We start from the raw sequence: 72,089 nt of genomic DNA on the forward strand, positions 1-72,089 counted from the left end.
CCAAAGTGACCTCCCTGGGGCTGAAGCCTGGGCAGTGTGTATGGAGGCCATGGGCTGCCCAGATGACAAGACCTACCTATCTCCCACCTTCTTGACTGTTGAAGCCACTATTGGCCTTATCTGTTCAATTCACCAGATCCTGTCTTCACATACAGGGGAAGTGCCTAACTCACTAAGGGTTTGAGACCCATTGACTACCCTCATCTGAGCTGGCCAGTTGAAGTCGTTCCCAGGGCGTAACCACTGTTGCATACTGTCAGCTTCTAGGAGCCACAGGTGAGAGCTGTGCAGGGTGGGGCCAAAGGTAGACTAACTACCCAAAAGGAGCACGAAGTCTCCCCCATCAGAGGACCCACCTCTCTCCTAACACCCCAAACACATTTTTGTAATTGGGTTAGGGACTGATCTGCTAACTGTAGTATAATATCATCATATTAACAATAATTTATAATTTATACCCCACCCATCTGGCTGGGACAAGACCATAGTCAGTAAATGCAGATAAAGAATGTCAATAGTAGTGAAGGTTTCTGAGAAAGGTGTTTTGAGTAGCTCCAGTTTCTAAAGTCACATAGATATACTGCCTTACTCTTGCATTTAAATTTGTAGGCTTGCAACATTTCAAAAAGTAAAAATCTGGGGGGAAATAGTTGTGCTTTTTAAAGGAAAACACCAAAATTATCGAGCTTTTCTTAGGGAAACGTTGAAAAAAAAACGTAACTGACACTGCACGAGAAAGCAGAGGGGGCATGGAGGTGCCCACTGCCTCCCCGCCCCCCAGCATTGTTAATCTTTCTGTGTAATAACACAGCTGCCACAACTAGAGCCCCTCATTTCCCCAGTGTCCAATACCCACCCTGGACCCCTTGCCTTCCCACTTCCTTCGGCAGGCACCTCTGGCCATTGCTGCCCCGCTGTCTCTGTGGCTCCCCTTCAAACCTGCTCTCTCTTCCTGCCACAGCCCACAAGGAGCCCGCCCAGCCTCCTGCAGCCATAGTCTCCTCAGGCAGAGAGAGGGGAACCTATTCCTCTTGGGCTAGAGGCCGCCCAGCCTCCCTGGATCACAGAGTTTATAGAGAGTGAAAGCGATGCTTTCGCTTCCAGTTTCCAGAATAACACACACAGACACACCGATTGCGCATGAACCCACGTTGCCTCGCTTTTATCTGCAGGAGACAATGGGAGCTGTCGGGCAGGAGCAGTTGCACTTTGTGGCTGGGCGGGCAGGCTCGGAGGCATAAATGGAAGGTCCAGGCCCCTGTGAAAGTTGCGCCAGGTGCTGGCATCCCATTTCCATACATGTTGGAATTTTCCAGACATATGGCAAGCCTAAAATTGTGTTAGAACGTATATACAGTGGTACCTTGGTTTATGAACTTAATCCATTCCGGAAGTCCGTTCTTAAACCAAAGCGTACTTAAACCAAGGCGTGCTTTCCCATAGCAGTGGGGGACTCAATTTACAAATGGAACGCACTCAACAGGAAAAGGAACATGTTCTGTTTCCAAGGCAAAGTTCACAAACCAAAACACCTACTTCCGGGTTTGCAGCGTTCTTAATCCAAGTTGTTCATAAACTAAACTGTTCTTAAACCAAGGTACCACTGTACAGCTCTCCTGGCCCTACTCAAAGCGACAGTGAACTTCTACAGTAGAGTCTTTTGTATACATGGAGATTCTCTGCATGACTGAAAACTTTGCAAGATCCCAAAAGCTTCAAAAGCCCACAGATGCCTTACTGAGAAGTGGGCATGTTCAGTGGCCTTCAGGAGCCACAGATTGTTGCCTGTTAGGTGGAAAGATAAATGGAAAACCTGGGTGGGAAGAGTGCATTGCCTTGCTTGCACCCCTTACAGCTCCAAGTACACTGTATGGCATGTCTGGCTACTCTTGCTAGCTATCATATCACATTCCTTTTGGAGTGACCAAAAAGTAACTTCACTGAAGTTCTGAAATATATACATTTATGTCAGCATAAATAGTTAAATAGCATACTCATCACATTGTATACATTTAACTTTTTGTTTGAAGTCTTTTCTATAGACCTGTCAACAAATTAAAGATGGTTGTGCCTCAAAAAGTGAAGTAAAAAAAGAATGGGAGTGCCTAAATGAATACCTCAAAAATCAAGGTTTGAGGAAAGGATAAGAAAGAGGGATTTATATCTAGATGTTAGGATAGAGATGATAAGGAAAAAAGGAAAACAGGAAGACACAATGAGAGATAAAGGAGGTGCTGTGGGACTGGTGGAAGTCAATGTTTTGTTGTTGTTTTTAGTGTTTACATTATTAACTTGTAAGATACGGATATATATATATATATATATATATATATATATATTAGTTTTCCAAATGTTGGTTTTTGAGTGTTGTGTATTGTTATTTTTCAATATTTTCTGTGTTGTTGTTGCGTGGAAAATACTAATAAAATTTATTTAATTAATAAAAAAGATGGTTGTGCCTTTGAAAATGCAAAATCCATTGAATATAATTCAATGAAACTCAAAATTCATAAAGCAAATGCATACATAATTGCAGAGATTTTTATTTAAGAAGTCCTTTTTATACTTGAGATAATTTATTGGTTTGTGCCCAGAAAGACATCTATGGAGAATATTTAGTCTCAGCCTTGATCTGACCACCTTACCCACAGTGCAATTATGCCACATTGAAATCACTTTTAACAAAAACAACTCTCTTCCTCACCCAACTAACTACACATTATGTATTCCATCACCCCAGGGCATGCCACAATATCCACTGTCTACATGATCCACAGTTACACTGTAGGATACAAATGCATAGGGTGAAATTGTTTCAGATACAATTTGTTATGGCTCTTAAGGCATAAACCTTACAAAATGGCTGGTCTGTTTCTATATTGGTAGGGACTCTTCCTGTATCCTTCAGATGCTTCAGAATGGGTGGCTGAAAAATCCAACATCCTCACAGATTGGCATTAGCTAACTTAAGAGATTCATAAGCACAGAGCATGTGAATTGTATAAATCCACAGACTCGGAAGTACTCACTGACTAGGAGAAATGAGTTTGCTCCCTGAAAGATTTTCTTTGAGATAGTGCATGAGATAGCAATGAAAAAGCATTAATATGAAATATAAATGGAATCTTATATGAATTTATTACTAGTGAAACTGGGGGCAATTATTTTTACTCCCACACCTTGATTAAATACAGTGATTAAACTTGGGTAGAGATACCAGATACCAGACAAGCGTTGCCAACAATACAGTGATTCTTTCAAATCGAATTTTAGCAAAGGGAGTAGTGGATGGAGGGGACCCTGTGAGCCCCAGTGAAGATCTCAGGGGGCACATGGGCACATGGAAGTGCTATGTTGGTGACCCCGAGCAGTGGTGGACCTTGCAGTCTCAAATTTCAGTGGTGCCCCATGCAACACCAAAATTTGCTGCCCCTCCCTGCTCCATTCTAAATAATAGTTGCAGCAACTCCTGTGGTTTCCCCAAGGCTCCATGCCCAGTGTGACCAAACCAGTCATATTCCTCTAAATCCATGTCTTTTCCTGGGTTGGGCAGAACATTCTTCAATATCAGTGCAGCTGACCACATTGGTACTGTTAGGGAAGATGTATAGCAGCGCAGATCCATCAGGAACGATGACAGAAAACCTACAGCTCACAGCTAAAGCTTCTCTGACATACCTTAAAAACTGAGCCTGGAAAATTATGGTTCTCATAAAGAGGCTTTGTCCTTCATTGCAGATAGGCCTGTAACTTTTAACAACTACTTACTGTCACCAGCCCCCACAGAAACCTTGATCCATTGGTAGTTTTGTTGAATTGTTTGGATAATAACTATCAATGCGCTACTCAACTGCTCACGGCAAAACCTTTCAGTAGCTCCCAAGATCATATTATTACTTGGTTTGCTACCGGATTTGTATGAAATACAATGAAATTGGTGTTCCCACTAATTAGTAATTAGATTTTGGGAATAGACAAGATTTATTGAAGAAGCAGATTCAGTTGATCTGGAGGGGAAATGGGTTGCATTTCTTCCGTACTGAATGCACATTGTTCTCATGTAAGGATAGGGGTGGTGGTGGTTCCTGTCCGTTGCCCAGGTGGTGGCTAGGGCCATGGCACAACCCTCCGGTGAATCTAGGGGAAAGCTTTCAGTTGATTTGCATCAACAAGCTCCCCCCACAGGTTGTTAACCCTTGTGTGACTCCCTGCAGAGCGGGCAGGAGTCAAGTATTGTCTGTTCAGATCCAATGCCTAAGCCAATACCACTCACATTCTGTAACCAATATAGTTGTGGGCTTTTGTAGCCCATTAACCTAAAATACTTGGCCGTCTGCACATTCAGCTGTGGTGTGTGAATGTTCTCCGGATGAGGCAGGGTGGTGACCCAGTTCAGTGTCCCACCCTTATGTGGAACTGTCTTGTATGATTATATCAGTGTGTTTGCAGAGGCCCTTCACATGATAGCTGCTCATGAACATTGTGGGTGTGTAATCATGGACACTATACATGCAGGGGGCCATGGGGCTAGCCCATTCAGCTTTGCTATCCCTCATAATTTAGAAGCTTCAAGTGATGAATAGATGAATAAGAAGTCAACTGGATGGTTAACAAGTCTATATTATTATATTTTTTAAAAGGTAAAACTGACCCCCCCCCCCCCGAGTGTGTGTGAAAACTTCATTTTTGGCCTTAAAAAAGTAAAAAAAGTCATCATTATTTCAGTTTCACTTTTCTTTTTAATGTAGATAGATCAGATGTAGACTGTAGCCAGTGGTTCTTTTAGATCCTGCTGAGTAGCAAAGCTCAAAGAAGCACTTCTTTTTAAAGCACACTGATTTTAAAGCCTTTGCAAGAGTAGATTTGGTCATAATTATCCTCATACAGTTATGTTATGAGAAAAATCATATCAATTAGGCAGAGAATCTAGAAGTTGAACAATGTTGTCATTTAAAGTGACCGGTAGGCCCTTTTAAAGAATGTTTGCTGGGGAGAGAGAAGACTATCACCCCAAGTATTAGCTGAGATATACCATATTTTTCGCTCCATAAGACGCACCTGACCATAAGGCACACCTGCTTTTTAGAGGGGGAATGCAAGAAAAAAAATATTATTTAAAGGGAGCGCTGAGCAGAGCCTGTATGCATACAGGCTCTGCTCAGCGCTCCCTTTCATGAGCCGCGTGGAACGTGTATACGATGCTTGCAGGCTTTTCCCTAAGGAGGGAGAAGGGAAGCCCATCAGCCACGCTCTGTCCCACCTCCCGCAAAAGCCACGGATAGCCGTGCAAAGCCTCCGCAGCGCTGCGCAGCACTCTGTCTCGCTGTTCTGGCTTTTGGGATAGCCCGCGAAACCTGCATTCGCTCCATAAGACGCACACACATTTCCCCTTACTTTTTAGGAGGGGAAAAGTGCGTCTTATAGAGCAAAAAATACGGTAAAACGGAAATGAGCCAATGGAATTACAACTCTACTTCTTTAGTCATCTGCATATGGAATACATACTGTCAGTGCTTTTTTCTGGGGGTATGCAGCGGTACACATACCCCTAAACATTTTGTGAATCTAAGTTTGGCCTCACTGAGGGGCAGTATTTCAATATGAGTAGGAAAATGAGAGTATCTCTAAACTTTTTTTTAGAAAAAAGCACTGTGTACTATATATTACTGAGGGTAGTTTAGTACCTATATAGAAACAAAATTTGTATTATAAATATGGTTCAAGTTACTACAGATTTCCATCTAAAGCAAAATTCTAATGTTAATTTGAAGTTTGCAGGAGCAAAAAAGATTTTTCACAAGACTAGCAAAATCTTATGTTCTGACATCCCTAGGTTCTCACTTTGGTTCACCTAAATCAGGGATGAAGAACTTGTCACCCTAACTCCCAACTGAACTCCAACTCCCAACAGTTCTGGCCAGCATGGCCAATATTGAGGGATGATGGGAGTTGGCTCAGCAACAACTGAAGGACCACAACTACTCCATCTCTTACTAAAGCGAAAATGTAGAGGGAATGAACACATAAGGAACTAAGGCTGACTTGCAGAGAGAAAAAAAACAAGAAAGGAACTGAGGGAAACATCCCAGCCCTTCCTGGTTAAAGATATTCCAACTTAAAAATGTTTTTCCAGCCCAGATATAAACTCTGTCTAAAAGGCCTTTTTAAAAACAAAAAAACTAACTCCATAAATCATTGCTTGACACTAATCACTAATGTAAAAATGGTACCGGCATCCATTTTCCCACGGTTATATTTTCTATTTTTACTTTTGTGCAACTCAATCCTATGCATGTTTACTTGCAACTAAATTCCTTTCTACTCAGATAGGCTTACTCCAATGTAAATGTGCATAAGATCATAGCCTTACAGCACAATTCTATACATGTTTACTGGGAATGTAAGTCACATTTTGTCCACTGGTGATTTCTCCCTAGTAAGTATGTTTAGAATTGCAGCCTTAATGTGTCTTTAATAATCATGGAGCAATTGGAAGTAATTTTGCCTTCTTTCGCACTTCAATGCAGTTTCAGAGACTTCAATGCAATGTCTGCAATTCTTACACATAATCAGTGAACTAAGGCAATTTAGCATTGTAATTCCTTTACTTTGCTGTATTTATGTTAAGCTCTTAATGCTTCTTCATTTACGGGATTCTCTCTGTGTGTGTGTGTCCTAAGTGGGTGTTTTTTCATCATCAATTTTTCATTATCTATATTACAACAAAGGCTTAACCAATATAAGAAAAGAAGTGAATTCTGGAAGTGATTATCCCACCCTCAAACAACAACAACAACAACAATCATCGTTATCATCAACATTTTCATCAGCACATAAAAATACAAATGAAGTGCAGAGTGGAGATCCTGCAGCAACATGCCTAGAGAGTATTTTCTAAGGCTTTTGTGTGGTGGGGAAAAGCATCATTTGATATTCTACCTCAGGCACCAAAATGTATTGAGCTGCAGTTGGCATTAGAGATGAGTGAAAATTTGTAAAAATATTTTAAACCCAAATTTGAGAGCTGGATAAAACAAAATATTTCCCCAAATTGTCTTCCCTTCAGTATTTTTAGTGCTGCCACACTTTTAAAAAATATTGTTTCAGTGACCACGCTGCAGGGTTCTGTTGTGTTATGGAACCATCGCATTTTGACTGGTAATCTGGCATGTTGTGCAAAATTTTATTCACACCGGTGGGTGTGGTGTGGTGATGGGTGTGGTGTGACAGGAACAATGAGCATCACTGGACAGCATCCCTACTCTCCTACCCTTTCAACACGTGTATTCTCTGCAAACAGCAGAGAATAACCGTATGCCAGTATACGGTCCCAAATTTTGTCCCTTTACTTCCATTATTTTCTGGTTTAAGTGGACTGGATTATTTATGGAATCATAGACTCATAGAATCATAGAATCATAGAGTTGGAAGAGACCACAAGGGCCATCGAGTCCAACCCCCTGCCAAGCAGAAAACACCATCAGAGCACTCCTGACATATGGTTGTCAAGCCTCTGCTTAAAGACCTCCAAAGAAGGAGACTCCACCACACTCCTTGGCAGCAAATTCCACTGTCGAACAGCTCTTACTGTCAGGAAGTTCTTCCTAATGTTTAGGTGGAATCTTCTTTCTTGTAGTTTGGATCCATTGCTCCGTGTCCGCTTCTCTGGAGCAGCAGAAAACAACCTTTATCCCTCCTCTATGTGACATACTTTTATATATTTAAACATGGCTATCATATCACCCCTTAACCTCCTCTTCTCCAGGCTAAACATGCCCAGCTCCCTTAGCCATTCCTCATAAGGCATCGTTTCCAGGCCTTTGACCATTTTGGTTGCCCTCCTCTGGACACGTTCCAGTTTGTCAGTGTCCTTCTTGAACTGTGGTGCCCAGAACTGGACACAGTACTCCAGGTGAGGTCTGACCAGAGCAGAATACAGTGGCACTATTACTTCCCTTGATCTAGATGCTATACTCCTATTGATGCAGCCCAGAATTGCATTGGCTTTTTTAGCTGCCGCATCACACTGTTGGCTCATGTCAAGTTTGTGGTCAACCAAGACTCCTAGATCCTTTTCACATGTACTGCTCTCAAGCCAGGTGTCACCCATCTTGTATTTGTGCCTCTCATTTTTTTTTTTAAATAATTTTTTTTATTAAGGTTTTAAACAAAGAAAAAAGAAAAACAACACACACAAAAAAAATACAAAATTTAACACTAAAAACACAAAACATAACAATTAAAAATTAAAAACAAACTCTCTTTTCCATTCCCAATTTTAAATTACTTATTTTCTGGACTTCCTCATACCTCCCTTTTTTGTATTCCAATCTACATTATTTGTCCAGCAGTTTCTTTTCCACTTTTTTAAACCCAATCTTTAGTTTAATAAAATATTAAAATATATAACTTCAACTTTTTTAAGCCTAATCCTTGTTCTTAATGTCATATACCTTTACATTTTCCCCTTTTATTATCAAATTTCCATTTCTTTAAACATCTTTAATCTTGATCTTTAATCTTAATCTATCCTTAACTTTAACCTGTACAGCTGGAAACCACTTATTTTCAATCCAACATCATTCTAACATTCCTTAATTTTGCAGTGTTTCTGAAGATAGTCTTTGAATTTCTTCCAGTCTTCCTCCACCGACTCTTCTCCCTGGTCACGGATTCTGCCAGTCATTTCCGCCAATTCCATATAGTCCATGTGCCTCTCATTTTTTTTGCCCAAGTGCAATACTTTACATTTCTCCCTGTTAAAATTCATCTTGTTTGTTTTGGCCCAGTTCTCTAATCTGTCAAGGTCGTTTTGAAGTGTGATCCTGTCCTCTGGGGTGTTAGCCATCCCTCCCAGTTTGGTGTCATCTGCAAATTTGATCAGGATGCCCTTGGGTCCATCATCCAAGTCGTTGATAAAGATGTTGAATAAGACCGGGCCCAAGACAGAACCCTGTGGCACCCCACTAGTCACTCTTCTCCAGGATGAAGAGGAACCATTGATGAGCACCCTTTGGGTTCGGTCAGTCAGCCAGTTACAAATCCACTGAGTGGTAGCATAGTCAAGACCGCATTTTACCAGCTTCTTTACAAGAATATCATGGGGCACCTTGTCAAATGCCTTGCTGAAATCAAGGTAGGCTACATCCACTGCGTTCCCTTCATCTACCAGGCTTGTAATTCTGTCAAAAAACGAGATCAGGTTAGTCTGACATGACTTATTTTTCAGAAATCCATGCTGACTATTGGGGATCACAGCATTCCTTTCTAGGTGCTCACAGACTGTTTGCTTAATGAGCTGCTCCAGAATCTTCCCTGGTATTGATGTCAGACTGACTGGGCGGTAATTATTTGGGTCCTCTCTTTTCCCCTTTTTGAAAATAGGGACAACTTTTGCCCTCCTCCAGTCTGCCGGGACTTCGCCTGTTCTCCAGGAATTCTCAAAGATGACTGCCAGTGGTTCTGAGATCACATCTGCCAGTTCTTTTAATACTCTTGGATGCAGTTCATCTGGCCGGGAGACTTGAATACATCTAAACTAGCCAAGTATTCTTGTACTATCTCCTTAGTTATTCTGGGCTGTGTTTCCTCTGCTGAATCATTTGCTCCAAATTCAAATCAAGTAACATACAAATGAACACTAAAGATGGACTACAGTATGTTTCATTCGTTTTGCAGAAATGGCTTTTATATCGTGCGAAAGCTGAAACATGATATGGATTAAACGGCCATGTGGATGCACCCTCAGTCAAGGCCCAGCTGTCCAAGATCATGTGCAAATAAATCAAACAGGAAACAGCTCTTGCCAATGGAGACATATTCTCAGACAGACCCCAGCTGCCTGCCTTCTTACTTATGGCAGGAATTGGATGACCTCTTCCTTAGTTTCAATATTGCCAGTGTAAATTTTAGCGGGAGGATGGTGACAAAACTTACATTGGTTGGCTCTGCTGTTTGTTGTTTCTGGGTCCACTTGTTGAGGCCTCAGCCCTCTTCCCTGCCAGTCCCAATGGGCATCAGCCACCACTGGGTCTTGCAGGACTCAGCAAGCTATGTTGACTCCAAAAGTTATAAAAGGCCTGCCAACTTCAGTCCTATATTTGTGTTAAGTTGGAGATATTTAAACAAGAGTTCCCGTCTGCGCGTCTGCGCACGTGCGGGTTGCGATTCGGCGCTTCTGTGCATGTGCAAAGCACGATTTAGCGCTTCTGCGCATGCACGACCGCCAAAACCTGGAAGTAACCCGTTCTGGTCCTTACGGGTTTCGGTGGTCCACAACCCGTTCTGGTCCTTACGGGTTTCGGTGGTCCACAACCCGAAAAAATGCAACCTGAAGCGGCTGTAACCCGAGGTGTGGCTGTATTTGTTTTAATGGGTATGAAAGTCAACTAACATAGTCTACATCCAACCAATTATGATTTTTAATATGTTGTGTGTTCTGCTTTTGGTGAATTTGATCTTAATCTCTGGTGACATTGAAAAGAGTATCTGCAAATGATAACTGACAGCTATATTTGATATAGCAGTTTAAAGTTATGTTAGTTAATTACATATTAGCTAATGCATCACTCTTTTGTAACTGAGAAATCTTCAGATAAAGCATTTTTAAAAATAACATGTGAGAAAAGACTTCTCCCAAATTTGTTGCAGGCTTAGATAAAAAGTGAAGACATTTATTAATCTGTGAATATATTACAGTTCCTGTCTTCTCAAAAGTTCACACTGGTAGATCATGAGTCAGAGAGTATTATTTTTTCTAATCACACTGGTTACTTTTTACATTATACTAGACTGAACTCCAAGGAGATTTTCAGAGGCAGGTATTAAAACTGAAAAATTGTTAGCACCTAGGCTAATAAACTCAGACACATTCATTCTTGTCATCCTACTAAGCAGTTAACACTAGGCCACTGGACACTAATGAGCTATTTTGTAGACTTATAAAAGTCATTTATTCGGGTGCAAGGTTTCCACCTCAGGAGCAGAGGCACATGGCATTAGACATTCATGTCCTGCTTCTCATTTTCATATCAAGCGATGCCCATATCTTGCCGTTTCTAAGTCCTTCAGTTAATTAATGGATGTGATAAATCAAAGTACTATATTATGAAAAGGAGGGGGAGGGAAAAATTCTTCTGCAGAAAAAAGGATAAGATGAGCCTACTGATTCTTTTAGTATCATTTATCCTCAATAATCCCTTGAACGAATAACAATAATTGATCACAGTTCACATTTATGTAGCATATAATCAAGTTTCAAAGCACTTATTTGAAATCCTTAAAACAGCCCTGTAAGTTAGGTGAGTATCACCATCATCATGATGTTAGAAGGAGGAGTAGCTAAGAGGCTGAGAGAACAGTAGCTTATCGGGGGGGGGGGCATCTAATTGAATGTGTCCCACACCGTGAGTGTCTTTCCTTCCTGGAAATCACACTTCACACATGACACATTTACCTGTACACCTAAGAAGTTTCAAGTGTATAACTGAAAGTGTAGAGTGTGGACATGACAAATGTGTTTGCAGACACGGACGTCATCCTGACATTCATCAAAGCCGTGACTGACAGTAGCTTTTTACGGGAGTATACACTCTGGAGGGAATCTTGTTTTGTTTCTGTGCAATGTGTAAAATAGCCCTTAGCCACCTGGTGGTGTAACTTTCCATGTGATAGAGATTGTGTGGAGAGAGAGTTAGGGCCAAACATGCTCAGCCTATGCCTACGCCTTCCATACACTGGGGAAAGGGCTGAAGAGGGGAAACCTGTCAAACATGCGGAGGGGCTTCCTGTGACCCTGTGTGGAGGGTACCAGCTCACTGGGGAGCGGCCTACACACACAGACTTCCTGCCTTCATATGGACAGCATGTTGAGAGTGGGGCTTAGAGCAGTGTGCTGCCCTTCTTGTGCTCTCTTTCCTAGATCTCAGTCACATGGCGAGGAACGCCTCAGTGTGAGAGTGGAAAGGAAATGAGTAATTTGGTGTTTCTTTAAATAAGTGAGTTCCATCTAGAAAAGGCCCAGCCCACTTTTCTACCATAGGGATGGGGAAGGAAATTCAAATTTTGATTCACATTTTATTATGAACCTACCTAATTCGCACGTGCCGAACAGTACAGGAATTGAAGCACAGCTATCCTTTGAAATACACACTTTTCTGAATTTCACAGTGCAGTTTCTCTGGTGTATGTGTACAAAAGTGCGTAAATGAGAAGAAAGTGTGCATGAAAATTCATACATTTGTGCGAAAATACATTATATTATGAAAAATCCTCAAAAATATGTATACTAGGAGAAATGCACACTAAAATGCTGAAGGATTTTCATTAGGACTTTTTTTAAATACAGACTGATGAAGAAGTGTGGTAAACTGAACTTAAAATGGGGGGGGGGGGATAAGAAACTAAGAGGAACTGAAACTGACAGATTTGCACATTCCCATTCTGTTGTTTACCTGGCCAACATATCCAAGTAGGTGCTAAATTGTTTTCTTGATAGACACTTGTCTTAGAGCAATTAATCTGAATAAAACATATGGGGTTGATTTGGTTAGGCTCCAACAAGGAACTGTTTCACATTTTAAACAACTACTTTTGCATTTTGTTGGTTGGAAGAAGGTGGGGGGGGGAGAGAACATTGCATTGTACTTAACAAAAATAACTACATAAAGCACTAGAGAGATATGCCTTTGATGACATTTCTCTAATTAAACGTTGCCATAACAACTGAGGGCTGCTGTGAATGTCTCTTTGTTAGGAAAGCAGCTAACTTTCCTCTTTCACCTTTATTGTAATAGTAATAGTAATAGTATAGTATAGTATAGTATAGTATAGTATAGTATAGTATAGTATAGTAATAGTCAGTGCTTGTCCATCGATAGCATGACTAAACAACAGCAAATTTGAATTGAACTGGTATGGTGACATAGCACAAATGGCTCAAAGGCTAATAAAACCCAGGTGACTAGCAATATAAGGTTTAAATCTTAGAAAATATGATGCCTGTAGATGGCACCACACATAACTAAATGAGTTTGTATAATGATTTATTGCAAAACATTAACACACACACTGGCATTAAATAATGATGTTTATGTTCTTCCACTAGATGAGAGGTAGTTGATAAGATGTCCGTGTTTCCTTTCTTCTTCCCTTCCTCTCATAAATCCATATGTCATGTGCCTTTGAATCCCAATTGTTGGGAACCCCATTGCATGCCTAATAAGCGCAGGATGCCTTTGCCCGGCAGTGCTGTGGCCCATAGATTGCAGCAAAATACTGGGCAAGGTTTTGCCCAGTATGTTCTCTGTGTGATGGGCTCATGGGATAAAGCTGTCCCATGAGCCCTTGCTGAAGAGTGGAGGAGAAGCCCATATAAAGCTGCTTCCCCTGGAGCTAACCCAGAAATAGTACCTCAGGTTAAGAACTTTGCTTCAGGATAAGTACAGAAATCATGCTCCAGTGGCGCGGCGACAGCAGGAGGCCCAATTAGCTAAAGTGGTACCTCAGCTTAAGAACAGTTTCAGGTTAAGAACGGACCTCCAGAACGAATTAAATTCTTAACCAGAAGTACCACTGTACAAAGAGACCTGAGGGGAGGATTGACCATGGCAAACCCAAGCGTGGGTTTAGTATCTGCCTGGCTGGAATATGTACCCTGGTCTCCCAGTGAGACCTTGCTTGCTTGGCTTGCACCACAGCAAGGTTCAACACTGGCTGACTCTCATCATACAGGTTTGGAGTGATCTAAACCCAGTGGATCCATTCCATCAACATGGGGCTTGCGGAATGATGAACTGATCCTGGGACCCAATGCCATGCCAACCCTTGCCCTGCCTGCTGATGTCAATCAAGATTTGGCTTGATTTTATCCCATCACCATTGTACAATCTGGTTATTTTTCTGTTCTCATGGGTCACATAATGTGCCTCCCTAGGCAACCATATGTGAGGGGTGGACAGTTTAACTCAGGTCCTGTTTGGCAGCTGTGAGAACAGGATGCTGGACTAGAAGGACCTAGCAGGGCTTTTCTTAGTAATAACTAACTAACATAAGAACCTAAGGGCAGAAATAGATAAGATGCTTGATATAAGGCCACCGGGAAAAGGTGATTGGCTCACTCTAAAAGTGACTCCAAATTCCTCACCCTAAAAGTGCCTCCAAGTGCTCACCAATAGTAAAACAAACAAACAAACAAAAACTGTTGGGGAGTTACAGTGGCTGCTGTGGCTATAGAGACAGATACGGAGAGACATCTTTTGTTGCAGCTGGGGCAGATGAAAGTGTCTGCTTGTGCTGGTGTAGGTGTACCATGGATAGAATTATGGTTCTCTTCCTTATAGCAAAGATTCGAATTACGTATTGCGATAAGCACGTCCCCCCCTTAAAGTGCGCTTAAGACTGGCCACCAGAAATTGTAGCCAACCAGTAACATTAGCCTCCAGAGTTGCTGTTTACTGAAAACAGCTCCTTCAGATTCAAAAGGCAGCTGTGGGAGGCAATTTCCAGTGGGGAAACAGTGCGGGGAGACTTTCCTCTAGAGAGTAGTGTTCAGCAAAACATAGGTATGCATGTATGTTGATAGGATGTATGTGATAAAATGTGTGCAAATTCAGTTTACAGCTGACATGCCACAATAAAATAACAGTGATAGTTTGGACACAAACTAGAGAAAGCTTCATGTGTTTAATTCCATTTGGAATCAACAATGAGATTAGGTTTGTAATCGTAAGCGTACTTATGAGGAAGCTAAGTTCCATTTAACTCTGCAGGAATTGCTTCAAGTAAACATTTTCAGATCAGGCTGTTAAGCCCCATTGACTTCAATGTAACTGCTGTCCCTTAAGTCCAAACCCTTTAATGTTTTTTCTCCCTTTACATTTCAGATATAAAGGAAGAAAATGTAGCCACAGAAATGCAGAGGGAGTGTAGCATCTCCAGTGACCTTACTAGTTTCAAAATAGGGCACAAATAAAACTGGTATGGCAAAGCAACGATTTTTTGCATCTTTCTTTGAAGCTCAGGGAATGCAGTGTTGAAATGCAGTGTTGAAAGGCAATGAATAGCAGCAAAAAACAACAACAACAAAATCATAGGGGAGACTGGCCAATACTAGGAGTGGTGATCTGTATTTGTCATCTCTATATGGCTGATACATTTAACAAAAAATAATTCACATTTTACCCTCATCAAATATAAATGACGGTTCCATATGAATATAAAGGTGTACCTTCCATTCTGAACGTGCCAAAATGTGCTTCAGGTGCACCTGAGTGTTTCCAGCCTAATAATGTCTTAAGTTCCTATTGTTTCCTTCAGACTTCACTGCTTTTGTGAGGACAACAGATTTGTTGAGTGATAATCTGAACAAACCGTTCCTAAACTGAAGGGATGGGGAATCTTTGTGTGTTTTAGCATGTTGGTTGCATTTCCGTGTGAGAAGCTTCTGGGGAGTCACAGGCCATAATCAATCTTATGATGCAGCACACACATCATTGGAATGGGAATGCCCATCAACTTTGTGGGGATCCAGCCCTCAAATATTTTGTTGGCTCCTATGAGGCAAAGTCAGGGCTTTTTTTCAGCCGAAACTCAACTCTCAGGTGGGCACCATTGTCAATCTTAGAGAACAAGGGAGGCATTCGTGGTGAATTCCAGCGTCTCTTTTTCTAGAAAAATAGCACTGGGCAGAGCAATGGATGTCACTATTTTTACCTTTGTACACTAGGCTATATTCCAACCCCACAGCCCCGGCCTGCAATGTGTCAAGGCGAGTTAAGCAGACATGTGACTTTGACAGCAGGGCAAGAAGGCCAAGGCACCCAACAAAATCTCACTCAATAAGGCAAATCTCCCTGTTGGGCAAAAGTCACAGGTCTAAAGTTCAATGAGCTTCTGGCTCTCTGGGAGCAGGTTTGTACCCATGAGGCAATGGTGGTAGACCTGGAAAAGGAAAGAAAGGTATTGAGATTGGTGGAAGCGGCCATTTGGGACATTATAGCTATGTCTCACTTCCATAAAAATAGCTCCCCTGGTGTTGGGGAAATGAGGGAATCGGGGAAGGACAGTGATACATTGAGAAAGAGGAACTAACTAAATCTGAGTGATTTTTATATCCCTATTCTGTTTGTTTACTTGACCAATATATCCAGGTAGGTTAAGTGCTAAATATTTGTACTAGGGAAAGCATGCATTTTCTAAACTATCTTCACTACATGGTGGAAAGCAAAACATTGCATTTGGGTACTCTTGAGTGAGTAGTCTTCATCCAACATTGTTAGTTATTAGATCTTCACCTTCATGCGTTCCAGATACATTGTAAAGACTTTTTAAAAGGCTCAATTAGCTATTATTTCTTCTCTTGCTCTATTTTCATTTTTAAAGATGTAGTTGCCTGTGCCACAAAAGCTCCAGGCCAGATAGCAAATGTCACCTCGAAAATCTTTTTTAGTTTAATTGAAATTCTTATCTTCTCCCTTTTCAAGTTTTGTTCCCTCTCCTGGGTCTTCAGTTTTTCGAAGTTTAATTGGAGCTTTAGTGGATGAATGTCTCCTTACTCTGTTTTAAAATGTCATTCCAGTCACTCCATAAAAAACAGCACCTTATTATTCAACTTATCTGTTCCCCATGTGTCTTTGAGTTATAGCTGCTTATTTCACCAAGGGAAGCAATTTTTTTACTTCTGCTCATTGGGAAGTATAATTCAATTTGCAACCTGAATCCTTCATGTAGGGCTGTGCATCAGCTAAATAAAGAAAAGAAGGATCATAATAAAGCCACCAAAATCAATGAGCCTAGACAGGCCATCTCTGCATAGGATCACAAATCAGAAAAAGAGGCATGGGGAACCTTAGGCCCAGAGGCCAAAAAAGTTCCTTATCAGGCTCTTCAGAGAAGCCACACTTTTCTTCCTAGGCCATTATCATCAATGTATCCGCTCTATGTTCTCTTCAATTACTTATGCCTGGCTGGAGTGTGTTCTTGAACTGTGATGATATATCTTGATTGCTTGAATTGAGAGGTGTGCAAGCTGGATTGCAGCCTACTGTACAAATCTTTGTTGTTTAGAGTTATTGTCTGTGATGGCTTAGAGATACTGAAGAATTCCATTTGGTTTAATTTTTTTAAGCAAACTGAAGTAATTTCCACTTCCTAGACTAACACACAGATTGGAACAGTTATGCTTCAGATCATACTCGCCTCTAAATTTAGCAATGCAGTTTTTGGGATCAAAATGGAGTATCTTAGGGGAAAATGCATACACAATGCTCCTTTAGTAGGAAATGCATGCAAAATGCCTATTGTCACATGTGCCCCAGTTATCCAAGCAGGAAAGACATTGCAGGTGTGCAGCATGTATTTAGGTTCTGTTACCTTTTAATGAAGTAACTGGAGACTGTCTAGTATTTTTTTATATATTTGCATTTGAATACAAGTTGAACAAAGATATAGATTCACATCTCAAACCACCTCAACGGACAATGCTTCCTCATTTGGTTTTTTTTGGGGGGGGGCATCCAGCTCATTTAGAGATTCCCATAAATTCCACATCTCTGACTACTTTTTTCTCAGAATGATTTATAATCTAAAAATACAAGACAGAATTAGCTGATAACTGAATGAGTGCAAAGCTGACATGAACTGAAAACAGACTGATTTGTGCATCCCTAGTGATGCCAAATTGGCAAGGCACCTCACTTGAGCAGGAATGCCTGCCTGCGTGCCTGATGGACACACCATGCCTGGAATGGACAGGACTGTTCATTGGCGTTCATATCCATACCATACATTTAAAGCACTCTTATACCACTTTATACCACCATGGAATCCTCCAAAGACTCATGGGTACTGTAGCTTGTTAAGGGTGCTGAGAGTTGTTAGGAGAACCTTCACAGAGCTATAATTCTCAGAACCCTTAACAAGCTGCAATTCCCAAGATTCTTTGGGTTTTAAGGCAGCTTCCCATAGAAGCTCAGGTAACGTCTTGGTGGGGGAAATGAAGGAAGAAAGCCTGAGAGCAAATTATTCTGGCCAAGTAAAAGGCAGAATATTTGCTCATGTCATGAAGTGGCTTGGCCAAAGACATTCTGGCCCTCAAGCTAAAAAAGTCGTCCACCCCTGTTTTAAGTTAGCCCTTACCCATTTTAAGCTTTCTGCTATGTTAACTGTGAGAGCAGCATTTTCTTTCCCCTAAAATATGTCACCCTATAATAATAATCTGTATGAATGCCTTAGCAAGGACAATTATTCTGGAACTTTACTTCGACTCTTGACAGTCGCTTGCACAGTTACAAATTGTACTTTACCCAATGACCTGACAATTTGAAGAAACTTGTTAAAATAAGTAATAGGATGGCAAAACAGAGCTGGTAGGTCACTGTCATAGCCCCTGTCAGTGAGAGGTCTGGACACATTTGGTTTAGGCCACAAATGAAATGAACTTTTGCACATTTTATTTCTCAGGGGCATTAATTTGCATAATGAAATCCTAACATAGCCAGTAATGTCAAGATAGAGAATACCTAACTCTCAAATAAAAGGAAACTATTGAATCAGGAAACATATTAGCCAAAAGGTTGACATATTATATATACATCATCTTTTTTAAAAGCATTTTGGAGACACTTTAATTATTTTAATAATAATGTGGGTTTTAAAAAAAAAAAATAACAAGATGAATCCCACATTAAACATATTTTAAAGCTGTGTTTTCCCCCATTCAGACTCCAAACAAATTCATAACAAATAATTAGCTTAATAACGAAGAGAGGAACAAAATCCATTTCGGATTTTTCATGCAATTCCAAGACAGCCATCTTAATTCTGTTGGTTTACAGTCGCATTGCACCATAGGCATTGTGAAATACTCTCCCTGTGAGAACGTACAATTGACTCACAGGTTTTTTTTTTTTGTTTTAGCATACCGCCTTTGTTTACTTTTTGCACCACATTTCTTAACCCATAGCGTGCAAGTGTGCAGATAAAATTAGCACACCACAGAAATACAATTTAAAAGCCAATGAATAAATGTAATGAAATACAATACAACATATTAACCTGAAAAGCCAAAAGCAGGAAATTCTTCACCTGGTGATGACAAGCCCATAATGTTGGCACCTAGTGTGCATTCCTTAGGGAGGGTGTTACAAAGTCAGGAGGCCATCACAGAAAAGGACCTCCCTTTTGCAGAAGGCATTGCATACCACTACTAGAGAGGGTACTTGGATCAAGGCCTTTGCTGAAGGCATCATTCTTCAGCATTTTGGTGCCAAGCCATCTAAGACTTTAAAAAGATAAGCACCAGCACCTTAAACTGGACTCAGAAGTCCTTAGGCTGCCAAAACAGATCTTTCAAAAACCTTGAGATTCCATCCATATGAACAAGATAATATTTGGAATAATGCAGAGGCAACAAACAGTGGAAACTGTGCTTGGCTATCCTCAAGACATGTACTGTCCTAGCCACTTACTGTATACAACTGGGAGGGGGGAAACTGTGGTCGTCCAGATGTTGGACTTCAACTCCCATCATTCCCAGCACAGCACAGTCAATGGTCAGGAATGATGAGAGTTGATACATGCCAAGAGAGTATGTCTACAGAGATCCAGGATAAGCCCTACAGATTCTGAAGAGTGCATTGAAATTCTGTGCCCAGATAAACCAAATCAGCATTCCCAAAATGACCCTGATGTGAAATTCAATAACTCTGCATGTCATCCTTTTTGTTTTTAAGCTCCTTTCTTATTAATCTAAAGTAAGGGTACGCTTACACATATGTAGCATGTCATAAACGATACTTTTTCTGATTTTCTTTTATTTTCCTTTTCTTAGGCATGTTTACCAACCAGGCACATAAGGATATGTTCCAGATAACATATATTTTGGTATCTTGATTTGTGTAACCAGAAATAATCCCCTCACTAGTATAACTGATAAGGATCAAATGACTAGGAAAAACCATGGACTTTATGATTTTAAATTAATGTGCAAATTCACCTTATGTGGGAGGCAGAGAAATGCATTCTGTATTTAACAATAATGTGTTATCTGTGGGATGCCATACTTCTGTGTACAATTTCATTTTACAAGCATAAATCTGAAGTATAACACTGCTATCAGAACTGATATCTTTCACATCCTGCTTCACTGATTCAGACTGTATATTAAAGTTCATATCATCCCAAACAAGCATATACACAACATGTAATAAATGCCTTTGAATTATTGAGGACAGTGAAGTAGTCCTACCCCAGATTTTAGACTCTTTTACTGCAAAGTCAGGAAACTGTAATCCCCCCCCCCCAAGTTGTATTTCACAGACTATTACTTCTTCACTGCAGTTTGGTGAAAGGGAGATCCATGTATCCCATAACCAACAGGTGTGGCCCCTTGTTTCATCTTTCAATCTCTGCTTCTCCAAGGAGAGTGCTAAACAATTGCATGCTTATTGGAATATTCTTAAAACAGCAGGATTACATTCGGCACATTGCTAGGTTTTCTTCCAAAGATTTGTTGTTAGGTATGGAAGAGTAATTTGTTTGACTTGCTAATCTACCTAATAATAATAATAAATAAATAAATAAATAATAATAAATTTTATTTGTATCCCGCTCTCCCCAGCCAAAGCCAGGCTCAGAGCGGCTAACATCATATAAATAAGGCAATATGCATAATACAATATACAATATGCAAATAAAATAACATTCAACATTCAGTAAAATAATATAAAATAATATTAAATATCAGCATTTCAAAATTAAACAGAAATCCACTCAACAATTACAATAAGTAATTTCTAAACTCCAATCAATAAAACAACAGCAAACCACAGTGCACAACATAATACAATACAAAATAAGAAGCAGAGACTGGAGGGTGGGGCAAGGCAGGTGGAAAGAGGCCTGGCCTGATGGAGTCTCCCCCCTCACAGTTCTTCCTCCAGGCACAGCTTCCTTATGAGGAGACCCAGGGCCGGAGGGTGGGGCAAGGCAGGTGGAAAGAGGCCTGGCCTGATGGAGTCTCTCCCCTCACAGTTCTTCCTCCAGGCACAGCTTCCTTATGAGGAGACCTAGGGCCGGAAGGTGGGGCAAGGCAGGTGGAAAGAGGCCTGGCCTGATGGAGTCTCCCCCCTCACAGTCAATTCAAACAGTAATTCAAACTTCTCCAACTAATGTGCTAACTGAAACACAACTATCTTTTGAAATTTTCACTTACTGCAATTTCGCAGTTCTCAAACCTAAATGTGTGACCCAAAATGCATATAACAAACTACATTCATATCTGAGAAAATGGCTTGCAAAATTGCATATATTAGATGAAGTTGCATGCAAAATGCATGCAGCAGGAGAAATGTGGATGGAAATGCATATGCAGACTTTTAAAAGAAATAAAAAAACCCCTCTACTTGTTGCATAAATGGGTCACACTAAACTGATGGGAATGTGAAACTTAGACAAACTGAAATTGCCAGGCTCATGAATCCCTATTTGTTACTATTTACCAGTGTATGCAAATGGGATTTTACAGGTCATGTATCCAGAATTTGCTTTCTAATCTACAAGGTCAATAAAACATTCCACATACCAGTTATGTGATCTAACAAGTGGTTAAAAGGGCCAAGGTCTTTGCTGGACCCTTTATGTAGATTACTCTGTCACCTTATTGTCATCAGATGACAGCCTTAGGTGTGAGCAGACCATGTTTGCAGTGGACTAAAAGGAAAGAACAAGTGAGTAGACTTGAGGAATGTCAAAGGGGAGAACCGATAAGGGAGAAGAATGAAGGATAAAAATTATTTGAGAACTCTTCTCTGCTGCTGTTGTGCAACTGGAAGAAATATGTTAGGATCCCCTGAAATAATGTCTGCTGCACCCACAAAAAAAATAGCCTTTGCAGCATGCCAGGGACAGAGGTCAGTGGTAAAGAAAGTGTCTCACAGTGGAAGTACCTGGAATGATGAATGATGTACTTATTAATCAAATTGTCAACCATCTTCAAAAGAAAATCTATGCCAGTCTTTGGCCAAAGAGGCACTGCATGTGATTTCTTGATCAGGTCCAAGAAATGTAACTCAGAGTACCAATAGTAGCCATCAGATTTTCTTGACAAAGGGACCAGAAACTGAACACAAACAAACAAACAATAGTAGATTGGGATAGTAGATTCAAAATTATGTATGGTGAGCTCACGCCGGCTGATATGGTTGGATCTTCCAGGCAGATATTTTAGCTGTTTCTCCAACTCGAAAATGAGTTGGAGAAACAGCTAAAATATCTGCCTGGAAGATCCAACCATATCAGCCGGCGTGAGCTGCCCCAACAAAATAACAATAGTTACATATATTTATTAATTATTAAGCGAATGGGTTTTAAGCAAAGTTTCAGTCTGAAACACCCATCTGGAGAAACTTAGTACGCAAACGACAGCAACCGCTCACCCATCCTCCATCTTGCATTATGACGGAATAACTATGATAATGTCAGTAAAAGATTGCGCTATACACACAGACTTTTTAACTACAGTGTCATAAGGATGTTACTACAAGGTAGGTGGCTTGGTATGTATGCCCTCCACATATTTGCATTTTCCACTGTGCTTTGTGTCTTTTTAAAAAAGATATATGGATGTTTTCTGTTGAAAGTTGCTCAGGTGTAGAAATTCCATCACAATTTTTCTTCTTCCCATTTTATTTATTGTTCTTGACATGCAGGGTACTAACCCTAAATCACACCTATTGCATGAATTTGGAAGACATTGGGTATAAATTGCATCTTTTATCCTAAGTTATAAATTCAACTAGGTTGACATAATTATTAGAGTACCGAAGTTCTGCCGGGGATTGTAACAACAGAAGTGCAAAAGTAACAGCTAAATATGAAATGTCCGCTTTGAGTATAATCTAGGATGATAATTCAAGTTCCATTACAATCATTAGAACTTAAGTGTCTCACTTAGATAAGTCATCGAATCATAGAACTGCCGAGTTGGAAGGGGTCACAAGGGTCATCTAGTCCAACCACCTGCAATGCAGGAATCTTTTGCCCAATGTGGGGCTCATGATCCTGAGATTAAGAGTCTCATGCTCTACAGACTGAGCTATCTGAAATACATACATTGTTTACATTTCTCTGATGATCCACCAGCAACAATCCACAGGTAAAGAGACTTTTGTTTGTCTTGGATGTTTGTCAGAAAGAAGCACTTATTGTCTAGAGCTCAGCAGCTAGACTGGGGACTGGGAGTGGCTGCCGCGACCATATAACACTGGTTCTAAAAGATCTTGACTGGCTCTCAGTACGTTTCCGAGCACAATTCAAAGTGCTGGTGCTGACCTTTAAAGCCCTAAACGACCTTGGCCCAGTATATCTGAAGGAGCATCTCCACCCCCATCACTCAACCTGGAGACTGATGTCCTCCTCTGAGGGTCTTCTGCTGGTCCCCTCACTGCAAGAAGTGAAGTTACAGGGAACCAGACAGAGGGCCTTCTTGGTAGTGGTGTCCTCCCTGTGGAACACCCTCCTGTCAGATGTCAAGGAGATAAACTTTTAGAAGATATCTGAAGGCAGCCCTGTTTAGGGAAGTTTTTAAGGACTGGTGTTTTTATTATGTTTTTAGATATGTTGTAAGCTGCCCAGAGTGGCTGGGGAAACCTAGCCAGATGGACGGGGTATAAATACAACAACAACAACAACAACAACAACAACAACAACAACAACAGACATTCTTCATGTCTCCTCTAGCACTACCAGGAACATAAGGTGCTTCTAGATGGGGGCTTAATTGCCAGGTGGGACATTGGGAACAGGGGTCCCTCCTCTTTATAGAAAGGGTAAATCCAGATTAAATGGGGGGGGGGACATGAGCTGGCATTTAAATGCTAACAATGTCATGTGGACACTGCAAAAGAACTTGCATGCATGAGGAACACTGACTCCACAATAAGCATCTGTCTGGAAGCATCTATAGAGAATGGCCACAGAGACAGACTAGATGGCCTCAGGGTCCCTTCCAACTGTACAATTCTGTGATTCTGTGTCCTTAGTAGGTCCTTCAAGTCTATGCAGAGACTTTTTGAAGAGGTATGGGGGTCGCAGGGGGCAGTGGTGGAGGAAGCTGCTTGGGCACCTGGGGTGGGGTAGGGTGTGGGGTCATGGGGGGGGCGAGCCACCCATAGTAGCGGGGCACACTGCGGGGCCTCTGAGGAGTCCGCCTGCCTCCACCCACTCAGCCACCCTACAGCTGAGGGGGAGACGGTGGGTGGATCGTTTGGGTAGCACGGAGCCTGCATGCGGCCAAGCCACTGCGTCTCTCCCAGGCCCTGCAGGCCCTGAGGTGAGTGCCGCCCAGCATTTTGTTGCCCCCCCCCAGTGGTGACACCCAGGGCGGACCACACCCACCACACCCCCTTCCTCCACCCCTGGTGGTGGTGGGAGCAGGAGTAGTTATGTTGAATCGTCTTGTATTCTGCTCCCACGACACTGGGTTGTACAACCCCATTGTAAGTGTATCAGTGTGCTACAAAGTGTGCTGGGCTTCCAGCTCTGAAGAGGAAGCAGGATCCTCTCTGGGAACCTCTTTTGACAGGCCTTTTGGACCATGTAATCCACAAATGGTGTGCAAATTCTGCCCCAGCTCTGTTAATAGCAAGCATGGTGATGAGTGATGGCAATAGCCCAGTTGCCAGGGATGGTACTTGGATTTATTTTAAAGCTAATGACCCCTCTTCTATCACTACAAATGATTATAATCACTATGGTACCATATTTACCTTGAGTCAAACCAATGGACTTCCTGGCTCAGGTTCCAGATTCCAGCTTTCTGTATACTTCAGAATAAACATGCAGCAGATTGTGGAAGCAATGTGTGCATCACTGCCTGTTTGAACTTTACAGCACTGATGGGGAACTTATCCCTCTCCACATGACATGTGGCTCTAGCTCTTATCAGCACCAACTAGCATGGCCAATGGCCAGAGTTGCTGGGAACTGTAGACTAATAACATCTGGAGGACCACTAGCTCCTCCAGATTTACAGGTAGTATAGACATGGCAGCTAGTTAGGCTTCAGACATGTATTAACCATCCAAAATTGAACATTAGCATGTGCCTTTTTAAAAACAAAACAAAACTCACTATTCAACGGAGATTCTGATTTACTGTTTATTTTTATCATTCACAAAGCTTTTTCTTTTGTCGCAGAGATTTCTTTTCTACTCAGAAATATTTTTCAGGGCTTCTCTTTCATACCTTGCATCTCCATATCATGCTTCAACTGCTCTAAGCATGTAAGCGGCAAATTCTGTCCAGGTCCATCAACCGTATCAATATCAATTGTGTTAGATGGCCTGTAGCATTTTATGCACTCAGCACTTACCCTTTAATTTTAATTGAGTTAGCCTTCACTCCATTGTTTACAGCTAAAGTGCTAAATTGCTTCCCACAGGATATTTGTAGAAAATGTACATAAATCAAGGTGTTGGAATACTTGAATGTGATCCTGTCTCATTATTTCATTCCAACCTCAGAGCCCCCATTCTCATTGTCTGTTTCGATTAATTTCTACTCTGTTGGCTGAAATGTTAGCTTGGTCCAAAGAGAGGCTTTGCTTCAGGCCTAACAATAATTAATATGGTGCCATATTATTATAACTGCTGAGATGCTGTCATATTACATATATATATATATATATATATATATATATATATATATATATATTCTTGGTATATGGCTAGCGAAATGTCACTTAAGGCTGTTTCATATGTTACAGTTTCTTGCACAGAAACCACCATGAGCCTCTGCTCATATTGCCTGCCCAATCTGTGATCAGTATACTTTGTGGTGGTTTTTCTTTTCTTTTCTTTTTTCAGCTAAGCTTCAAATGGTTTATATGCTATGCAGAGAGTGATCTCCATGTTGGGAATTATGATGTGTGAAAGTGCCTTAGGGTTGTGGACCAATATCCAAATTGAAATGGTAACATGACTTAAATCCCTCTCCCAGGGAATTGTGGATTGATGATGATGATGATGAGTTTACTTATTCGTTTTCTAACATGCCCTTCCTCCCAGGGGAGCATTCAGCAATCACAAAATATAATTATATTAAAACCATGGTTAAAATAATAATTGAAAGCTTTATCAAAACTGAAAAACACAGAAAACCCTCAGCATCCTCACACAAGCTAAGGCCCCATTTGCAGATTACTTTTAAAGCAACATCATGCTGCTCTAAACAGTCCTGGGCTGCGTTTAGATGGCAGTTTATTTTGTTTTCTGGAAGGTTTTCTTGCTTGATAATTTTTGCATTTGATGTGATTTTTAACACAGTGTAAAAGCCGCCTCTGAATATTTAGCAGAATATAGAAGAAGTTTATTTCTTTGTTGATTGCTTCTAATGAGCCTAAAAGCTAATCATGGGGCTAAAGGGATTAAATTTGGGGTGGTATATTAGCAAACAGTTCTTTCCCACCAGTTTCATGGGAGAATCATGGGGGGACAGAAGCATGCATGTGCAGAAAGGGTGGTCGAATAGTGATGTTGCTCCATGACATTCATTGTTGTGTCACACCACACCCACTGGTGTGAATGAAATTTAGTGTGACATGGAAGTATATTGATCAAAGGGCACAGTTCCATAATGTAATGGGTACTGCAGCATTAAATGAATGTTAGGAAACAGGACAGAAGTGTGACCTTTATAGTCAGTGCCTGAGACAGAGTTGGAAGCACGCAGCTCTAATTCTCCGTTTTTGGAGTGTGACAAGGTGGTAGAACGGCTGGACCGGTGCCTGGCTGTGGTAATGGACTGGATGAGGGATCACAAACAAGCTCAGTTCAGACAAGACAGTGACACTGTTAGTGGCAACTTAATCTGTTCTGGGAGGGCTGCGGTTGTGGCCCTTCGAGGGCTGGCCACTCTCCCCAGATACGGATATTCCCATCCACGGCTGGCCCTTGTAGTTTATTTGGGCCAGCCTCATTGCAAGGTGGGATATACCTTAATTTTAACTGCCCAATCATGGGCACCTTGGTGGGTGAAGCTTCACTGGTGGACCGGGACAGGCAGGCTTCCACTGCAGTCAGCTGGCTACCTTTAAAAGCCAACTCCACCTGGCACTTTCAGTGCAGTCGGCAGAAGAGCAAACTCTCCCTCTCTTTCATGCTGAACTGTACTTTGTCTTGTTCTGACCTCATTTTACCTCCTTGCACTCTAACTGACCTTGTTGTGATGATTGCCATATTCAGAGCCAGGAAGGAATTTGCCTACAAACAGATGGGGTTCATTTGGAGGTTTTGCCTACCCCATAGCAAGGCACCACAACTTTGGGTGGGTAAGGCATCAGGTGGAATCCTAGTCATCAAGGTTTGGGGTGAATTGGTGCATCACCTGGACCTGAACCAGTAGGATATTCAGAGTACCCCATTAGAGGGATCTGGATGGAAATCTCTGTTCAGAAGCCAAGCATGGGGCAAACAGGCTATAGAGATTCCAGTGGTGGTCTGAGGATGACTACCTTAGTAGATTAGCCTCTTGGGGAGGCCAAAAATCCTTGGCCTGACCTTGAAAAGTTTCAGCACTCTAGCAGGAGCCTGAAATGGATATACACCCAATGCCTGTGCTAAAGTCCACCTACATCTGAAATCAGTAAAGTTGTGCCCATTTTTATCCCATTTTGTTTCTCACACTTTAGTTATAGCATCCCATGGGATGGGTGGCGCCGTGACTGGGACCCCAATAGGTGGTTCCACAGTCTGGATAAGTGGGATTCTTGAAGGGGGGAAGCCACACACACACTGAAGGACCAGGTGCGTAGCTCAGGGGTGCTCTGGACTCCATCATTGTACATGAAGGCTCAAGTGGGATTGGTGGCACAGAAGACCTTATACTAGCTTACACTAGTATCCCAGGATGCAACCCTGTATGGGGGTGGTCAATCTGCCTGGAGTGAACAATTCTTTAGTAACCTCCCATGTGGATTATTGTAATGTGTTTTACATAGGGTTTTCTTTGAAGATGGTCTGGAAACTTGAGTAGGTACAAAAAAAGAGGGAAGTATTAACTGGGACCAGGCATGATGAATGCATCAAACTGGTCCTTTCTTGCTTGCATTGACTTACAATCTATTTCCAGGCCTAATTCCATGTGTTAGTTTTGACAAACAAAGCCATACATGACTTAGACATCAGTACCTAATGGTGTCTCCTGTATGTACCTGCTCACATCCTGCCAGCCAGTGTAGACACTACTGAAGAGAACAGCTGGTCTAACTCAGTATAAGGAGGCTTTCTTTGTTTCTGTTTATGGAGGCCGTGTTGTGGTGGACCTATTACAAAGGCATGCTATCCTAGGGAATCTTTTCTGGTGTTTATATTCCTTTTCTGGCACAATGTTTATACTTTTCTGTTCTCATGGGTCTTTTAGAGAGCTGGTTTTAACTACCTGTGGAATGGTGGGTGGTTTTAGTACAGTGGTAGCTCGGGTTACATACGCTTCAGGTTACATATGCTTCAGGTTACAGACTCCACTAACCCAGAAATAATACCTCGGGTTAAGAACTTTGCTTCAGGATGAGAACAGAAATCATGTGGCAGCAGCAGGAGGCCCCATTAGCTAAAGTGGTGCTTCAGGTTAAGAACAGTTTCAAGTTAAGAACGGACCTCCAGAACGAATTAAGTACGTAACCATAGGTACCACTGTATATGCATTTGCTGGCTCAGACCCTCCAACTGTCCCTATTTTCCAGGGATGTCCTTGATTTAGAGAAGCTGTCCCAGTCTCTGATTTGATCCCAAAATGCACTACTTTTCCTTAGGATATCCCTGTTTTCACTGGAGAAATGTTAGAGGGCATGGAGTTATCTGACCCCTGAGCTGCCTGAAGGCAATCCAGTATAGTGAAGGGTTTTTAAATGTTAAATGTTTTATTATGTTTTTTATATATGTTGGAAGCTTCCCAGAGTGGCTGGGGCAACCCAGTAAGATGTGTGGGGTATAAATAGTAAAATTATCATTATGGAATGGGACATCCCTATTTTCTTCGGAGAAATGTTAGATGCTGACTGTTTTGGTTATGTGCTGTATATGGTCTTATTGTGCTGGTTGTGCATTTGGTTTTTAATTTAGTTCCTGTGTGTTGTATTGTATTGTAGGATAGTTTTATTGTTACATTTTTAGTCATTTTGATCTTTGCACCAAGCCCCAAAGTTGTATTTTATGAGGTCCCTTATAAATGCAATAAATAAGATGGATAGAAAAACATTCCCTCCCCCCTATTTTCACAGACATTTATTTTCCAATTCAATCCTAAACATTTTGCTAGCCAAAAAATCATTGAAAGAGGCAGGGCATAAACATTGTTTAATTGGTGGGGTCATTTGTCCACACAGAAGAGTGTCCTGTTGGCAGGAATTGATGCTGCTTGCCAGTGCTTCAGGGAAAGGGCATAGCGACACAATAATGAAGCATTTTCTTCCCTGTTGTTCTTTTCAAACATCCAACAGTTTAAGGCCTAGGGCAGTATCGCTCTGTGTTTGCTACAATCCACAAAACCAAGCAAGCTGACACCTGGAACTCTCCTGGGCAAAAATACTGAGCTAGTGAAATTGAATGGAAAATGCTAGGCGCCTCTAAGTAGATAAATGCTTCTGAGAAAATGCAAACAGACATTGGGAAACAAAGATATACATGGACCTGAAGACACAAGACATGATTGCTGGATTGATAACAGGTGCCTGTGCTGTTTTAAAATTATTTGATCTGTAATATCATACCCCCCAACTGTCCTGATAAAACTGGGACATTCTGTTTTTTCGCTTGAGAGCGCAGTGGCCACTTTGGGCACCACAATTTTGTGCTGCAATCTCATACCGTGCTTTTTTCCAGGGCTGCAATCTTGCATTAGTCACATGATTAATGCAGGAGCGCAGCCTCAGAGGACGGTGTCCTGGTTTTGAGTTGTTGGAGGGTATGTAATATACAGTGGTACCTCGGGTTACATACACTTCAGGTTACATACGCTTCAGATTACACACTCCGCTAATCTAGAAATAGTGCTTCAGCTTAAGAACTTTGCTTCAGGATAAGAACAGAAATTGGGCTCCGGCAGCGTGGCAGCAGCAGGAGGCCCCATTAGCTAAAGTGGTGCTTCAGGTTAAGAAGTTTCAGGTTAAGAACGGACCTCCGGAACTAATTAAGTACTCAACCCGAGGTACCACTGTAATTATGTATTTAGAGGCCAGACTTCTCCAAGTGTTCCCTGCTATTGAGGTTAATCCTTGAAAACTGTGTCACCTGCTGACCAATCTATTTGGGCCAACCAACCCTGGCTCAAAGCATTGCTCAAAGACAATATTATGGTTGTTCTTTATAACAAATAAGGTATTTGTTCTTTTTCACTGTCTGCACACATGGATAGTGTGCACTGGCTTCCCATCAATGAACCTTGTCTGAAGGAAGAAAGCCCTAAGGGACATTCAGGAAGCGCTTTATTCCATTTTCCTGATGATTCCTTACATGATAGTTTTGCATTTTATGTGTTGTTTCATAGGACATAAAAGCTACTTCTGGAAATCTCATGGAAACTCAGTGCTTATTTCTGTGTTAATTGCTTCCAGAAAAAAAAAATCTGTTTGTAACCCCATCAACTCAGAAAATCATGGGAGTTTTGCATTGCAGTTTTCATGGGTAACATCACACGATGAAATTTTGAGTGGTGTTCTTTCCTGTCATTTTCGTGGGCAAATTAGTAAAGTGCTTCAGCTCTGTGTTTTTCCTTGCTGTTTAGGTTGAAGTGTTTGATTAAATATCATTCTAGGTCTCAGAAGACTCTATGGTCCACCCACGCCAAATTGCACATTCCCAATCGTGTCCTCAGTCCCCATTATTCCTCAGCATTCAAGGACATCAGCATCAGATACTTTATTATGCCATTTGGTGCCAGTGTTATTGTTACAAGAAGCATGGATTGTGATGATGTAGTTGTTGAATTAAGCAGGGATAGTGGCGCCATTATTTTGATGCTTACCATAAGATGTTGAGAACAACAGCTTAATAAATAACTTATGCCATCGTTCTTAAAGCAGAAACTAGCTCTGCCATGGCAGTTAAATCCTTTCATTGTTAGTCATGTCATTTAGTAAAGCAACAGTGCCAAGATTAGTCTGTGACCTTGAGTGGTACACTCCTAATTGTAACCCCAGGTGACAGAGCTAAGTGGCTTTTCTAAATGGATAGTAATACCTAAGTGCAGAACAAACTCAGGCAAAACAATTAGTTATCTCATGCGCTTTCTTACAAATATTAATAGTGAGTTTTGGCCAGACGAGGCATGATGTTAATTGTGTTGACATGCAAGTTTCTTTTACTTAAATAGCCACCCTGGGATTTTGGGATGACAGTTGGTGGGGAAGGAGGCATTTACCTTTTCCCCAACCCGTCATCACCAGCCAGAAGACGCTAAAATCCTCAGAACATAGATTTCTATTGCTGTTAGTGGGAGTTAATCCCTGTTGCATAAAGAAGTTTTGGAGGGCATTTTTTGCTGAGGTGGCAGGAGAGGGAAAATTTTGACTACTACCTCTCCACTGCCATGTTCTCAATCCTGTTTGTCCACATGGCAGCTCCTTTCCGTTTCTAATAAAGTACAGTGATTTTTTTCCCTTGCACTTACATTCTGCCTTTATTTCATTTATTATAAGGAGGCAGGCCTCCTTAGCTTCTGCAGGGTGGTAGTAGCCTCATGTCCTTTCACTTACTCCGCCACCATTCATACAATTGCAATGCCACAATTAACAGTGTGCATACGTTGGCTCTCCCTTTGTGTTCAGTGCATTGACTGCAAAGTATACTGTCTACTTAGGACAAAGTAAAATGTTCATATTTGCAAATCACCCAAGGAATATGAATGAAGGGTTGTGCAAAAATCACTTTTAATAAATAATACATAAATGCAGATGAATATGTTTGATTTGGATCTAGGAAGTGACTGAAATCTTCCCTACCTGGATATATTTAATTGCCTTCTTGAAAGGGGCAAAGCAGATGAACTGATCATGGCTTGCATCCAATGTTAGTCTCACTTAGAGTAGGCTCATTAAAATGAATGAACATGGCATTACATGATGGATCTATGGTGTATAGGGCATAGCTGAATACAACCCAGTTATTTTTATTTAGGCTGGTGCATACACCCCACTGTACTGGGAAGGGCCCCTATCTATCTGTCACAGCTCAGATGTTCCAGAATGTTAATATTGGTAAGTTTAATTAAAACACCTGTAACAGCAAACAGTGCACTGTAAACTCTGATGAATGGGTGAAGCACAGGACCAGATATTATAGGCTGCTAATCTGCAAGTATGCTCCATTTAACTCAATGCAACTTACTTCCAAATAGACATGTGTAGGACTGCCCTATTAGTTGACTTCTCTAAATGAAGAGTTATTTCCCTAACCTAGTAAAAAGCTTCATGTAGCAGCAGGTGATAGCCTACTGACCCAGCAGCTTGTTCTACCTCAACCTTTCTTTTTTACAGACAGCAAAGTGGAGCTTGAGGAAACTGGCCAATAAGCAGTGACCTTAATATGCTGTGTTCAGGCAGAGAGAAGAAGAGGGAGAAGCCTCTGACTCCAGCTGTCAATTTCTCACTTTCCAGCAAATTGTGCAAAATGTACAGAAAAATGTTACCTGGTTTCTATCTGCAATAGCATCCACCATATTCTGGATATCCTGAGAAATCACTATCTTTCATGCTAATGGGCTTTTCAGGATTTTATTTTTTTATTGATTTAGATATTTTGACTCTATTTCTATTTTGTTTTCTGTTTTAATTGAGAATGGAGAAAGTAGTTATGTTGTTGTGAAGATTAGTATGAAAGAAAATTGTGGTTGTTAATGCCACTTACTAATGGATCTCTTGGAAGGCCACAACAGTTGTCACTAATCTGCTGTAGGTTCTAGTTGTGGGATGTAACATAAGCAGTCAAGTATGACACTTCCTGTTTGCCCAGAGTGGACACACAGGGAGGTGTTACTCCACAGCCAGGAGGACTTCCTGTCACACCTGGGCTTGAGCTTCCTCCCCCTGCGTGTGACCAGGTTGATGTGCATGACCCCGGGAGACCCCATAAAAAGGGCTGGTCACGCAGCCACCTCTCCTCTTCTTCTCTCTTTTGATGCCATTTACTTTTCTTGGACTATAATGCTTGCTCTCAGCCAGCAGTATGTGGGATGAGTTCCATATGGGATGAACTCAAACCAGTGCCGGATTTACGTATAAGCTAAGCAAGCTATAGTTTAGGGCCCCACTCTTTTGGGGGCCCCAAAAAAATTAAAGGGAAAAAACCTTGGATGTACATTTCCAAAATATAAGATAAAAAACAAATAAAATAAAACCTACATACAGCAACAGTGTTTTGTGTTGTGTAGGCTCCTATGATGTAAGTAATGGGCCCTGCCTGCTAGCCTGCTCCCTAAAAGTTTTTATGAATAAAAAATCATTTTAAGTTAGCTTAATAATTATTTCACTATTAATGTACTTCTTAATTGTATTTCACTATTAATATACTTCTTAATTGTATTTCAGTTCAACAATTACTTTGATAAAATACATATTTTGTTATGTGCAAATGGCTTTAGATACCTATTAGGTCCATAAATTACCGTATAGCATATATTCAACACAAAAAACAGCAACAATTTGTTTATGACAAAGGACAGCTGGACATATAAAGGGTCCCATTACGTTCAGTAGCTTTGGGCCTCAAACCTAAATCCAGCCCTGACTCAAACCCTTTTCTGTAACTCTAAGCTGAAGCCTGCCTTCAGGGATCCAACTGTGAACTGGATGTGAGTAAACGTATTACAGTGGTGCCTCTGGATGCTAATGGGATCTGTTCCAGAGACCCGTTCGGATCCAGAGCAGAACGCAACCTGCATCTGCGCATCCGGGGGTTGCGATTCGCCACTTCTGAGCATGCACGTGATGTCATTTTGAGCGTCTGCACGAGCGGCGAAACCCGGAAGTAACGCGTTCCGTTACTTCCAGGTCACTGCGGAGCGCAACCCGAAAACACTCAACCAGAAGCAACTTCAACCCGAGGTATGACTGTACATTTAAAATAAGCTTCTTGTGTCTTTATTCTTTTTAGGAGGGATAAAAGGGGTCTTACCAGGAATATACTCCAATATGAACAAAAAAAGACTGGGTTGCTTAAGTAAAGAGATTCAAATGAGTCTACCAACTAGCTTCCTGCTATACATTGGGGAATGTCACTCTGCTGCTGACTCCAAGCGTGAGTTAGGAAGGATACTATTAAATCAGTATATCCTCTCCTAGTATCTACAACATTCCCACACTAGTAGCTATTTCCCTTTTTGCACACTCTTTGGAAATCTCTCGGTTTCCAATACTGTGCTCACTCAACCTGAGAGCAAGCCCCATTGAATGCAGTGGGACTTGCTTCTGAGTAGACACATGTAAGATTGCACTTTCATTTTCAACACCCGAAAAATATAAAAAGCCAAGTCAACCTTGTCTACGCAGATTTGGGTTTTGCTGTTGGTCGATGAGAGGCTTAGTGGAGTAAATACCACAAGTCATATTACAGACACATCCAATAACACATCACAGAGGAAACCTACTATGTAAGGTGATACAGACTCTGGCATCTCTCTTTTTTTTAATAGATTGTGCTTCACATTCTCACAGCATGCTGTTATTCTGGTTTTGCCATATGCCACAAGACGCAACATTCACCTTTACGGAAAACTTCCATTATGTTATCAGCTGTGTGGCATTTGTTACAAACCTCAGTTGCATCCCCACCTGGCAAAATCTGTGTTCAGTCTTTGTTGTGGCTCATAGAATTGGAGAGGACAATGAAGGAATCTCAACTTAAGCATCCTTGACAGATGGCCATCCAATCTCTGCTTAAAAACCTCCAGTGAAGGAGAGTCATTGGTTTAAGATTGCTGTGGAGTTAGTGGAGTTAGTATAGTCATTCTTTAGTATAGTATAGTATAGTATAGTATAGTCATTCTTTTCTTCGGATGAGATCTATTGTAGAGTACTTGGAAAAACAGTTACAGTTCTCACCACCCCATTCAATTCTCTCTGCTCTTCAGTCTCCCCTTTCTTCATTGTCTTCAACTGAAATCTTTTATCATTCCTAATTCATCATAATTAGGATTTGGGCAGAAGTCTTATTTTCTTATTTCACTGCCTAGTTCCCTCTGCTAAGAATGCTGGGATGTAAAACAAGGATAAGAATAATTAAGAAATGTTTTTAAACATTCAGCCAGGAAGTGAAAAAAGCGACATAATTATGATAAGATTGCCTCTCAGAATTCCACGATTTGTTTCCAAAATGAAATTCTTTTAAGCTATTCCCTTCTAGAGTTAGCACAAGAGAAGAAAGATTGGAGTTAATAAACTCCACATAAGTCATAGGCTTTGAGGTGACTAATGACCAAAGAGACTCTGGGAATGAATTGAGTATGAATATTCCAGATTAATAATTTGTCGTTTTTATAACACATGTAGCTTGGGTTTTTTGTTTTGTCGTTGTTGCTGCACAAATCTGCTATACTCAGGATGCAGCAGCATAATGTGTAAGAGAATAAACCTGACATCCAGCAATCTGATTATGGACACATTCTTGGCTTTCACTTTCTAGCAAAGCCTTAGCACTGTGAAGGACTTGTACAGATCCCATCACAGAACTGATCAGCTGTTATGCCGCTCAGGAAAATGAGGTGTCTGCTCAATATACAAAGACTCTCTCTCCCGACTCTTTTTAGGCTGCAGTCCAAACTTTGGCTAGGCAGCAGTGACACTTGATGGACAAGTGCTATCACCACATCTGCTTATGCCAGACAGGGTGGAAGGTGGATGGGCAGGCAAATCTCTGTGCCTGCCAGGAGCTGCTGCAGTGACTGGGCTCATATTAACCCTAAAGCTAGCATATGATAGCAGTGGGGCTGGTTCAGGATCTACAATATTCTAGGCTGGCTCAGACTCCATGCACCCTCGGAACACACATTTTCACCCACTCAACAATACAGTGGTACCTCGGGTTACATACGCTTCAGGTTACAGACTCATCTAACCCAGAAATAGTGCTTCAGGTTAAGAACTTCGCTTCAGGATGAGAACAGAAATTGTGCTCTGGCGGCGCAGCGGCAGCGGGAGGCCCCATTAGCTAAAGTGGTGCTTCAGGTTAAGAACAGTTTCAGGTTAAGTACGGACCTCCGGAACGAATTAAGTACTTAACACAAGGTACCACTGTAATTATGGAACTGGATAATGCACACTTTCCCTCACCCTTTTTAACTGTCTGCAGTTCAAACCTTGCAAAAAAGAAAAAGGAAGGAAAGAAAAGGAAAGAAAAGAAAAGAAAAGAAAAGAAAAGAGCCATATGATTGCAGGTGCAATTGCACTGATAATCCTTTAGTGCTTTTAGAGCATCCTGAATAAGCCCTACTGCCATCAAACCAATCCGGGTCCAGTGGCTGCAGTTCGTGCACTGACAAAAACACACAGAGAAGGCGAGAGGAGGGAGGTGGTATCCCCAATCTGTCTCCTCATTACTGAACCCAATTATGTCCCCCTGTATGGCCATATTGATACAAACAGCACTAAAAAAAGAAAGAGAGCAAACAATGTGTTCATACTCATTTTCAGGAGTGGGATGAGAAAAATCTCAGAAGCATCCTAACTTTTGATGTACTCATGTTTCTATGAATAGGCATGATAATGAGGGGATATTATTCTATCATGCCCATGATACCAGTGAGCGTAACGACGAACCTTTACCATTTTTCAAAAAGAAGTAGTGAAAGACCATTTAAATATTTATAAAGGGGCACATACGTAGAAATATATTTAGAAACACATACTTCCATAAAGTAACACAATGGAAAGTTTGATCTATTTTGCATAAATCATGCAAAGTAGACGAAAATATGAAACGGCCCTGTTTTGAATTTAACCTCTACAGGACCTTTTTAACAAACAAGAAATGGTTTCTTAATGTGCTTTGAATTACAATAGGCAAAGGCATCCACCTCTGAATTTGTTCTAAAGTCAGTATATACAAATTAATAAACTAATCAGAGTATCTACAAAAAACTAACTGATATTAATGATCCATTAATTTAGCAATACAAATAGGTATGCTGATAATGCTATCCAGCTAGGCAACTGGCGAATAATGCCAACGGCAGTTGTCATAAACGAATGGTTCCATGAATAGGCAGGAGCTCCTCAGTTGTATTCTGTGGTATGTACACTTGCCTCTATTGAATAAAATGAGGAGGCACACTCCTGGGCTAGGAATTCCCATGAAGTTCTCTATTTGGGCAATGCTCCATTGATGAACATTGATGAAATACAGCTATACAACCTTAAGGCTCACCCACACTTCTGCTTGTTTCTTGCCTACAAAGCATGGACCTGAGCAGTTTTTTGCCCAACATGTACTTTCTAGGCATGGGTTTGAATGGCTTTCTCCTTACCCTGCTCCTTTCCAAGGGAAAACCCGCTCTTTAGCGATAGAGCAGAACAAATGGCAATGTGGAGGAAAACCAAATTGCTGTTTGCTCTAATTGAACACTAAACAGTGATTTTACCAGGGTGGGTGTGGGTGGGGGAAGCAGTGGTACTAGAGGAAGTGTGAATAAGCCCTTAGATTTGGGACTAGATTCAACTCACCTGGTATACCAGGAGAAGCCAGCACAAGGACTTGCACCAGTGCAACAAGGCTTTCTTATCCCTGTTGTGTCCCCTCCCTTCAAATCCACCCCCAAAGGGCAAGAGAACACCCAGAGAAATGCTTGCATTGATGGAAAATTATGCTAGCACAATGTTGAATTTCACCCAAATGTAATTAAGGATCACTACACAAGCAGCCATTTACATCTGCATTGAACATGATTTGTTATGGCCCACACTAGGATTGTTTCTGGACTTTGCAAATTCCTATAATGAACCGCACCTTCCAAACTAAAGTATGGATCAGAACAGAGTTATTTTCTGTTCAACCTGGGTACAGTTACGTATGCTTAAGCCCTGCTGAAGTTAATAGGGTTCACATAGATGTAAGTGTAGTAGCTTTTGATTTTTGTATAATTTTGACCCAATGCCATGTAGCCACCCTGGGTTCCTTCTGAAGGATGGATGAAATAAAAATCCAATAAATCATATATGCAGGGTTATATTATACAGTGGTACCTCGGGTTAAGTACTGAATTCATTCCGGAGGTTTGTACTTAACCTGAAACTGTTCTTAACCTGAAGCACCACTTTAGCTAATGGGGCCTCCTGCTGCTGCCGCACTGCCGGAGCACAATTTCTGTTCTCATTCTGAAGCAAAGTTCTTAACCTGAAGCACTATTTCTGGGTTAGTGGAGTCTGTAACCTGAAGCGTATGTAACCCGAGGTACCACTGTATTTAGACCATGGTTCAAAACACATTGGACAATAAGTCTTCCTGATAGCTACAGGACTTATTCTGAGTAAACATCCTTTGGACTGGGATGTTAGATTGCAACTCAACATTCTATTACTATAACTCTGATGCCAATCTTCCATGGAGTTTAGAGATGCATATCTGTGCACAGGATTACAGGTCTTAACTGACTGACAGCCCTGGTAGATAAATATTTGTATAATATAATTACACCAGCCACCATGTAACAACATCAAAAGCATAACTAAATGCTGTAGCATAACTAAATAATGGAGGAAATGCAGTGTGATTTAGTGAGGATTAGCAGAGGAACAGTCACTAACAGCTGGTCTTGGGTCAGTTAGAGCAGAATGAGGGAAGCAATATGAATTGAATGTGGAGGAGCTATTATGGCTGCTCAACCAATCAATGATCTGGATTTGGATTGCAGCACTTTAGGGAGATGGGAAACAAACAAGCTTGATGGACAAGTACCATTTTAAAGTATTGATAATTTCCATGTAAATTAAAATGATATAGCTGAAAGAGGAATAACAGCCCTGGAGGGATGTTTGGCAGGCTGCCGGCTTATTACAACAATGCAGTCACCAAGCAAGGGTATCAAAGCTATTTAGAATTACAGCTGTAACTTATCCTTGATGCTGAGTTGTTGGGGGAATAATAATAAATTCTTCCCAAGGGCTAGACACGTGATTTACTGATAGTGCTGTTTACCGACTTAGAGCAAGGTGGCAGAGCTCACGTCCGTTTGCAAACACAATTCTTCTGTGATTAAGGGAGTAGCATCCATGGCACCGGAAGTGACTGCCAGCTAATTTGTGGCCTCAGATATTTTTTTTTGCATTCCAGGAAAAGAAATATGAATTGATTGTAAGAGGCGAAAATAACATGATGTGAGTCAAACATTGATTGCTTCCAGACAATTCATTCTGATTCATTTGCAGGGAGGCTATCTGATGTCAACTGTTATCCCACACTTTCTGCTCTAAAAAGGGGAGATTTGTTGAGTAAATGCGCCAAATCAACTTTAATTGTGCCCCCTTGATTTTGCATCTGGATTAGATAAAGATGCTAGATACAATATTGTGGGACTTAAGTAAGGCTATGTTTTATTCAGTACAGGTCTCCACAGAGGGTAAACGCTATGTGGCAGTGAGAATAATTCAACTCAGATTGTGCGAGTTACTCTGCTTGGGGCAAGGGCTAGACTTGATCATAGCCTCTTAGCTGAGACTGGCTCTTAATGGTGAATAGGGGGACTTCATGGTGAATAGGGTCACACTGATGGGTGAAACTGGGCAACCCCCCAAAGCCAGTGTGATGGTGTGGTGTGGTTAAGAGCAGTGGACTCGTAATCTGGTGAACTGGGTTTGATTCCCTGCTCTTCCACATGCAGCTGCTGGGTGACCTTGGGCTAGTCACACTTCTGCCTCACTCACCTCAGAGTGTTTGCTGTGGGGGAGGAAGGGAAAGGAGATTGTTAGCCGCTTTGAGACTCCTTAGGGTAGTGATAAAGCGGGATATCAAATCCAAACTACTCCTCCTCCTCCTCCTCCTCCTCCTCTTCTTCTTCTTCTTCTGTATCCAGCCTTCCAAATCACACAGCCTGTGGTGACTGGCTTCCATTTGCACACATCACCTCCCAAAGCGTCTCACCTGCTCATCTTAGTGTTCTTCCATCTAATGCACCAGCTGCCACAGGAGGGGAAGGACAGGTAGCTGCAGGCTTGAACACCCTGTCAAGCCACTTCATTACACTGATGGTACCAGGTAAGCACATGCCACACTGCACACCCTGCCTCTTCTCCCCAATCTGGTGGCAAGAGACATTCCCAGCCAATTGCTATACATAATCTGTCAGGGTGATTTTTGGGATGCGGGTGAATACCACTCGGAAATAGCATCACTGTGGAAGTCCCCATTGTTTAAAAGATGCAGTTCTCCCTTTTAAAGCCAATCTATGAGATTCCTCTGGCAAAGTTGTGAAATGGACTCAGGACTCTCTGATGCCTTTAATTCCAATAAAGCAACTAGATGCCCAGTGCTATTTTTCTAGAAAAAGAGGTGCCGCAACTCACCATGAACACCTCCCTCATTCTTTTCGAATGGGTAATGGCGCCCACCTGAGAGGTGCTGGAACTGAGTTTCAGTGAGTTCCTGCTGAAGAAAGGCCCTGCTGATGCCTTTTCTAAACAGATAAGGTGGCACCAAATCCAAGCTAAAAACTGACTGAACAACAACTGCTTCCATTCCTGGGTCACTGACGTTTATGGTACATGTGTTTCCAAATACATATGTCTCTCATTCAAACATTACATTTTTAAATATACATTTTGTAACAACAGAGCTTGTCGTTTGTTCACACTCCCTTTGTGTTAAGAACTTGGCAGTCTGAGGTCTTGCCCTGGATGAGAGCAGTGCCTTAGGCCTTCAATTTCAGTTTTAGCAGAGGCTCTTTGCAGCTGCTCTGATTAAGCTCTTTCTGTTAAATTCTTCCTTATTCTTGGTGCCTGTTCTTGGACCCAGAAACATTACACAATTTAAAACAAAACACCCTTAGAACTTACATCTATGAATTAACCTTCACCGAGATGCCTTTAGCTTTTCTGAACAACCCTTTGTTTTGGGCTGTCAACGTATAATAGTGAAGTGGGTTTTGATAATGCCATTCATGTGCATTTGCTGGAAGTCCACCCTTGCCTTCTGCTTATGTTACATTTTCCTGATTAGACTCTGCAAGACAGGAGCTTAAAGAGAAAAATGAAGGCGCACTTTGTTATCTCTTCAGAACCTGAGCATAAGTTCACTAGTGGTGCTTTCTGACCTTTGGGTAGGTTCCCTGCCTTGTTGCAGCTCAGCCTTCATTCAGAAAGGAAAGAGTGTGTGAAAGGCTTATCTTTTCTTTTGTGTAGCCCCAGGAGTGATTTAGAGATTTTCATTTTCTGTTCAAAGTTATTGGAGAGTGAAGGGGTAAATCCTAGGCAGGCTTCAATCCTTCACTAGAGGGTAGAACCCAGTTATAAGATAAGGCGTATTTTCACACTCCGGAGAAAATTCTACAAAGCAACTAGAATTTAGCAAGTGTCAAATCTTCGGCAACGCCACCTCAATGACTCCCCTCCTCTGATTTACTTATTTAAATGCAGAACTTTATGCAATACTATGATATAGCCGTAATGGTGAAAGAATAGCCATGCTAGTTTGTAGAAGCAACCCGCTTCCCCTCCCAAAATGCTTTTTAATATAATAACCATTTATTCTGGATGTGGAAATAGACTGGGGAGGCGATGAGACCAGGATTTGCCCCACCCAGCTGAGAAGCTCACCCGGGAGACTTCTAGGATTGTTATGACAATAAAATGAGGGGGAAAAAAATGAGGAAAAAAAATATATAAAGTAAAATGAGGAAAACCATGTATGGCACCTTGGGTGCCTTGGAGAAAATGTGGGATATAAAGGTAAAAAATAATAATACTAATAAACAAATGTATAGCATGACTTGTTTAAAACTGAGTAGTAATTAGTATCAGTAATATTAATTACAGTAGTAATATTCAGTAATTAAAGAGCACTGATTTATGAATAACTATGACTGAATAATATACAATTCTGGAGCAACATTTTCTTCAAGAAACCTGAGTTACCTTTGTGCAAGACCCATTGAGTTCATTAGCAGAAGGCAGCAGCACGAAGGGATTGCAGCCAACGCACGCAGGATTGAGAGGGGGCAGCAAGCACACAGGGATAAATAGGAGAGGCAGCAAGCACAGACACGCAGGAGCAAGGGACGTCAAGGGCAACAGGCAGAAGAGCGCACAGCACGAGAATAAAGCTACGAGCTACTTCCCTGCTAGAAGGTCCTTTTCTGTTGATCCACGTGGTCGCAGCGATGAGAAGGACGACCTGACCTGACTCGCTGCGGGTCGACGAGGACTGAGGGGGAGGAGAAGCCGGCGCCGCAGCATTAAGCTGCTGAACACGCCCCTCGGAGGCACCTGGTTGGCTGCCCCCGGTGGGCGTGGGCGCCGGCCGGCCAGGTAAGGAGGGGCAGGGGCTAAGGCCCCTGCCAGGGCGGAGTCCGGGCTCCCGCCCACAACCACCCCCCTCTCTTGCAGGGAGGAGAGTCCTTATGAATAACTATGACTGAATAATATACAATTCTGGAGCAACATTTTCTTCAAGAAACCTGAGTTACCTTTGTGCAAGACCCATTGAGTTCATTAGGATGTCCTGAGTAGACATGGCTAGGATTGGGTAATTTTGAATTATAACTACATCCAGCTGATTATTTCAATCTAGTTTGTAGCATTTATAGGAAAGATGTGTTGAAAGGTTCAGCCCTTGATGTCTATAAGTTGCAAAACGGGGATATCTGGTCCTTTGAATCCCACTGGCTGTACCGTTGTCACAGTTCCCTATGTGGCACCTGCCTTTTCTTCTGCATATGGTGGTGTGCAATACAATTAAAAGGCTGTGTCCCAGTTTGCCTCTCAGGGCACGATTGCTCAGTCACCTAGAAGATGTTTGTGCTTAGCCTAAAGGAACATTGGTGGGTTTTTGCTTTTAATGCTAAAAGCTTTGTGGCAAGCTTTCCTTCAGCCCTACCCAACACCCATTAAAGTCAACACAAATTTGTACCTACGCATATGTCTGCATTGGTCTTACTGCATTATTGAACATCCAAAAGTAAACACTGTGACATTTTATCCATTTATTACTCACTTTACCTTGAAACACTTATACCAGATGGCTGCAACCAACATTTTAGCAGGTAAATTATGATGCATCCCACAGTGTGGAACTAATTTATGGGATTTGCTGCCACAAGTTGTGATAACGGCCACCAAGATAGATGTCTTTAAAATGGGATTAAACCAAATAATGCATCATGAAGCAGCTAATGCCCACTAGTTATGATGTCTATATGTGACCTCTATGTTCAAATGTACTATGCCTATGAATCCTAGATATTGGGAACTCCCTTCATGTCCTGCTGTGGCCTAACCAGGCAGCTGGTTAGCCACTGCTTGAAACAGGAGACTGGGCCAGATAGGTCTTTGGTCTGATCCAGCAGTGCTCATCATGTTTTCTTATGCTGCCCATTAATCAAAGGATATGGGAAGAACCTCCCTCTGCATACTCCAGGATGTAGAAACACATGGAAGTATATGTTCAACAGTGTTGGGCTTTGGGCTATCAAATTTCAGCGATTACAAATTTCAGCGATTACAAGAAATCCACATATATGATACAGTCACTGGGGGGAGGGAACAAGCCATACATGACTGATATCCACTTGGTTAGCCCAGCTAAAGACCAAAGATTATGGGGTTGGTTACCTGCATTGTGTTAGGGTTGCCATACATCTGGACGTACCTAGAATACTGCAGTTGATATCAGTGTCTGGGCAGAAATTGGCCGAATATCCAGGAAAATCCGGACGTATGACAACTGATGACAGCAGTGTCATTTTTGCTGATTTTCCTCAAAAATAGCTCATTGTTTTTTGCAATTTTTCAAAAAGAAAAGGGAAAAAAAGCTCAACAGCCTGTCAAGGTAGAGGTAAAGGTACTACCATCATCCCATTACTGACAGTAGCCCTGTAAATCAGCATGATGTTCTCCAAATATTGTTGGCTCCCATAACCCCTGACCATTGGCCATGCTGGCTGGGGCTGATGGGCATTGGAATCCAATAGCATTTGGAGCAGACCACTTTGGCTATCCCTGTTTGTAAGTTGTTGGTATTATTATTTCTATATTATATATGGCTGGTCTAGAAAGTGTGGCTTTCCTAAGTTCTCCTTGGTGTGAACTCATGGGCAGAGATGGGCATTTAAACACATACTTCCTGATTCACAGTGCCTTCTCTTATCCATTGCATGATGCTATATGAGCTCTCATTTGAACTCACACAGCACCTGTGATTGGGCAAGGATTATAGGTGCATTTTTCTTAAATGATTGCATACATGTCCTCCCCAAACGTTAAAAAAAAGAAACATGGTCTAAAACATTGTGGTATCTGTGGAGAAACTGTGGATCACACTTTCTTGCGGTGTGCCTTTAGTGAGTTATGTTGCAGGAGTGGGTCTTGCATAGTTATTCTCTGGACAGGAGATAATAATAAAAAAATAGTCCACTGCTGCCCACCACTTATTTGCTGTGAAAATATTGATGTGTGTGACAATACACACAGCAAGGCTTGTTTCCCCAGAGGATGTTGTCTGGGATCTGATTGCCAATTTAAATAACTTAACTAACATCCTGATAAAGAGAAAGCTGCAGCTCTGAGAATAGATCCCTGCTACCATGAACATGGAGGCTCTTCATATGGATCCTAAAGCAGTACTAGTCCACCATGCTGTGGCTATTTTAGAGTCTTGGGCAGGCAATGTGGAGGTACACTTGTTGGTGTGTGTGTGTGTGTGTGTGTGTGTGTGTGTGTGTGTGTGTTGTGTGTGTGTGTAGCAGGGAGAGTAGGGGATAGTTACAGCTAAATAAAAAGTCACCTTGTGACAAGTGTTATCTTTGGTAGAATAGGTGCCAGTTACCACATATTTGATTTATAGTAGCTCCTATTTGTTCAACCCCATTGTTGGTTGGTTTCATGTAATAAATCTGCTGCAACGAGTCCTCCCTAGTAGGAGAGCAGTGGTGCCAAGGAAGGTCTTCTCAACTCAGACTGTTTGCCAAATCTATCATATTTGTTCCAAGGTTAGCACAAGTTCCTTTCATGCCCTAGAAAAAGGCACTGGGAACAAGACAATTGCAAATGAGTTTTTTTCTAGAAATGCCATTCACTTCCCCAAAGCTGTTACTTCATCTGCCTGCTGGAATAAAATGGTTACAATTTTCAGAGGCAAATAGATTGTCCGACTTGACATAATAATCAGGTTTTTCTTCAGAAGGGTCTTCTTGAACTTTTTATTCATCACAAGTGGAATATGAAACATCACACAGAAGGCATCGTATTCTGTCTGATTATACTGCCTTTCTAAATCATGCTGCCAGTTACCACCAAATCACATGTGTGCGAAATAATCAGTATGTACATCTAAGAGACTGAAAGGCCCAACTACCACCTGACACTCCATCAGGTTATATTCAAATGAGCCATTCAGCTTGTATGTTAACTGCCAAGTAAACTACAACAAGGCTTTTCGGGTACACAAGCACATCCTCACTCCTTTTCATTCTTCAGTAAAGACTAATTTACTGCAAAGTGTTCTGGTCACAGCCAAGAAAAGAGACCATTGTTGAATGACACATGATTCTGGCAGAAGACAGAGAGACGATAAAAGAAAACAGCACAATGAGAAATGTGAAGCCTGGGAATCATGAGAGAGGCACTGTTAACAGACTGCCCTTAAGAAGAGCATTAAATCCTGCTCTTCTCCTAAATGGACTCAAATAGTGTACAAAGCTATGCAGTATGAAAATGGCGCACCCACTTCCTTCTATGTAGTGATAGTCATGTCTTACTTCATCACACGTCATGGGATAGAATCACCCACCACACCTGAGGCAACAGGCGAGATTAGAGGGCCCAGGAAAGACCACATGACAGCAAAGGAAAATGGCTGGAGGCTCAGGAGGAGCATCTTAGCATCTTTATCCTGAGGCAGTTGCTGACTCTGCCTAATGATAGAGCTGTCCTCCTAATTGGAGAATAGACTCTGTAGGAGTCCTCCATGGAAATGGCTGTTGACTCCAACTCTAGTTGAAAGATTAAAGAGCTATAGAAAGAGTGAATGGAAAAATGGAAAGTGCATAAATAAAAATTATCAAAAAGAGTGAGTGAGCAAGGCCTTGAAGCAGGCCATCAACAGTTACCACCAGACAGCAGGCAGAGAAGGCACACAGATCACTCGGTCATAGCCTTTCCCACTATGGTGAGACCAATCAATCAGTCAATCAGTCATTTTATTTGTATACTGTCTTTCTAAAGTTAAGATAATGTCCAATGCAGCTTACAACTTATAAAAAATACACAACTAGAAACGTAACAAAAGTAGTCATAAACAATAAACAGAATTTCAAAAAGTACCCAACCAAATAGAACAATTTCCACATAAATTGTAAGATCCAAAAAATTAACAGCAATAATGCCCCTTGGCAGACCCCTGTCCAATATTTTGTTCAGCAGCCTCAGCTTTTGTAGCTGCAGATGTCTTGCATTTCTGTTAAAATTATGGTGCTGTAACTAGGTTGTATCCAGCATTAGTCATATTCAGAACAGACCCACTGAAATTAGTGGACATAACTAATTTGGGTCTGTTCATTTCCTGTGGGTCTACTCTGAAGAAAACGTAGTTGGATACAATCCATCATTTCTAAATTGGCACCTATTCATCTAAATTGAAAATCTGTGGTCTCTTTTTCTGGTGTTCTGTTTTGGTGATGTATAAGCAGGTCACCCTAAGCAGTGCACCATAGGAGCCAACTCCTAGGGGCTAAGGTCCTTTCAGCCCCCCAGTAAAATATTTGAGGGGGCTAGGGCCCCCCACAGTTGATGGACATTGCCATTCAAATGGTATGCATTTCAGGACTAGGCCTTCGAAGGATCTGCATGAAGTGAGTGAGGGATCTCTCCCCTCCTTCCCATGTTGCAGCACAGCTACCAAGTTCCTAAATGAAATTGTGCAACCCTACAGCACATAGGAAAATGCAAAAGGAAAGGAAACTCACAGTCAGGTCATCAAATGGCTTCACAAATCTACCTCAAGTTAAAGAAGAATGAATGACTCTTCCCAAGCAATTTATATTTCCTTAAAATAGCACCTTAAACCTATCTTAACACCTTCAGTACGGTGCATCAAGTTCCTCAGATAATCTTTGATAGCCCAAGCAGCATGTCAAATCAGAAGCGGCATGATAAATATAGCCTACGTATATCATCCATAAACATAAAAGTATTGCTAGTTATTTCAAAAGAGCAAACCTAGTGGAACAATTAGGTCTGCAATCCAAGAATAATGGGATAAATAAATTATAAACAAGCAAAGAACTGCCAGCATTACAAAGTATTTTGAGCTGGTACTGAACAAACAGAAATGTGGCTTAAATTATTAAATAAAACTGCAGCACCCTATGAAGCAGGCTGAATCTAGCTTATTGCCAAATGAATGGTAATTATCCAGCAAATATAGCCATTTAAAACATGGCTGCAATGATTCCTGCATTAACCGGAGCAGAAATGTTGTTGAAAATATTCAGGCACACTTCCCAAAGGTTTTGAACCAAAGAGTGAATCTGGAAGCTTCAAAGCATTTGAATTTTTCTCAAAGGCCAGCAAATGCAAGTGTGTTTTTAAATACTCTTTGCGCTCTGAATTTTGGGCCTATGAAAAAGAAGAAGCTCTGCTCCTTTTATGGTAAATGACGAATCTTACTTTTTCATCAGGTACTTAAATGTGTAGAACTCAAATGACTGTAACATTACCTGACAATCCAAAGGGGACCTTTAATAATATTGTCAGTGTCAAAAGCAATTAGGTTTGCAATATCCCTGTGTGTTCCAGAGTGTTCCTTCACACATGAGCAGTGATGCCCAACTGAGTTAATGATTTGGTTTTAATTATAAAGAGGACATGGAGTTGGCAAACCATTTTATCAATTTGGATTTTTTTATATAAAGGGAAGCAAATCTTTATACAATTATTACAGCAAAATTCACTCTCTGCTACTGTTAAATTCTGAAAGCAGCCAGCTAAAAACAAAACACATTTCTCAGGTTGTCAGTGTTTGGCCTTGATAAATTCACATAGCTTAAGGAGAAATCAGCTAAAAGCAGGTACTCCGTGTGCTAGTTTGTTTCTAACAAATAGCATATGAAGCTGAGTCAAACCATTTGTCAATTTAGTGGTTCTCTAAGACAGAGGTGGGCAATGTGTTGAACTACAACTCCCATGCATTCTTAAAACTACAAAACTTGCAATGCAAAATGAAATTCCTTGATATGATAGGGATTCACAAACCCGTCATTCTCTATTTCCCTTGAGCATTTATTCGGCACCTGAAATGTCAGCTGCACCCTCAGGTGACAAATTATATAATTCTGCCCTCAGCAGTCTGAGTGTCTTGAATTTTTGAGGTATCATCTCCAGCATTAATCAGTATGGGGTTTGATATCATGGTGACATTTTTTTGAATTAACACCACTTTTATAAATGAAATCATTTCACATTAAAGTCTGTTTTTAATGTGAGGTCTTATAGTGGGATGACATATTAAAAGATAGACTTTCATGAAAATATTTTATTTGTTAAAGTGGTATGCAACTTCGCCAATTTGTGATCTAGATTGCATTTTAGAACTGATATTTCACATGTTTTTTTTTAAAAAGTTTTTTTCTAAAGGAAGCTGCTTGCATTTATCATTATGAAAAGCAGTGCTACAAGTAAACAGTCTAATGATGAAAGATCATCTTCCCAAGACAACCGATTGCTTTAAATAACAGCATATAAATTATTACTGTTACATTTTTATGAGTCCCAGATCTGAAGATCTATTACAATTATTTCAAGTAAATAATATTAAGCAGTGATGCTAACAGAAATCCAGATCTATATCACATATTGGATCTCAACCTACAGCCACCCATATTATTCAATGCATTTTGTAGGTTGGTAGGTGTGGTGTTGAGGAAAAGCTTGTCTCATATTGTAGAATTAGAATCTTGCAATCCAGACATTACCACTAGAGAGGACCTAGCTCAGTTTTGGAGATGATGCTCTAAAGATAAAAGTTCCCAGGTTAAATTTAGTATCTCAAGTTGCAAGGTTGAAGCCTTGAAGAGTCTTTGGACTGAAGACAGTCAGAGTAGTCAGGATTAGTGGCAGCCAGTGAAGCAGGTGACACCCTCAAAAGCTGTTGCAAGGTGTCAGACCAGAAATGAGCCTTCCTAATACTTACCTTGTGCTTAGTGGGATGCATCCATAAATGTGAGGGCGGTACTGCAGACAAAACTATGCAACAGCATAATGGAAAGGTGTAGGGTTGTATTGGCATGCAGAAGGCTACTGACATCAGGGTCAACCCTCCACTCTGTGTTTGCATGGTGCTGGCTGCAACACTGCCCAGAACCTGATAAATCAGCTTGTGAATTCTCCCCTAGACTGAACTCCATCACTGACCCATGGCATATACTTAAAACAAAAACTATTTTTGGCTGAGCTTAAGGAACTCCTAGTCACACTTATGTCTGTTATTTATGTAGTCGAATGAGAAAATAATGGCAGAACCTATTTGTGCTTTACTTCAAAATCCCTCTTCACTATGCTATCTTGATATTTTAAAAGCTCTGCACCAGCACAAGGTTATATGAGATTCCCTACATTGATTTTAACTGCTGCTTGGAAACAGATGGTGACCATGTTCTTGATAGTTTTCTTACCTGACTCTGTGCTTTATTTGGAGTCTAATGTACTGAAGCCAGCATGTTCTGATTAACTTCAGCCATGCAGAACATTTTCTGTATTTTGTTTTTGTACCACTTAGTTGATGAAATAAAGAGTCTGTTATAGAAGCTCAACAGTGTGCATTGAACTACTAAATGAAAGTGATATTGGCCCTGGATATGGAACCTCTCTGACTTTGCTTATGAATGAAGATTCCTCCCCAACACTCACTAATTATACCTGCAAACCTGGATCTTTGTCATTTGTACTCAGTTACGGACTGGCATGAAACAGGTACAGTATAGCAATTGTCCAACTTTCGGCTTTGTAAAACCAACTTGTAACATCCACATCTTTGCACTCAAATGAGCAATGTAATGTATGATGTGTGAATTAGGAAGAGACAATAGTGGCGGCACTAGATAAAGAGCACTTTTGGATCAAACCTGAGGTCGATCTAGTGCTAGTCCCAGCAATTGGTTGTCATAGTGGCCAACTAGATGCCTCAAAGCCCACATTCCAGGCATGAGCACAATAGAATTTGCCAGTCATACGCCCCAGTCACCAGTATTCAGATTGGTATGAACAATGCAACCTCTCCAGCTAAACACTGAATAGAACTGGGATGATTTGGAACAAATCAGGGCTCTTCCAGATTGGGTCAAGGTAGCCACGGATGGGAATGGGTCTATCAGGAGTGATCCAGAGCTGCCAAAAAGGGGAGAAGGATATAACATGCAGTTAGGCAGCAAATGTGGAGGATAATCAGACAACACAGACAGGGACACTGGCAGAGGAATGGGAGTGCAGAGGGAGCAGACCAGCCCCAGCACCACTATTATAGTAGGGTGCCATCGCGGCACCCCGCACATGCGCCGCACCCCCATAGGTGGCGCGTCACACCCACAGAATGCATGCCACATCCTCGTTGGTGGCGCACCACACCCCCAGGAGGTGTATCATGCCCCCGCCTGCTCTCTGCCCCCGGTAGCAGAGCATGGAGCTTCACCACTAGGCAAGGAGTCTTGCTTGCATTGTCTCTTTCTTTCCTCTCCACCTGACATGCTTAATTAGGGGTTTAAAACCTTATAAAATATGGTTGGATGGCAAGAAAAGGGAAGAAGAAGATGGTGCAGATGAAACTCTTGCTTTCATCATTTCCCTTTTCACCCTCCCCCTTGCCACCTGACCCAAGGGCCTTCTACTAACCTTGGGGTTCACGTGAGCGTACTGATGTCTATACATATCAGCTATGCTGTTTTGGTTACATAGACAAAGGCACTCAACTGTGAACAGTGGAAATAATGGGGATGGGGATGTACAGTTTGCAAACTAAAAGAGTATCAAAAACAAAGTGGTGAAGATCTCTTTATATCTATATCTAATCAATCTTCTACATGCATATAAAATATTACATTTGTATAGGACAAAGGAAGAGTAGTGGACTTTCCACCTTTCATAATCAATAGCCCACTTTTTATGTTACCTAAAATCTTTTTTTCCCTATAAAAGAGGGTGAAATTGCACCATTCCAGTTCCCCTCCCCAAACCAAGTTCATGTCCATAATTTCAAAAGGTGGAACATGGTGATTATTTTTGGCATTCAGTCATGAAAAATATTATCTCCCTGTACGGCACCTTTCACTAGTGTAAAAGGTCAGAAATAATCACGATTCTTAGGGCTGAATCATCAATAATTCAACAGACCTAATTTCCACTATTTTATCACATTGTACAACTAAGTGCCCAAAGCCCATTTATAGTTATTTTTGCACTCTCTTTCAAAGAGGTAGAAAATTGTATGCATAAGTAACATGTGTCATTTATTTCAAATAATACACTTTTACTCTCTGTGCTTTTTTTTTAAAAAAATGCAAGATTTCTAGCAAAGAGTAAATGCTAGTTCCATTCTTGTCAAGAGAATGAGATACCAGTCGGCTTTTTGTTAAGGATTTTACCGAAGATACTGTTCTGAAAAATATGGAAGAACAAGTCTCTTGTTTAATGAATCCTGTATTCCACAATTCAGTTGTGTGACTTTGCAGGTGTATCAGGAACTATCCCATTTTCAGCTACGGTACTTTGCAGGGAAAGAGCCTGTATATTTCTGGAGCTTCACCTGCCGTCAGTGGCAATGGAAGTTCTGGGTGCACATGTGGTGCTTTGAACAACAACTGAATATTATGACTTCTGGCAAGTGGAAGCACCTCAGGCAATCCTTAAGTACCTGAGGGGAAAGGAGTGGCTGTTTAGATTATCTGTTTCTGGTGAGGTGGAGGTGGCCTTTTTCACTGGAGGCATTTGTGTTGAAGAATGCACACCCTGCTGAAGGAAGAGAGCAGCACCATCTGTATTGGCATTCTTCTAGCTTTTGAAAATGCATCTGTTTATAAGACATCTCTTGCCCCAACTCTTTTGTTTTAATTGCTGTGCTGTTTAAATAACTTCATTCTGTTTCATATTTTAATCATCATGAACATTTATATTTGAATATTTCCAATGGGATTGTTTTTAATTCTGTATTTTAATTCTGGTGTATTTTCCATTATTCTGCATTTTAACCATGTTGTGCAAGTGTTTTTTATGTTTTGGAAACCACTTAGAAGCCATCTTGGCATTAGATAATTAATTTAAATACAGAAATTAAATAATACCAATATCAATAAAGAAAAATACTGTGTTCAAATTTAAAAATGCTGGAAGGTACTTGTGTACAAAAGAAGTGTACTTTTCAGAGATGTTCAGGAAGCTTTAAATGTTTAATGCCAGTGTCCTGTAAAGGAAATTTTGTTTGAAGCTAAAAAAATGTGCACATGCTCAGGCACATGGAAATGTCTGCAGTAAATTGTAGAACAATAACTTCATGTTATTGTTTTAACAAGGATTCAGACACGCAGAGGATTCTTAGACAACCAAGTATGCCAGTGCCTGAAGTAGTTTTCCTAATTATCCAGTTTAAACTTGTGTTTGCTGTAAAGGTGAGACTAGAATTACCTAGTTCTAGCCATAGAATTTGAGGAGGGGATCGAAGGAGACATGAACTGCCCATGCTATCAGGAGGGCAAACCTGCATGGAGCCTGACTGACCTGACCATCTAAACATTTTACTTTATCTAATTCATTAAAAAACATTTAGCAGGTTTTGCAGCCATTCTTTACCTAGAGCTGTCCACATATGGTCTATAAAAATAGCTGTGTACAGCAAATTGGAAGGGAGGGGGATTTCATCAAATTTATCCAGGCAAATAAGAAACTGTGTAATAGATTCTGGAGCGTGGCTCACCATTAGTAGTGGTGGTGGCTGCAGCAGTAGTGAAGTCTGGATGCTATTTTGTATGCACCACAGTGCCCTAACCTAGCATAATTCCAGGGCATAGATGGTAGAAAATAGTGACACCAACCAAAACAGGGGAAAATTCAGCAAATTGGCTTTTCTTTTTTCTAGGTATGATTGTGGATGGAGCAGGGAGAGAAAGAAAAGAGTCTCAAAAAAAAGTCTTCATAGCAATTTTGGCTCAGTTCTAGCTCTACCTGTCAAGCAGCAGAAACAAAATGCACCTGGCAAACATTCCCACATTGTGCATTTACCTTTTTTTTCTAAAACCACATACAGATACCTATATGTTTAGCTCTTGCTTAGCAGCCACACTGTTATCACAATCCCTTGTGGTTCTGTCTTTCTCTTCCTCCCCCTTTGTGGACTTTCCTGGAACTTCCTGTTTGTGGCAAGCCATTTATCATAAACAGAATGGTGAGCTAGATATATTCTTGGTCTGACAAAGTGAAGAAACTATAATGGTCTGAGGACCTTAAAGCACAACAACCAAATAATTCTGGATGAAGCATACATTCAGGTATCAGAAACAGACCTACAGCAGCAGCAGCCAAGACTTCCGTGCCAGGATGGAAGAGTCTGAGAGAGCTGGCAGTTCATTTTTTTTGTCAGTGGCGTCCATGCAAACTTTGTTCAGTGCTATATGTATCGTAGACCAGTGGTCAATGGGATCAAAATTAAGAAGGAATGGGAGCAATAAAACCTCAGGTCTGTATGATGTTCAAAGGGAAGTCCTGGCATGATATATGTAGGATAGAAAAGTGTTGTTTATACTTGAGTTGATCAAACTCAGAATGTTTATATGAATATGTTGGTGGCGCTTTTGCTTCTTAAAAGAAGGTCAAACTGGAAAGAGTTGAAAGTTTTCAGAAATAAGTCTCTGACCCTAAAATATTTGGATTTAGTTACCCAGCACCATGCTGACAACAAGGCCCAGCTATCTCAGTTTAGGATATGAAAGTAGAAGTTTAATGGAAGTAGAAGTTTAATAGAAGTAATAGTGCTGCTCACTTGAAAAGCAGGCAGAACATTTGATTTTTCATTCCTATGGTTTGCCTAGCAAAACTACAGGGCGCTTTTTTCATTATAATTCTTTAGCTATGAAAAAGCAATGTCTAATGAGGAAGTGGAATGAGATGTTTGACAAAGGAATAGCTTCTCGTGAATGATTTTCTTGTATGATGGCATGGATCACACACTAAAATGCAGCGAGCTAATTCAGCATGGCAAGGATATAAAGAAATCTGCTACATGACTGCATTATGAGTTTTGATCCTCTCTTCTCAGAGTTACAGCAAAAACAGCAAATGATATAGACCAGGGGTGAGGAACCTTTCTGAACCACTTTGACAGCTGGGTTGGACTACCTCCCTGCCAATCATATAATATCACAGGACTGACAGGTGGGTTGTCCTGCCCACCTGTACAAATGCATGCTGTGGGGGTTCCCAAAAGGCCAACGACAAAATAGGAACCAGAGCACAAGAGGCATTGCTTCTATGTTGAGCATAGGGCTAGCAAACTGCTTCTTTTTCTGCTCCCCATCTGAAAGAATCCTTTCTGGTATAAATACACTGGGTGGCTTGTAATATATACAAATTATGATCACATCTTGTGCATCATACCTCCTAAATGCGAATCATTCCTAAAGAGAGAGAATCATTTTGACTAATAAAAAGTGGGCTTCAGTTGCAGTGGTTCTGTATCCCTGCTATACCTTGTTATGCTTGGGATCTTTTAATATTCTGCAAATAATCCTTCAACAGCCATAGGATAAAATAAAAATGTGTGACATTCTCATTTTCAACCATTTAGATTGCAGTTCTTAATTTCATGTCAAGCAAATGTGGCAAGGTACTCACGAAGACAGAAATGTCATCTGAAGTATACAATTTAAGCTTCCTTCCTAATGCTTTTTTATTTATGGAAATGCATGCAATTGATATAATGGTGAAAGTACTAATATATCTTTAAGATATAGTGGAACATTTTATTTCTTGGACACATTAGGGTGCAAATAAAAAATAATCCCATCATTTAAAACCATTTTTCTAGCTATAATATAAGTAGCTAGAAATAAAGCTTTGTCAGCACATTTTCAATAACTGAAAGAATGTAGTTCTATCTGAAAGCCCCCATCAAATATGTACTAAGTGGATCTTTGAGTTTAAGAAATTAGAGAAAGAGAAAGAACAACCTACTGTTGATTTTGTTGACCAAGATGATTAGAAGGAAACTATTTTGTCTGAAATAATAATAATAAAATGCTGATCCTAGACTATGATCCTGAATCCTTATGAAACAGGACTAAAAGTAATTGAATTTGCATAGGGTAGGCATCTTTGAAAGTCATCTAATCTCCATTGCTGTATTATACTGTATTGATTAATTAGTGTTTTTATGGAGCAGTCAATTAATTTCGTTGTCCCCGAAGGGGGCAATGACAATAAAGATATTATTATTATTATTATTATTATTATTATTATTCTGCACTTCAATATTGAGAAGAATGTGAACATTTCCATTAATAAAGGCATAAGAGTAGCTAAAAAAATTGCAAACATGCACTACAGTAAATGCGGGCATCACTTTACTCACACATGACATTTGTACGTGTACACATTGTTCGGCTAGAGACCTGCAGTGTAAAATTTGGAGAAGTGCAAATTTAGCTGTGTTTGGATTCATGTCTTGTTTTGGAAAGCATGAATTAGGGATGCTTCGCTTTTAAGAGTGAACTGAAGCAAATCTCTCCCCCATCCCTAGTCTCAAGCAGCAGGTGTAGGGGAGTAGCAAATGTGATTTAATTTTGAATCTGAAAAATCCATTTGCAAGCACCTGTCTTACAGGCCTGGAAGCAACTGTGGGTTTGCTGTTGTGTGAAACAGCACTCAGAATGTGAATCATACATCGAGATGTATAATTCACATGTTGAGAGCAAGTCGGTAGAGCATGAGACTGTTAATCTCAGGGCTGTGAGTTCACATCCCACGTTGGTCAAAAGATTACTGCATTGCAGGGGCTTGGACTAGATGACTCTTGTGGTCCCTTCTATATAATTCTGTAGGTGGATTATGCCCTGTTGGATGTATTTTTCAGGCTGGAACTGGAGAAAAACAGAGCTGCGTGAACATCAGCATTGTGATAAAGAATAGCAATATATTCCCCCATATTTTTCATAGCATTCCCCCCCTCCCCTTAATCTATAGTCAACATGAACTTTAAATAAAACTTCTTCAAACCATAATGAGGTCAGATGGAGTTAATTGCTATGGACTAATTAGAAGCTGTTGAGCAGCCACATAACAGCTGAGAGACAGAAAGGCTCTATGCAGATAGAAACATTTTATAGTGCTTTCAGAATTAGAAAGGGTTTGCTTGCTCATTAATTACCCAGCTACTTCATATTATGCAGGAAGCTGATTCTGTCTTTTTCTAGGCATGGTTTAACTACAGGAGGAGAAGGAGGATACAGAGCTACCTGTTTGCCCATGTCCGGTTTTGTTTTGTTTTTTAATGTTCTGGTTCATCAGATCGATTAGGCAACTAATAAGTGAGAGATTATAGAAACACAAAATTATGTTACTCATACACAGTCTGGTTGTCCAAAAAAAAAAAAAAAATGCATTTCCCCATCTCAGGTATCTACTTTTATAAAACTAGATTTATGGGAAGGGAAACTCTGGCTAATGAAGTTTTTTGTGTAACCATGTACTCATCAAGTCATATGCTCTTAGTTTTATTGCTCAGTCCCCTTTCATAAAAAGCAGAGGTCTTGTGCAATGAGAAATTTTGCTCCACCAATTCTTATGAGCTGTAGTTTAATAGGGTGTGTGTGTGCCTGTAAGTATTAGACAGAGAAAGATTCAGTGAACTAGTCATTAGAAGAAGAGCTAAGCAGCAGCAACAACAAATCTCATACCGACAAAACACTGAATGAATGATGCCAACAAACTGCTTTGTCTAGCATAAAGATGGATGGATGAACGGATAAATCTATTTCTTGGCCATGTCAGTTTTGCAAGTGTTCAATCATAAGTCCATTTATGTTACTAATCTGTGCTTTAAAAGAAAACAAGTACATAAATTTGTATTTAAATACACATGCAGTACTACTTTAAATAGTCATGGCTTCTTCAAAAGAAAGCTGTGGATTGCAGTTTGTTAAGGATGCTGAGAGTTGTCTGGATACCCCTGTTTCCCTTAGAGTAGTTTTGTATTGTATTATAGAATATAATTATATTATATTATTAATTTCCTATTGTATAATAGGAGAAATTTGCATTAAATGCTGACAAATTTGCATACATCCTTAAAATAAAGTTCACAAACTTACATCTGTAAGTGCTGAATTTGAAAACGGAAAAATGAGAAACTATGTGTGGGTCTAGGCACCATCTAGTACCGGAATGTGGCATCTGATTATGTGGTTCTCAATCCAAAATATGTTCTTCACCCTGTGTTGTGGATCTCCCAACCCCTAATGCTTCTGCTGTTTGAAATAATTTAGGAGAAGCTGAAAGAATGAGAAGGTATTGCAAAAAGGTTATGGATTTTGAATGTTGGATCTCTTTAGTGAAAGGAAAGGGGCACAGAATTTGCCTCCTTTTCATTCTGAATGGGTTGGATATGAATTTCTAAATTTTCAAAGAATTGTAGGAAGGAGCCCAAACTATTTCTAAATCTTGTCTGAAAAAGCTTGGAAAGAGTGAAACCAATCTGAATACGCTCTGCCTCAGCTATCCTTGAGATAACATGCTGCGTTCCTATTGACTGGCTACTTTTCTCATATAATTTCTTATCTACAGTCTCAGCCACTCAAGATCCTTTCTCATGCTGCTTTTGTCAATTATATTTCTTCGTCCCAGCCAGCTGTAGTCTCTTCTTTAAATTTTTACTGGCAATCAAACAGGGAAGGAGTAGCAACATCTTTTCACATGAGATCCGTTGCATCGTAAGAAAAATCATTATATTGAGCAAATAGTAGGACAGCAGGGGGAAAAAATCCAAAACTCAAAACAATATTTATGAAATCAAAGTGGTTGATTTCAATTGATGGGCTTATGACAGTAATCAAGGAAGACAGGCAAATAACATTTTAGCACTTGTTGGTCTTTTTTTCTCTCTCTCTCTTTCTGTGTTGTGATTGATATATCATGTGCATCTCTCAAGGCAGTGGGAAGTCACTCTTTGACTTTTTGCTTTGGCTTTATTTGACCTACAGCAGCTTGTTTGATACCTGGATTCAACATGGCTCCCCCACAGGGCAAAAACATTTTTCAAAGCATTTCTCTTGATGCACAAGTTTCTTCAACACAGGTGATCGTCACAGTGTGAGCAGGAAAAGGAGTGGAATGACTCATTATGACTCATCTTATTCCCAGATAACCCTCATAAATGGCTCAGAGCCAATGTCTCCAAAGGAGACAAAGAACTATCCCTCTGTAAGAGGTTATTTCTCCACAACTTGTAAAACTGATAATATACCACCTTGCCAGGTGAGTGAAGTTTGTACACAACAAAAGTACAAAGCTGAGAGTCTGGATTACTTACTGACAACACAGATTATGTGCATGTCTGTTTGGAAGCTAGTGCACTGAGTTCAATGGGGCTTAATCCCAGGTCAGAAGATAGCAAAAATTTCATGTAAAAAAAAAAGAAAATAATTGTGAAGCTGGAAGCAGTAAAAAGTAAACTATAAAAGTTTAGAAACCAAATGGACCACAATGTAAAGCTGGTTCACATGAGTATCCTTTTGGGGGAGGGCAGACAACTCTAAATTTAGAAAAATAGGTATTTTTAATGTTAAAATTTATATATGTGTCAAGGGAGAGAAGGTTTGTCATTGGAATTAAGGGTCAGGCGGATGCAAGGAGATTTAGCAACTTTTAGTTCCACTGTAACAAAACTAGATTGAGAGAAGAGAGGATACACACACACATACACAGGAAAGGAATTCTTTAAGTCTGGTGTGATGCATAATGTGAGGGGTTTTTTTTGTTTTTTAAAGACCCTTTATATGCATGCATCTCACACAAATTTAGTTCACAGATGCAGATACTTGACCTGCCTATTGTTCTTTGGTCCTCAGCACTAGCACATTTGGGTTCCCCATACTCCACTAGGAATTAATAATGCCAAACATTTAATTTACAAAAAATGGAAGACTGCATTTTTGGCAGCAGCCCAGATCTTTTGACAGTGATAGAGTTTCAAGCTGTGATAAACATTAGTTTGTGAAGTACACCCATTGACTGACAACTTAGACATTCTGAGGTTAAAATGCTAAGGTCGCTTAATAGTTCTCCCTCTTCTCCAGCATATTGCTTGCACTGTAGATTGCCAATGACAGCAGACCACTGAGGCAGCTGTTCGCTCATTATATATATTTTGTGACAGACATGAATCAATACATGAGAAACCTTTTCAGCTGTGTATATTTCCATTTGTGATCCTCAGAAACCATAGAGGAAATATTAAAGACGCAACCCCGCCTGCTCTAATTCGCTGGGAAGCTGAGTGCAAAATTTGCTGATTACTGCAAATGTTAGAGTAACTTCTGTGTCAGCTGTAATTCTCACTGTCAACAAGTACTCTCAAACACTATTCTATGCCTTATAGAGGAAAAAAGTAGGGAAACAGCAGTTTAACTTTTGTTCGTAGAAAGTATTGGAAGATTCCATTATGGGAAAATCTGTTTTTGGAGGGTGCACTGGTCATAAGAGTCACCTTATATCTGCATCAGGAAGTAACTTGATCTGGTTTTGATTTTCTATTGTTTTCCAGTTATGTGGGTTCAAATCAGATCTGTTAAATCCAAAGCTATTTCTCTGCCCCTTCTGACCTAACTTGGGAATCAGAAATCAGCTATGCTGCTGCCTTTTCGCAGAAGTGCATGAGATTTTCAAGCAAATGAGTCCCTCCAAGTGAATTAATGCTGCAATATTGCATGCAGATCCATGCAGAGGTTTACATGCAGGGACAATTTGGAAACTTCAGATGGTTCAAAATGCAGTGGCCAGAATCTTGGATGGGGTTCCATCTAGATCTCAGATAACCTTTGTTTTAAAATGCCTGCACTTGTTGCCAGTTTGTGTGTTGTGTGTGAGTGTTAGATATGGATTTTAGATTGTTTATAATACTGTTTTGAAATTTCTGCTGGTTGAAGACCACTGGAAAAAGAGAGATCTTCCCCTTTTATCTTGTGTGAAACATTATCAAGTCATGATGTGTGCCATGGAAAAATCAACATCATCTCATCATTGGTAAGAAGTTGGCCCTATATGTTGGAATAAATATATAAGGCAAAGTGCATTGCCACAGGCCAAATCTTTATTAACATAATGGGTGGAATGCAAATGGTCTCCTTTGTTGCTCCTTGAACTGCTTAGCAATCAGTGTCAAGGAAGACATGTTGTACCACAGTGCTATAATGCTCGGGCATATTCCCATGCCAAGCTAGCTGCATTCTGAAATGTTATGAGCTCACAGATAAGGAGACTGTGGATCCTACCGTCTTATTAGAACATTGCCATTCAGATGCACATAGGCAGAATTTATGACAACAGCTGTCCCAGCACCCTAAAGAAGTAGAAGGGCTGGAAGAATTCCTACATTCTAGTTTACAGCACTAATTTGGAATAATTATCCCTGTTGTTTCCGCTAACTTATGCATTTTAATGCATACTTCACCCTAGTATATACATTTATACACATATTACTTGGCTGGGGAAAAAAACTGCAAAATTTGGAGAAGTGTGAATTTTGAAGGATGGCTGGGTTTTGGATCGTTATTGTTTTGTAAAGTGAATTTTGGATCAATTCACCCTGAATACAAACTGAATCAAATTTCTCCTCCATTCCTACTCATGACTGAGTCTTGATCCAATTCAGTGGGTGGGATTTGACCACTGCCAGCCAAAGCCCTATGCAAGGACTTCTGCTTCAACAAGGGGGCTTCCCCCCTTCTCTCTCAAATTAGCTTGGGAGGGACAGGAAAACCCTCAGAATAGCATGCATTGTTAATTGTTTCATCAGGCTAGCTACTGTGCCTCCCATGATGGAGCTTAGTGTGACACTGAATTCCTTCCAAAGCCTTGAAGAATGTGTACAAGCATTCAAAGTTATTCATCATGATTAAATCTCTCTGTAGGTATTTCTCCTAAGCAGTAACTTTAAAAATGTCTGAAAATGTTTGTTTTAACCAAAATGCAGTGGCAACTCTAATACTATATCATACTGACTTATAACTAGGTAAAAAATAGCCTTAATCCTGCAGGGGAGTTGTTCTCTATTCCTGGAGTTCATGCACAATTCTTCGTAGCACTCCTGCTTCAGTTGTCAGCCAAGAGGTACATTATGTCCACAACAAACCTGACTATTCAAGCTCTCAGAGGACACTGGCTGTTGCTTTGCCCAGATCCCTTGCCTCCTCATTAAAAGAAGACAACTTTTGGATCTTGTAGTGAGCAGAACATCCGTATAAGTCCCTGCCATCTTCACAACAAATTGGCTTCACAGTGCTTTATATATTTGTTATCCATACTAGAAACCAGATTCTCAGCTCTGCTGGTGAAGTGGCTTTTAAACAGGTGGAAAATGTTTACAGTGAGCTTTTTTATATATAGTGCAAGGCTGATAGAGGTAGTGATTCACTTTCATGGACAATCTTGTCTGGAGTTTGCCTCTTCAGCTTCTTGGGATTTTCCATGGTTTCCTCCCCCTCCCTTTCTATTTCAGCAGCTTGCCTTTTTCTCAGAAAATCACTAAGTAAATGCACCTGAAAACTGGTTACATGAGCTTGACAAAAGACCAGTATGTTTTCTGAGATGGGGCAATCCTTCATCCTATCTGTGTCATATTCAAAAATTCAGGTAACATTTTGGTTCCGTCAACATCTCTATTACTTCCTCAGTTTGTTGTATGAAGCATAGGGAGCTGCCTTGAACACTGGCCATTTTATCACAGTATTGTCTACACCAGGTATGGGAACCTGCAGCCTTCCAGATGTTGTTGAACCACACCTCACATCTTCCCTGATTACTCAATATACTTGCTAAGGTTAATGGAAATTGGAGTCCCCTCATCTTTTGCATGTTCCAGGGTCTCAGATAGAGATTTTTCCAAATCCTACTTGGAAATGGCTGAGATCAAACCTGAAACTTTATGCATGCAAAACTGGATGGCAGAATTTTTGGAGTTGGACATTGTTTTCAAAAAAAGAGCAAGTTGTTTTCATGAGGACATTAAGTTAGGGAGCCACAAGGGAAAATAAGATAAAGTTAAAGCCAAAGTTGGATAATGCAGAAAGAACAAAGTGTGCTCGTTTGTGAGGGAAACTGATGTACACTCTTCTTTAACATTTGCAACCACACTGCCAAGCAAGTAGCAACAATAACCCATTTTTAGAAAATGTGAACTGGGACTAAGAGCTAACCGTGCCAGGCTAAGTCTATTTTCAAGTACAATGCAGTAAATGTTTACCCACAGACTGCCAATAGTCTCCATGGAGCAGATTTCAGGTTTATATCCACTTCCCTCGCGTTATTTTAATTTTTGATTCCACTGGCAAATGATTATATTATGCATTGTGTCCGAAACGTATTTTTTTTCTTAGTGCGTCTACATTATATGATGAGTACATCTATTCCATTTTTCTCTGTGTTTGCAATAGGAATACATCTAGGCTAGGATCTTTCCATATTTTTCCCCTTGGGGGGGAAAAAGCACTGTCAGTAGGTCAGCTTTGAGGCAGCATTAACATTTTCACAAGGTGTATAGTCGATTTTTGACACTGCCTGGTGTTCATGTCAAAGAAGACAATGTCGGATAAGAAACATGCAAGAATGTCAAAGTGAGTAAAGGAAAGCCTGTAATGTCTGGGTCCTTTGCAACATTTTTATCATAGGCAAATCTCACAAATACGTTTACTGGGATGCCTTCCCGTGAGAGATTATGGCAGGGATTGCCAATGAGTAGTTGGACCACAGCTTCTACCATCCTTGGCCACTGGCAATATTGGATGTTGTTGATGAGAGTTGCATCCCGGCAACATCAGGAGGCCACCATGTGGACAATCTCAGATTAATGGGATGAGGGAGAGAGTGTACATGCATTTCTAGAAACGCAAGTTTGACTTTTCTTGAATATTGTGCTCTGTTGGAAACACAGCAGGTATCAAAACAAACTAACAAAGAAAAAGTCACATTAGTGGATGACCTTTCTTCCACATTGTAGAATCACAGTGTTCCTTCACCTTGCCATAAGATGCCATTAGCTGCTGCAGTGACAGGTGTTGTCAGGTCTTTACACTTACAGGGAGATTTGCATAATGGACACTGAAGAGCATGATCTGGCATATTTTCCCCTCTCATATTTCTGACTGATCTTGTCTAGACAATGTGGATTTCAAACTTGCTCAAGTCATCACTTTCTCTAATAAGTTTGAAAGGAAATGTGCACATCTATTCTATGGCACCTTTTATTGTACGTGAGGGAGGCCTGAGCGCTACCATTTATATGGGAGAGGCTGCCTTGAGGATGATTTCCAGTGGGGCAGAAAGATATGGAGGAACCAGAGCAGGGGTGGCCAATGCAGAACCCTCCATTTATTTGGGACTACAAATCCCATCAGCCATAGCCAATACAGCCAATGGTTAGTGATGATGGTGGTTGTATTCTGCTACCTCTGAATGGCACTGCATTAGCTACTCCTAACAGCATTGGGATTTTTTGCAAGTGGAATGAAAGGCATGGCAAAAAAGCAGACTATTTTACTGACAGACACTGTTTCTTCCTTACCAGCACATATTCCTAGGGAATTATAGGTGAGCCAAAGGTTCTTTAGGGAACCGTTTCCAACTGTGAAACTTTTTCTCACTGCCATCTCCAATTTCTGTGGTCCTAGAAGCAGGGAGAGATCATATTCCCCGCCGCGTCCTAAAGTACTGATGCTTCACATCCCTGCTGGGTGCCAATTTCTTCAGTGTTTCTTACCAAAAGACCACAGAGTGAACGGACCATTGCCAGCCTAGGTTTTGCCTAACAAACAAAGACATTGCATTTCAAATTTTAACATAATTCTCCATAATTATACCACAACATAATTATGGTATAATTCTCTCTGAATCCATCAATGTGAAGTCTTGGTAGATTACAAGATTCCTGCCCCACTTCCCACTAATGTCATCAGGAGTACTCTGAACATTGCTGTAAACATCTATTTCTAAATGGACATTCCTTGTGTGGCACAAGCCCATGTGGAAAGCGATCAATATTATTACTTGAGTCTTTTCTTAAATGTAGAAAGCAGGGAAAGCATTCTGCTGGGCACTTTAGATAACATCGTGTGCGGACAGTATGGATCTGCTAGTGAATGTGTCATGAAGAGTTTCATGCATCTCAGAAGTAAAAGTTACCTTAACAAGCTGAGCATGAGAAATGCAGTCGATTCTGGCAGGAGAGCACAGTTATAAAGCCAAGTCTGAAAGCATTGAGCAATTGTCTTCAACAAGCAGGCTTTGAGACCATCAACTGCAAGAGGCTCACCAGCTGGGTTTTAAGAGCAATGCTTCCGATATACACTTACTGTTTCTCACACTGATATGTTGCACTATGACATATCATGTCAAGCTGTGTCAAGTTGGCAATTTAATAAAAAACTTTCCTCCCCCCACAACAAAAAAACCCAGCAGCTATGGGAATTTTGTATCGGGAGTCAAACTTTTAGGTGGAAAAAACAACACCCTATCATGTACACATAAGCACATACAGTAAATACACAAAGTTTGAATCATTTATATAAAAACACTTCTATGGTGCTGCTCTCTAAAAGTCCTCTCCCAACTAATATACTGTTAGATTCTCCCCATTTGCAACTCAGGAGAAGACAAATAAATGTGTTTTTCTACTTATGGCATTTTTATACTAGACAATTAACCAAAAACCAAAAAAATAAAATACAAACGCAATCAAAACACAGTCAATACTGGCAAATCCATCAATAATTATGAACACAATGATAATCATAGATCCAATGCAGAGCAATATAAAAACAGCATTCAGACTCAGAAAGGGGAAAGAGCAATTACTGCCAAGATCCAAAATGAACTAAATTACAATTTTAAAACACCTTGGTAAATAAAATGGTTTTCACTTTGTGCCAAAAAGTTCCTTAATAGTGGTGCCCACTAGGCGTCTCTGGGGACAACTTTCCATACTGAAGTACCACCTTCATCATCAGGTGTTTGAGGTTCTTGTTCTCTTCCTTCAGTATCAGATAAGGAGAGAGAAAGCGGTACTTCCATTTGTTGTTGTTGTTGTTTAGTCATTTAGTCGTGTCCGACTCTTCATGACCCCATGGGCCAGAGCATGCCAGGCACTTCTGTCTTCCACTGCCTCCCACAGTTTGGTCAGACTCATATTTGTAGCTTCGAAGACACTATCCAACCACCTCGTCCTCTGTCGTCCCCTTCTCCTTGTGCCCTCCATCTTTCCCAACATCAGGATCTTTTCCAGGGAGTCTTCTCTTCTCATGAGGTGGCCAAAGTATTGGAGCCTCAGCTTCATGATCTGTCCTTCCAGTGAGCTGATTTCCTTAAGAATGGATAGGTTTGATCTTCTTGCAGTCCATGGGACTCTCAAGAGTCTCCTCCAGCACCATGATTCAAAAGCATCAGTCCTTCGGCGATCAGCCTCCTTTATGGTCCAGCTCTCACTTCCATACATCACTACTGGGAAAACCCTAACCCTAACCCTAGCTTTTACTATACGGACCTTTGTTGGCAAGGTGATGTCTCTACTTTTTAAGATTGCTTTCCTCCCAAGAAGCAGGCGTCTCTTAATTTCGTGGCTGCTGTCACTATCTGCAGTGATCATGGAGCCCAAGAAAGTAAAATCTCTTACTGCCTCCATTTCTTCCCCATCTATTTGCCAGGAGGTGATGGGACCAGTGGCCATGATCTTCGTTTTTTTGATGTTGAGCTTCAGACTATATTTTGCGCTCTCCTCTTTCACCCTCAATAAAAGGTTCTTTAATTCCTCCTCACTTTCTGCCATCAAGGTTGTGTCATCTGCATATCTGAGGTTGTTGATATTTCTTCCAGCAATCTTAATTCCGGCTAGGGATTCATCCAGCCCAGCCTTTCGCATGATGAATTCTGCATATAAGTTAAATAAGCAGGGGGACAATATACAGCCTTGTCGTACTCCTTTCCCAATTTTGAACCAATCAGTTGTTCCATATCCAGTTCTAACTGTAGCTTCTTGTCCCACATAGAGATTTCTCAGGAGACAGATGAGGTGATCAGGTACTCCCATTTCTTTAAGAACTTGCCATAGTTTGCTGTGGTCGACACAGTCAAAGGCTTTTGCATAGTCAATGAAGCAGAAGTAGATGTCTTTCTGGAACTTCCATACTTGTCCTCAAATGAAATGAAATTATGAAACTCACTCCCACAGGAAGCAGTGATGGCCACCAACTTGGGTGGCTTGGCTTGAAAAGAGGATTGGACAAATTCACGGAGGAGAGGGCTATCAGTGCCTACTCGTCATGATGGCTATGCTCTGCCTCTGTCATTGGAGGCAGTATGCTTCTGAACACCACAGGAGGGGAGAGTTCTCTTATGCTTGGGTCCTGTTAGTGGCTTCCTACAGGCCTCTGGTTGGCCACTGTCAAAACAGGATGCTGAACTAGATGGGCCATTGGCCTGATCCAGCAGAATCATCTTACGCTCTTAACTGAAGTCAACTATTTCTTGGGCAGCTGGGAGTGTTCAAGGTGTCTGGATGATGTCAGCGGCTCCCGGCTGGTTGCCCATGAAAGTATGAAGACAATGCAAAGTTTCTTACAGTCCTTTTTTTATTTCATACTTTACAGAGAGAGGCTATAGAACCCAGCCTCTTGGATAATGGCATTGTCCCGAGTGAATCTTCACCCCACCCCCCATCTCTCCCATTTCCTCATTCGTCATCATCATCACCTCCTCTACGGGTTCCACTAAGTGCCCTCTGTCTTCAAGCTTCTTGCTCTCCTACTTTTAAGGCCTGTTGGGTTCTGGGAGTTGGTGGGTCTGGAATGTTTTCTAATGACAACATGTCAGCCAGCTGTTCTGGCTCTCCCATGATTTCCCAGCTTTCCCTCTCATCTGCCTCTGAGCTGTGACCTCCCTCAAACCCCTGTTGTAAACCTATACTGTCTTCCTCTTCCTCCTCCCTGGAAGGGTCAGGACAGGCAATCTCCACCATTCTTCCTCTACCCAATCCCTGACTGACATCAGACTGCTGGGAGTGTACTACCCTGGTTGGGCCTTCAGAAAATAGGACCAGATATGCTTCCTTGTGCCCATCCACCCATGCTGTCCCCATGTTTGGGAGGATGTCAGCAATGGCACAACCTATTGAATGCAAGCAGTCTGTTGCCATGATCTGGAATCACGAGTGCACATTGGTAGATACCCTCCTAAAGCAGGAAGAGAATTAGTGAAGAGAAAGTATGAGATGTAATGTCCTGTGATGTTGTCCTGAATCTGGAAACAGGTTCTGTGCTGTGCTTTGGGAAACTGCATAATAGAGCCTTTCTCCAATAGCTTGCATTTTCCCCAAGATATATTTCATTTAGTCATGTTCTGTTATTTATAGGGACTATAAACCAAAATAAGTTTTGCACTGCATTTTAAACAGAGATACCAATCTTCTTTTTAAATCTATTTCCTGACCTCACTACCAGCCTAAATGTTCATTGTCCATAGCTGGACCGATATGGGGAGCAATGACAGCTCCCTGTCAATAACCTTTCAGTTTCTAATATGTGCACAGCTAACCATGTATAATCCCATATAAACTGACAATTATTAATACTATATATAGTTAAACCCATAGTGAACATAATTACTCATCAGCAGCTGTAAAAAAAAAATCAATCTTATATCAATTCTCATTTCATGGTTATGTGGTAGGAAAGCAATCTTTTCTTCATTTCATATGATACATTATGATCATGTATTTATTTATTCTTTGGGGGTACTTACAGCTCTACTAACTCTAAAAGCTGAAGACAGTAATTAAAGTCACCATCAAATATACTCCAAATCAAGATTTGGGGCTAGTGCAGGGTCACATTTCACCCCAGAGTTTGAGCACAATTTGATTGAATGTAGACTGAACTGGCTTTATGGTGAAGTGCTTGGATGACAGTGGAGTTGCATTCAGGATTTGCAAGCCATCACCAGTGAGATGTTAGGAGCTCCCTGTCATCATCAGATGACAGTGCTCAGATCTTGCATGAAGTAGATCTGGGCTGCATGGGGCATTCTCAGATTGCTTTGCTCATACAGGGTCTGGGTCTGGGCCAGCATTGGGTGTTGTGGTGCTGTCCACTTTCCAGGTGCAGTTCCTGAATTATGTGTGGTATTCAATTAAATAATTGTGTGAGCCAAATGACTTCTGCAAAAGTGTTTTTCCCCTCCCTCCATGCACACTGTGCTGTCCCCAGATCTGCTCTAGAGGGTTGGAGGAACTCCCAGAACACACAGCTAGTTATGTACCGCTCTGAATACATAACTTTCAGGTTATGAATGCAGCAAACCCAGAAGTGTATATTTCCGGGTTTCACAGGGCGCGCATGCGCAGAAGCGCTCTGTGCACCACACGCGTGTGCAGAAGTCCTCAATTGCACTGTGCACGTGCGCAGAAGTGGCACCTCTGCCTACGGACTTTTCAGGTTGCGGATGGACCCCCCCAGAACAAATTTAATTCGTATCCGGAGGGTCCACTGTAGTTAGGTGGTACATGGGGAGGAGAGGGGGATAAGTCCCATTGTGCAAGTGGAAGTCATTCCACTCACACAGTTATTTTGTTAAATACCATCCAATGCACCCAATGCACTGTAGGGCCACATTACTAAATTTTACTGCTGTGTCAGAATTTTTTCCTGTCCTCCACAACCGTTCTCCATTAATCAGAAAAGGAAATGTCAATAGAAAAAGTTAAAGAGGATTTTGGTGAAATTCTTGTGGGCCAGGTGCAGGGTTTTTCTCATGTTTACCTTACTATTGAGGCAGACAACAGAGCTGTGCATCTGAGTAAATGGCAGCACTAGCAGTGACTCCTCTAAAGACCTCAGTGGTTGGGCCAAATATAAGGAATCAGGTGCAAGAAAACAGCTAATATGGTCTTGAGATCAGGCCGTTTAGGTTGTTAAAGGTAAAAATTAGCACCTTGAATTTAGCCTGGAAAGAGGTAACCACTGGAGATAAGTGCTATATGAGCTTCTATTGGTGATCAGGTAATCTTCTGTACATCATCTAATGGTATTTCTTTAAGTCATTGATTCATGTTTTCATTCATGATTGCAAGGGAAGTTCGTAACAGCCACAATATTGCTTTTTTAAAAAAAAATGCTGTATAACTGGATGTAAGATTTGTCTATGCTTGTTGTCTTGGCAAAATTTTAAGAAGGAAGCAAAGGGGGGGGGGAGAGACAGGTTTGTGATAAGATAAAACCCTCCATTTCCTTGTGTTTGAAAGTTTTATTTCCCCTTGTGTGTTCATAGCATATCATCTCATGTGATTAATTGCCTCCAATGCAAAATCAAATAGGTAGCATGACAGCTAGTGCCCGAACCATTGTATTATCATCCAAGCATAATAACCATTCATCAAGATATGATACCCCAGCCATGACCTTGTTATTTTTCAGAGTGATATGAATAATAGGCAATCATCATTCACAATACTGTTGGTGATTAATATGTTTTAAGTAGTGTAGTAAAGCAATACTAAATCTAAAATAATAAGCAACGCACCATTTCATGTGTTGGAGAAAGCTTGAGAAAGATTGAATATCTTTTTATGCAGCTGCAACTCTGTCAAGTCTTAACAATCTGAGTGTACTTGCATATGCTTAAGTAATTTTATGAATGGCTCAACAGGCGTCCCAATTTTGACATGACATGTTTTTAAAAGATTCAAGAAATGAATTAAGCCAGGAGAGTTCTGTGTACTTCTGGACGAGACTTGATTTTACACATGCAAATCCACAGAGGGAAAACAGGTGTTCATTTTAGATTTTCCACATTGTGAGATGATAGGTTGGGGAAGCTCAGAGACATCTTATTGCCCCAGGAATGAAGACATGAGGCATAGATTTGGGTAAATTGGCAATGACTTTCTGAACTTAAGATCTGCAATGAGCACAAACATTTTTGAAGTATGGTGAGAACCCCTCATTGTTGATTTCTGAACTTCAGGTAAAAGTTGGAGGAATACCTCTCCCCATGTTTATCTGGCACAGCAATTCCATGCTAGTGCTGAGCACCAGAGCTGCTGGCTGCCGAGTGCTGGCTGATGACTCACTTGCACTCCCCCATAACACCTTAAAGGTGCAGGGAGCAGACACCTGATTGTCCTTGCTATCATGGTTGGTCAGCCATAGATGGGATGGACAGGACCCAAAGGCAGCTTTCAGTGGTGGCTGGTACTTATTGAAACTGGTGAAGTCAGAACCAGCAACGGACTGAGCCTGAGCCAATGACTGGCAAACCTACATAGGTCTAATTTTGTAGACTTCCCCATCTTCCTCCCTGTTGAGTTTTGCAGCAACAAAACTGAGACAACAGAAGAAGCTGACAGCCAGGGCCACTCCTTGTACTCACTGTAAAAAAGTAGGCAAATGTACTTGGGAGAAGCAAGGCTGAGGTTAGTGGTTTGCCCTAATGGCAGCTCTCCTTCCATAGCCCCTCTGCAGACGTCTTCTAAAAGTTGTGTAGTTCTTTATCTCCTTGACATCTGATGGGAGAGTGTTCTACAGGGAGGGTGCACGCTGAGAAGGCACTCTGCCTTGTTCCCTGTAACTTCACTTCTCTCAATGAAGGCACTGCCAGAAGACCCCTGGAGGTGAACCTGAATGATGGGGGTGGAGACGCTCCTTCAGCTGTGTCATGGAATCAGCCAAAATGGCCCTGTTTCCACCAACTCTACTACATCATGAAGTAGGAGATGGAGAAAGAGTTCTCCATTTGCCATGTGTGAGGATTTGGGGTGTGGGGTGCACAATTATCCCCAGAAACACAACCGGCTAATCTCATACTATAAATTAAAAAGTACTCTTACAAAAAGTTATTTCCTGGTGAGATTCTTCTTGGAGATATTATCTTTTAAATACTTTATGACCGCAATCCTAACACACACTACACCTTAGAGTAAGTCCCATTGAACAACAACAACAACAACAACAACAACAACAATTATAATTTATTATTTATATCCCACCCTTCTGGCTGGACTTCCCCAGCCACCATGTGTGATTTACTTTGGATTGGACACGTCTTAGGATTGTGCTACAAATGTATTTAAAAATCACAATGGTGACAGCAGAGCTGACATATATAGGCTCCAGTACATTGTGTACCACAACATTTGGCTGTTACTTTTCCCACATGAGTCAGTCCCTTTGGAGTATTAAATTATGAACTGTTGTGGACAAGGAATTTAGGGTTCTTTCAGACACCCAAAAGAGAATGTGGTACAGTCCTGGACATGATTTCATGCAGAATCCATGTGAGGGATCATTTCTGTTCATGGGAAACCATATATTTCAGATGAAATATATGTAAACAATTTGACTGCCACATACGTTCTGAGGCAAAGTGCGCAAGTTGTATTCAGGGCTATACCACAAAGTTTCTGAAATGTTTTGAATCCGGTCTCCAAAAGTCTGGGGTTTATCTATGATAGATGCAATTGTAATCCTGTTTCTTAAAATAGGGGAACATAAATCACTGTCACTTATGGTTGTTTCCATAACTCAGGCTTATTACTCATATCTTAAAAGTCCCTTTCTTTTTCTTGTCTTCCTGCAGCATATGATCAGTGAAGGACTGACTGCTGATCAGGGGG

Source organism: Podarcis pityusensis (assembly GCF_964106645.2).
Source record: "Podarcis pityusensis genome assembly, chromosome: 3".
Classification (NCBI taxonomy): Eukaryota; Metazoa; Chordata; class Lepidosauria; order Squamata; family Lacertidae; genus Podarcis; species Podarcis pityusensis.